This window comes from Protopterus annectens, chromosome 2.part2 (assembly GCF_019279795.1).
Source record: "Protopterus annectens isolate FY-2018-M chromosome 2.part2, PAN1.0, whole genome shotgun sequence".
NCBI classification, from domain to species: domain Eukaryota; kingdom Metazoa; phylum Chordata; order Ceratodontiformes; family Protopteridae; genus Protopterus; species Protopterus annectens.
Genome location: NC_056730.1, coordinates 702,553,421 through 702,625,509, shown reverse-complemented (window position 1 = coordinate 702,625,509; position 72,089 = coordinate 702,553,421). Strand labels below are relative to the sequence as shown.

Here is a 72,089-nt window from a genome sequence, read left to right as displayed (position 1 = left end):
GATGATCAAGAATGGAGGTCTTGCAGAGGAGTCTTGGAGTTCAGATACTTATCTAGTACAGGTTATAGTGACCAGGAAAATTGTTTTCCAGGACAAGACCTTAAGTTCTATCTGAAAGGAAGGCTCAAAGGAAGGTTGAATTAGAGCCTGTAAGAGAATAGTCAAATCCCATGGGAATGTAGGATCTTTAACTGGGGGACTGAGTAAAAAGGTACCTTTAAGGAATACCTCACATAATCTCAAGGAAGCCTAGGAAGAAAGATTCTCTTCTGAGTGAAAATTTGAAATGGCCGCTAGGTGAACTTTAATAGTAGAATAGCTCACCCTGTTGTTAAAAATGGAGGCCAGAAGATTGAGGACTGCTGAGAGTGAGATAGAGAAGAGATCCAGGTCCCTCTGAGGGGCCCAGATTGAAAATCTTTTCCATTTACTTTTGTAAATTTTCATACTGGAAAGCTTTTGAGAGGATAAGGAATCTGCTGAACTGGAGAAGAAAGCTTTGGCTGTCTAGCCATCACTTAAACTTTAAAATCATATGTTTAACTTGAGGGCATTGATGTCCAGATAGGTGAGATAGAAGGTCTAGATGATGATTTAGTATTCAAGGTGGATAAAAATGAAGCCGGGGAAGGGAAACTAGACCTGATGAGGCCAAAAGATTGCAATGAGAATGATTGTGCTCTTCAATCAGGATAATGTCTATAGAAATTTGGGGTTATGGGTAAGGGGCAGTAAACATGAAGGAGACCTGACGGCCAATCATGGACTACAGCATCTCTTGGTGACTCCTCCTGGGGAGGAACCAGGGTGAAGAACCTGCTGCACTTGTTGTTAAGGGGAGAAGCAAAAAGATCACAGCATGGCTGAACCCGTCAACAAAAGATCTTTTCTGCCACTCTTTGACTGAGATACAATTTATGAGTCATCAAAATGGACCTGCTTCATCTGTCTGCAAGCATGTTGATTTTCCCTGCTATGTGCATTGCCAAAAGAAAGCGACCAGAGGAGATCACCCATTGCCACACTCTCATTGCCTCTTGACACAATGAGTAAGATCTGGATCCCCATGTTTGCTGATATTCAAAACAATCCTGTAATACTACTGAATGACAAAACATTGGCTTCAAAATTCCATTTATTGACCAAAGTTAAGCGCTTTTGCTCCAAAACTTCTCAGGAACGTCATCAGAACTACTTAAATATTGAAATACAATCTTTAAAATATGAAATCAAGTGCATCACATGAATAAAATGCACCAATACCAATCCGTAATCAGTAATTCAATAAAACAATAAGCCCTAAGAATTCACACTTGGCTAACTTGCTGCAAAAGTAAAGTCAAATCCCCCATAACTTTTAGGCAATCTTGGCTCATATTTTCACCATAGTTTACCACAGTACTCAGAGACAAAAAAAAGAAACACTAATGAACTAGGAATCTCATAAGGACATATACAAACTGACATTTGACTAGGTGGCGCAGTGGTGCAGTGGTTAATGCTGTCGCCTCACAGCAAAAGGTTCTCCTGTTCGATTCTTGGCTGGGGTGCCTTCTGTGTGGAGTTTGCATGTTCTCCCTGCGTTCACGTGGGTTTCCTCCTGGTACTCCGGCTTCCTCCCACATTTTAAAGACATGCTTCCGGAGCATTTCTCCCCGAGCCTCTGCTGAAAACAGGATCTGTGAAACCTAGTCAGACTTTCCCGGTCAACAAATGTTAAATAAATAAATAAATAAACATTCAAAATAATCCTGTAGTACTACTGAACAACAAAATATTGGCTTCAGAATTCCATTTATTGAGCAAAGTTAAGGGCTTTCTTTCCAAAATCTTCTCAGGAACTTCATCAGAACTACTTACACATGGAACTACAATCGTTAAAATACAAAATCAAGTGCATCAAATGAATAAATTCCACCAATACCTTTCTGATTGTATTAAATTATATTTCTTGTATAATACACCTCTTGTTACAGTATGATTTACGTTTGTAGTTTTGAACATTTTTCCAGTAAGCTATGAAAAAAATGTTTGAACCAATAATGATAAAACTACCCATTTCAGAACATTTCAACCATAAAGGCCACTCAAACTTCAGTTATTACAATCCACCAATATCTGTCAATATGTACAATTTTTGCATAAGTAAAAGTCATCTGAATAATTACATATTAAAGAGAACTGTAACTAATGAAAAGGTTGCTGCTGGCAAGCAACTTTACACTTCAGTGTTTCATCTACAAGTTCAGTGTCTGCTGCCCTTGAAGAATAAATTGCATATGTTACACACACACACACACACACACACACACACACACACACACACACACACACACACACACACACACACACACACACACACACACACACACACACACACACACACGCACATGCACACGCACATGCACACACGCACACACACACACACACACACACACACATACACCTCTGTCTGATCTAAAGGAAAGAGCAGCTGTGCACTCACCAGAACAGATCCATGAGCTAACTCTATCTCCCCGTTGCTCTGCATCCAGCTTCTAAATCTCCTGTATCTCCCCTGTTGCTCTGTATACAGCCTTTAAATCTCATGTATCTCCCCTGTTGCTCTGTATCCAGCTTCTAAATCTCCTGCATGACTTTAGATGATTTTAGGACATTGTCCTAAAGAGGAGGTTTCTGAGACTTATGGAAGTCTTGAGGTAAAGACATTCTGATGCTAGATCCTAATGCTCTTTGCATTTATGGAAGGACCCCATGGATTTTTTTTATTTACTGAATTGTTTTTATTTTTATAGCAAAACAGGGACCCCTAGCCAACATGGGCCCTAGGCAGCTGCCTAAGTTGGCTAGTACTGAATCTGGCTCTGAGCTGAAGGTTTTCAAAGTACAACCAGTTCTTCCTACCTGAACATGTACTGGCTGAAGAAATGGCAACTGTGATTCCAAAGACAAATCCTGCTTAATGTGAGGAAGCCTCTACTATACACAGCAGCATATATGACAATACTGACCTACGTGAGGTGGATGCCAAGTGGTGATTTGATAAAATGAAGTGTGATTTCATCCAAGATGATGGCAGAGATGTTGTCCTTTACAAATGCAGTGCTGTGAAAGAGGGGAACCAGTCTGCACAGTCTATTTTCAGTCTCCTATACATTCTTCTACCCATAGTGTAGTCTGTAAGAGCATGAATAATGCCATGAAAAAAGACAGTGGTGATATTGGGCTCTACAAATGCAGTAACTTTACAGAGATGGGAAAAAATAATATCTTGATGGTACAAAGACAACCCTGGATATCTTTGAGTTTCCAAAGCAATCCAGAGAGTGGTGAAGACAGTCTAGAGGATCATTAAGACCACATTACCACCTGTCTATCACTTGTACGTATCACTGCAGGTCCAGAGGAATAATTAAAGACTGCACTCACCCTGCTTACAGACTGTTTCTGCATCTATCATCTGGAAAGCACTTCCAAAGCATATGTTGCAGAACTATGAGATTCAGGAACAGCCTCTTCCCTAATGTCATTAGGCTGCTGAACTCTAATAACCACTACACTCCATGATATCCAACTGGGTCAGTAGAAACTGTCTCAATTTGTGCAAGAACCTGTTTACCAGTCTCACCTAATACTTAGTGCAATATTCACCATGATTGTAACTTATAGGCCATCTAGGGCAGTAGCAATGCAGTAACATATCTCTTCTTTCAGTGCAATACATGCAAAATTCATAAATTAACCATAGTGCAGTACTCTAAGGTCCATAGTTCAATGCTCTAATGTTCACAGTGCAATACTCAATGTCTCTTTCTGTGCATGGATCAATGCAATGTCTTAACCAAGTACCTGTGCAATACTAAAGTCTCATGCAAGTAAGTGTTCAGTTCAAAAAGTGTTAAAATGTGTTTCTAATTATATGCAATATTAGTCTGTCTACCTGCATGTCTGTGATGTAATAGCCAGGTGTTACATGTGTAAATGTCTGTGAAAATAGTCTATATGTTGTCTGCACATTGAGTCTGGAAATACAGAATTTTGTTCAGTTTTTGCACTTGTGTGATTTCTGAATGACAATAAAGTTTACTTTGACTTGACTTTTTCACTTTAATATATGCCGGAAGCCTACAAAACAGAAGAGACGGTCCACAGATTCTGCATAGGTTCAAATTTACACACTATTTGCAGACTTTAGTGGGTGTCTTCTATGGTCCATGTTTTTGGTTCAACACAGCAAAAGACTACGTACTGGTCCCTATACCAATGAAAGATTGTCTAGTGTGTGGAAGATTCTAGAATCACACAGTAAGTCCGAAGACTACGCTGACTGCCTTAAAAAACTTCAGCTGTACTCTGTCACACATCGTCTACTCAAAGGCGATCTCTGCTTAACATACAAGACCATGTCAAACCCAGAGCTGTTGGACATTCTACACTTAAAGAAATCCCAATCCCTTAGAGCCACACGCTCCAGGGATCTAAACCTTGTCATCACAATAAACAAAACATGCTGGAGGGATAGGTTCCTGACCCAGAGACTCCCCAGATTCTGTAATAGACTACCCATACATGTCAAGTAGAATGCCTCTTTGGTCCTCTTCAAAAGGAACTTTGACGATTGGATGGGAGAAAGGAAATTCACCCTGGGGATCACATCAGTTGCCCTGCTAGACAGGGGTCCAGGGAAGTAAATAGTGTGGGAAGAAATAGCCAGGGAATTGTTATGGCTAGGCTTGTATAGGCGCTAGGGCCGATAGCCTAGTACCAACCTATAAACCTATGAACTATAGAAATGCACTTGAAAGGTCAGAGGCATGTTTAGAAACACAGACTGATAAATTTTAAAATGGTTATCAGTGCATTGTCCAGAAAGATAAAATGTTACAGGAACACACAGTGCATGACTTCTGATGTATCCTGTGGATTATTCTTCTCTGTGGAAGACAGAATTGGCTGCTTTGTGGAAGATTTAGTAAAGCTGGCACCTTTAAAGCCATACTGGTGCCTACAGTAGAAATAGACCCTGTTTTCCCTGATCACTTATGGGAGGCACCACAAAATGCAATAAAAATTTTAGCACAAATTCAAAATGAAACCATCCACCTCACTGTGTTACAGATTCAGTAGAAAATTCTACATAGATTTAAGGTAGTGGTTTGATTGCTGATGGAACAGCTGACATATCCAATAAGATCAAATGACAGTGGCACTACTTTATGTACACATAACTGATGGAAATGTAGACATCTGTGAAGACCGTGTTGAGTTTGAAATGACAGAAAAAGCTCTAACAGGCCTCTTTCTATGCACACTAACAACATGGCATGTAGACAAGCAGTTCTTGCTAGGACAAGGCTATGACTGAAGAAGCAACTTATGAGGTAATTTCAGTCAGGAATCCAGACCCCTTTTCCAAAAGTACAATACCTGCAAATCACACAACTCCAATACTACCAGAATGGATTTGGGTGTAACATGTCAAATGGCAAACAACCTCGACAACTGTCAAAAAGTAATCTCAGTGTTGAATTATTCTGCCAAAGGCCAAAATGCATATTTAGTTCACGTCAATTAATTCTCAAAGTTGTTATGTGAGTACAGGGATTCACCTTATAATCTCGAAATACTGAAATATTGAATTTCAGTATCTCGAGACTATAAAGCCAAAAAATCAGAAACCCGAAACTTTAAAGCCGCGAGCTTTCAAACAACGAATGTCACACAAACAAACACTACACCACACAAACACAAATACACCTACCTGCCAACACTACAAAAAACCAAACCAACACACATAAACCCAACAAAACTAACACACGCAAACAATCTTGCTAAAATCAGGGGGGAAAGCACCCCTGCTCCCACCATGTGGGGGGCTGTGCCCCCCAACTTATATATACTAACTCAGAGGTCGCAGCAAACTGACAAACACATCAAACTCACCACTACACACACTCACACACACTAAAATTCCTACCCAATACCTTACAAAAATACCACTTACCCCAAACCCCAGCTAAACCCACAAACCACACCGCACAGCATGTACGCAAACACATAATGGTGAATGCAACTTTTCAGCATTCACTATTATGAAGTTTCCCATAACTGCACTTTCAACTTTATAGTCTCGAAATACTGAAATTCGACATTTCAGTATTTCAAGATTATAAAGTGTAACCGAGTACAGCTACATATGTCAAGACAGACTTAATCATTTCAGGTGCCTAGGCACACCAGGAAGATGAGCCCAGCTGACTATTTGCATGGCCTTAAAAAAGTTACCCTCCTCACCACTTTAGAGGGCATTGCAGAGTATGGCAAAGATGAAGAAAGATATCACTACTCAATCTCCACGTTCATTTTACTGTAGCTCGGGTGACAATGAAATCTGTGCATGGGCTAATTAAGCCATTTCATCCAAACTTGCAGGAGAAACAGATCTGAGTCAAGCTTGCAAAGAAGCAAAAATCAAGACTGAGCCACTACAAACATTGAGAGTGAATGCTGGGAAGGATTTTAAATAATGGTAAAATGAGGTGAAGCAGTTGTAGCCAGAGTACTGGCAGAATAAAATGTTCCAAAGATCTCTGGAGGGCAGACTCAGAGAAGCACCATTGATGTTACAGATGCAGAGGAGTCAGAGGAGCACATTTATTACATTTCTGGTCATGCTGTATTGGAAATAAAAGATCACTTTTTGTCATCAGTGTATTTTAATAAAGCATAAATTAAGCTTGTAAACCATTAAATAACTTAACCTAAAAATTTAAAAAACATTTAACCACTTTCAACCACCTATCCTTTAAAAAACTTTTTATATTAATTGTATCATTAAGGCCAATTAGACAACCAGCCCCTAATTTTAGCTGGTATAATGTTTCTTTTTGCAGAAACCTGTTTCTGTAATCACCACCTCTTTTATCTAATGGGACTTTTTCAGTTACAATAAACATACATTTCTTATATTTCTTGCAATACAAGAAATGTTTATATAAATGCACTGATTTTAATTATGTATTAATTAATTGATGTTTATTGATTTAAATTGTATGTAAATTAGGAATGTTGTAATTCATTATTCTGATGAAGTCCATTGAGAATGAATGTGTTCAATTAAGAGTTATTTCGCTGAAGCATTGAATAGAGTTGTCATGCTATTTTTTTACCTTTATGTCTCTGAAGAGTGTATAAAGTGTTTTTTTTTCTTGCCCCTGTTTTTTGCCATCTGCCATAAACCCATAGCAATTAAATTGCAGCAATCACCTTTTACAGGATATATTTTGGTGGAAGGGAGCAAAAGTTGGCCCTCTGTGCAGACAACCTTCTCCTCTGTCTGACACACACACACACACACACACACACACACACACACACACACACACACACACACACACACACACACATACAGATTTGGAAAAGTTTTTTCTGAAACTACATATATTTGGACAACTAGCTGGATATAGGATCAATGCAAACACAACAAAAGCAGTGTATATCATCTCCTTTGTAGAACAACAACTGCTGGCTAAATTTCCCTTTTTGGAAGGTGTTCAGGGGATGAAGTACTGGGGGCTACCTTGGGGACCTCCTTGAGTAAGACAATCAACCTGATCTTCAGAGACATTTTACAGTATTCAGCCAGGCTTTTGAAGCAATGGGAAACTGCAAGCTTGGATATCCCACAAAATGTGCAGGTAGCCAGTTGGTTTATATTGCCCCTAACAGTTTCCCTTTTTCAGGGTTTGCCATTTTCTCCCCCTCCAAAGACCTGAAACAAGTCATACAGCTAGTGCAAAAGTTATATGAGTTTCAGATAAGGCAGGAATACTCTGGAATTTTCTTACCCTGCCAAATGTAATGGGAGCCTTGTTTTACCTGACTAGGAACTCTATTATGCTGCAGGGAGACAAGTTATTTTACCAAATGTGTTCACCTAAGGTACACATTTGCTAGAAAGGGCTGCTTTTAACACAACTAGGACTGTGGGGATTATTTAGGGGTGATTGGAAAGGATGTGGATCATCAGGAGAGAACTGGGAGCATATTGGCATCTATGATTACAGGGCAGGTTAAATGGGCTTAAAATGAGTTGGGACACTAGATTGCCTTCCAGATTTAGTACTGATAGTAGATGCAGGACACTGGGGATTCAACAGATCACAAATGTTAAGGCTGAGTACAAGAGTTAAGTGATTAGTTTTCTGGGAGCAGCTAATGGTGGGGGGTAGGGTCATGGAATATGAGAAATTTTGTGAAAGATTCTTAATGAGGCAGATTACACAGTTGAGTTTGTGAGTAAGGTGAGGGAACTGAGGAAACTGAGAATAGCTTCAATTAGCTATAAGAACCACCTCAGACTGATACAATGGCTTTTTGATGACTAAAGCGACACTTCCAGTACAAAAGGCATGCTCAGTAATGCATGTAAAATTTAGGTTCATAGGTAAGTACTAAGCTAGCTGCCCTTGTGGACTATTTTAACATAGACAATTTCCCTGTTAAAGGTGAGAATCAAACCCTGTAGTTTGTATAAATGAGGTAAGCATCTTAACCATGATACCAATTCCCAACCCGTTATTAAAGTTGACCTGACAAGCAGGCCTGGGACTGCTTATTTCACAACAACAATGATCTAAACTAATTCTAATACCTAAATATGCTAGAAGATCATTTAGGTATAATTGTTTTGGGTTACAATGTCTTTACATTTTTTATACCCCAGCCAAATCACAAAGGCTAATTCCAGCTACCAACCCCATTGTTGGAGATGCACAGTCAGACTTTCCTGTAAACAAATATCAAATAAAAATAAAATAAAATTATTCATGAGAGAGGTAGATTCTTTGGGCTCCCATCTATTTTTGGCCCCATTTAGACAAACAAAACCTCTTTTTTAAATTGGTTTATCATCTGAGTGGGACCCTGAGATCCCTAAAGGGAAATGTCTGAATTTATTATTATTGGTCTTTAAAAAGCCTGTACTAGGCACTGGAAATCTGCTCAGCCCCGGACGTGACTGCTTTAATTAATGGGGTGCGGAAGTTTGAATATGCCAATTCCAAGGGTATCTCTGAAATTAATATAGTTTATAAATGGCATCCTTAGAACAGTGGGGATTGAAGATAAGCTAAGTGGCCTAGAACTAAGTACTCTCAGGATGAAGGAATGTGTTATATAAAAACACTGCTGGTTTCTGTTGTTTTTATTCTCCTTTTCCCTTTTTTATTCTTTTTATGTACCTGGAAAATCACAGTCATTTATTTATATTTGTTTACCATGATTTCATACCAAATGCTTACCTAGTAAGGTTAATTAATAAAGGTGAATATATTTTAAAAAAGAAACACTAGTTATTAATATGATGACTTCCAAGACAGTCTTCTTTCAAGCACAATGTTTCCCAGTAGTAAAACATCTTAAACAGCCGAGGTCTGCAACTGTTATGTAAAAACACATGCATTCCTTCATATCAACACATAGCTACATCAGTTTTTGTTAAAACAGAGTTGATGATATTTTCCTCAATGGTACAAGATGGAGGTGATTTCCTTAGCTAGGTGTCTTCACATAAATGTTCATTCCAAAATGGTTGATACTTAGCATTGCCATACTCTATCTCAGAGTTCTCCATAATTGCCAGTTAATAGGGGTCTTTGGGCTAAAGCCCAATCAATATTTTATATACAGGGTTCTATATCAACATCTGTCTTAAATGCACCTGTGAAAATCCTCCACTGGACCAGTAATCAAGGAGACTCACAGGCACCTGTGGGGAACGTTCACTGGGAGGATAACAGGTACACACACAGTATTGCCAGATGCAGCTCTCTGCATCAAGTGCAATTTAAGAGCACACAGAGACCACAGTCAGTCCAGGGCTGGTTTCTCCCTCTTTCTCCAGCTCCCTAAAAGACTCCCCACTGGCACAGCTGTAGAGTTGAGATCTCAACTGAGTGACCAAGCCAAGACCTCTAGCACCCTCTCTGTCCAACCAGTGCTTCGTATCCCTGCCCAAGTAGCTGACACCACATTCTCTGAGGCTTGATTTGCACGTGCACACACACACACACACACACACACATACACACACACACACACACACACACACACACACACACACACACACACACACACACACACACACACACACACACACACACACACCTGGGAAAGGCTGGCACAGGTTTACTAGCTATGCCCCCTTCTGGATAGACTATAAGGTAGTTACCACTGCCACCAGCCACTCCTTATCAGCTACTTTAGGGCCCTTAACAAAGGGTATCCAATCTTACTGTAAAATATTAATATTAATACAAATGGTAGTTTGACCAAGAGCAAGGCTATTAGGAGTGGCCCACACAGTGTTACCAAATAAATATGCAAGTACTCTCAAAACTTAAATATCTCTACACAGATTAGCCACAATGAAATGTTTAAATATATTTAATAATAAATAACAAAAGAACAAGACAATACTAAATATGTATTCACAGTGACATCAGAGTTTAAAACCACAGGAAATATTTAAAATAACATTGCAGTACAGGCTCACACAAATAAAGAAAAACAAAATCAAATCTAAGTTTTGCTATATTCCTGACTGCATCTAAGAGAGTTACTATACCCTAATAACTTATTTAGAGCAAGGCAGCTGATGTGATAAATGGTTCTTGTTGTTGCTGTCAGGTTCAATACAGAATGCAGAATGCTCTGTCTCACTGAGAGCCTTCTCAAAATAATGTCTAAAATATTACTGCTGGGATAGCTTGCAAAATGGCATCATTTCTGGTCATTTAACTTCTAGTTCCCAGGCAAACCCCCATTGCTGACAGCTGGCAGCATTTAGCATCTACCTGTAAAAATACATAGATAAGGGCTTTTGCTGAGATCATTGGCAGGTGCTGGAAGTCATAAAACAATTGCATTCCTTCATGCTTCCAAAGTAGCAATTAGTTCACCCCAAAGACAATACAGAAAGCTTCCTAGTGCAGATTTTGTGTCTCTAGCTGTATTAAAACCTATCAGATAGCTTCTTTATGGCCTAGCCTATGAAGTGATTTAATTTTAAATATTTTTATAAAGTTTGTTGGACTGAGGTTAACCCTCCGGATTCCTCAGTTAACATATACATTTAAACAGTTACAATAGTGCATGTACATTTCTGTTATCTTCTAATAGGGCACACTGTGGATACATTTTAAGTACAAGTACTTTACTAATACCTTTTCAACACAAACTTCTGTACAAAGCAGTTTGATATACACATGACATACAGTTCTAATACATTTGTAACATAAGCATCTTGTATAGATTAGTTTGATATTCACAAATGACATATAATTATTTACAAAATTCCAAATAGCTGTGCTGGCAGTACCTCGTGTTTTCATATCACCCATGAAAGCATGAGAAGCAGATGTGTAACCAGGTTAGCATAGAAGCCATTTCCTCACTTCTGCAAGGGGTGTTCCCTTCAAGCAACCCTGCTCCCCCCCTCTCCTTGAAGCACCTGATTATGGTTTATCCAGTCTTCACCAGGAAAATCACATAACGTTGTGTGCCCCCAGGTAAGCACAAACCTCCCTACTCCTTAGAGAGTTGAACAGGCCATACCCCTTTACTCCACCCCTATTTGCCTGGATCCTCCAATGCTGGAAACACAAATTAAACCCCTGGTCATCTGGGTTAGAGTTAGGGCACTTTCCCTTACACCACTGAGCCAGGTAGGTATATCCAGTAAATTATGTCTCAGTCTCCAGGACTGGTGTTAAATGATACAGTAGTGCCTGTACATGAAGCATGAGGCAATAATTGCAATGTTTAATGCTTGAATACCTGAATATTTTAATGTTATAGTGTTATGTTCATTGATTTTTGCATTTTTGAAAGTTGGTTATACTAGGAAAGGCATGTATAATTTTAATTTTTGCAATTCTATTGGGTGAAAAGAGAATGACTATATTGAGTCTGAATATGTGTAATGAAGGAATAATATTTACCTCCAAATCAGTGGTCATGGTTGCCTGCCACAAAAGTATGGATTGCCCTGTGCAAGTGAGAGAGGGAGAAACTTTCTCACTTGGGTCAGTAGATTGACCAGTGGATGGGCTCAGCTGTGACTGTACTGCAGCTACTGTACTGTCATATTGTAGTGAAGCATGAGCTGAGTCGTAGGATGAAACTCTCAGTTTACTGGCTTGTCTATGACTGAATTCTCATCTATGGTCAGGAGTTTTACATAGTAACCAAAATGATGAAATCAGGCACACAAATGGTAGAAATGCAGTTCCTTCATAGGGCATTAGGGCTCACTCTTCATAACAGAGTAAGGAACTTGACAATATTTTAGGATCCCTGACTGCAGTCACTGCTTTTCTGGGTTGAGAGCAATCAGTTGACGTTAATCTAATACTGGGAAACATTTCATACACCTTTTAAAATATTTTCTGAAGGAAAAGAAAGATGTACAAGTGACTTGACAAGTACATTTGGATCAGAATAATACCTTTTCCTGTTATGTGTAGTTTCAGTATAGTAAATTCCTCAGTATTTAAGGACGAGGATAAAATAATGCAAATGGTTAAAGAAAGGGAGCAAAGGTAAGGAATAGGAAAATAGTCAAATTAACTCTTTCAGATGATTTGGTTAACCAATCAAAAAGCAGACATCAAGTAAATATGACAACTTAAGAACCGATCATAATAGGACAAATCACAACAGAAAAAATTAAATATAATATGATATGATATTATATGAATGTATAAAAAAAATGGAAAGTTAGAGGCTAAGAAGAAATTGTATCTTGATTGTGTGGTCTTCATTTACTTGGGCTCCAAACCAGCCATTTTATATTAAGAAGTTTTTTTCTGTACTTTTGTGACAGAAGTGTGCTGATCTAAACCGATCTGAGTTGGGGATTGCTGGTGGAAGACTTATTATGTGCCTTCCTGATTGGTAGTTAACTTAAACCTGTTACTTTTTGCCTCTATATAAGCCTCGGGTTTGTGTGGGTTTTGGCTTAATTGCTCAGAGCTGCTTGTTGTTTGGTGACCACATCAGAGAGTTCCAGTTAATCTGGGTACAGCTAAGGCAATCCTTTGCTAAAAAAGATGAAAATAAGTATTATTTTACACTTCTATTGATAATTGTGACTGCATTTTATTAGTTTCCTGTGAGATTTGCTGTATTTGCTGCATTTAAATAAAAAAACTGCACTGTTCTACTGTTGCTTTAAGTACTTATTACACTGTATCAGATAGTCAAGTCTGTTGCATCTAGATTGTATGGTCTTCTTACACTTGGGCTCCAGACCAGCCATTTTACATTAAGAAATGTTTTTCTGCAGCCTGGTGGCAGAAGTGGGATGATCTAAATTGATTTGAGTTGGGGTTGGGGATTGCTGGCGGAAGGCTTATTGTCTGCTTTCCTGATTGGTAGATAGCTTAAAACCTGTTCCTTTTTGCCTGTATATAAGCTTCACATTTCCACAGAGCTGGTCTCTGTGCAGTACCGGTTAGCAGGGCCCTGTATAGGTGCAAACACCTTGAGGATTAAACTTCCATAGAATGTCATTGAAACCATACCCAACCCCCTGCTGCTCTAGGAACATCTAAGTTGCGAGATGAGCCACCTCGCTCTATTTGTTAACCTTAGACTACATAAAGTATAGCTCCCAATCATAGTCTTTGTGCTACCAGCATAATCAGTCTTATTAACCCATTCCTTTTCCTGATAAGACCCACAGTAAGAATCAGATATTATGTCTGGGCAGTTTCTTATGATTTCTGTAGCCAGCTTGATGGTCATGGACATCCTAAGGCAATGTAGCAATTGTCTCATGTATACTGACAACCACATAATCCAGAAACAAACAAATACAATATGTGATAGATGTAGTTATACTATGAAAATGGAGGCAAGACTCTCATATACAGATATACCGAATGCCAAACAGGTTGTCAGCACACACACATCACTTCCCACACTAAATAATGTTTTAACACATAAACCCACATATGCAGAGGTACTCACTAGTAATGTATCAAAATCCCAGAGCCCTCCCAAATGCTGCCTTCAGAAACCACATATACATACAATAAAGCAAACTACAGCAACAACACATAGTTATATATACACCAGTGTCGCAACAAACAAGCCCATAATGTGAAACACCAGAAAACCTAACATACTGGTTATCTCCATAGTGAGACATAAGTATGTCCCCCTCACCAAACTGAATAAGAAGAAGGTTATGGTTAGCTGCCTGACAAGTGTCAGGATCCATCAAATCATGCATGCACTCAAGTCAATCAGCCACAAGGACCAGTATGACTCTGTCATAGTTCATGTACATGTGAATGACCAGAGACATAGCTCCCTGGACTATATGAAGACAGACACGATTGAGCTCTCAGATTATGTGTCACAAGTAGGTATGAGCCTACCCATTAGCAGAATTCTACCTTCTCCAAGGATGATGCCACAATACAAATAAAAAAATTACTTTAACAATTGTCTTGACTTTTGGTGTCAGTCCAAGGGGATTCAGTATTTGTCAGCCAGGAAGGACACAATTGACATGCCATGCTGTTTTGCCAGAGATGTTCTGCACCTGCCTCCTCTAGGCTTTTGGGTACTGGCAAAGGCTTTAGCCACCCCTATAGTGCCTTTTTTTAGGTAGTGTCAAAGAAACCAACCTCCTAATGTAATGAAATCTTCTCTTGATAAGCTCAAGGTACTTTTGCTCAATGCTAGGAGTCTAAACAAGAAACTGCACTCACAGAAGCATTCCTCACCTTTGGAAATGCTGATGTCTGGGCAGTCACTGAGACATGGCTCAAAGTAGTGGAAAGCATGCCAACTTGGTAAGGCAACACCACCTTCCATACAATCAGACCACCAAATGAACAAGAAAGAACCAAAGGAGGAGGTGTATCCATCTTCATAAAGGATAAGTATACCTCAACACTGGTCAGACAGTTCAATTCTCTTGAGCTACTCCATGTCCAACTAAGCATAGCCAAAATCCCCTACCACATCATCGCTAGCTGTAAGTCCCCAAGTCCAGATCAGGAAAAATATAACTATGTACCTGGTCTTACTGGACTCACTTACCATGCAGCCCGATACCTTACTCTTGGGTGATTTTAACTATCCTACCATTGACTGGGGAACATACACATCCATGGACATGCAGGCTCAGAGGGTCTTGGACTTTGTCAATGCAAATGCTCTGGAACAGTTGGTCAGCACACCCACTAGTGGCTCAAATATCCTGGACATACTACTCACTCTCATGGGGGAGCATTACAACCACCCCCCTCCATGTAATACCCTCTTTGGTAAGGGTGAACCACAAAATGACCTCCTTTGAAATAAATATATGGCCAGATATCCCATCAAGCTCAAACATGCTAAAGAATTTCTCCAATACAAATTATCTCCCACTAAGCAATGGCAAAGCTCCCCTGAACCCAAAAAACACAGAATCCTATATAGATGTGTACATCAATGCCATCTAAAGCCACTTAAGCAATTGTATAGAACTGGCAGTACTGGACCAGATTAAACCCAGGTCTTGCCAGAAAAACAAGCTACCCTGATGAACCCCTTCTCAGCTGTGCTGAGCTGATTTTTGATGGCACCAGCCATACTCAACTGGAGGAAATAACCAACCTGCTAGCTGACAGATTTGGATCAGATGTCACCCCCTGATCCCCACCGGTCATCCCCACTCTATACCTGCCACCACTCCTCAGCCTATTATCTTAAGATACAAGTCATCTATGCTCTCTCTAAGGCTAAAACATGGCATCAATGGGCTCTGACAACATCCCTGGTTGGCTTTTAAATAACTTAAAACATTACCTAGCAGACCTACTTGGATCTCTATTCAACCACAGCCACTAGACAAGCTATGTTCTGGCAGAATTGAGGATAACAACAGTCACCCCTCTGCACATGGGGAAGACCATCAACCGACCCAAGGAATTATAGACCCATAAGTCTGAGTAGCCTCATCTGTAAGGCCATGGAAAGAATCATCGTGGACCTTATCAACAAGGACCTAGATAATCTCCAGACTCTGGACCAAACCTAGTTTGGATTCATTAAGGGTAGGTTGTCACTGTTAAATCTGGTTGACTTCTTCGAGAAGGTCATTAAGGCCATGCATGAGGAAAAGACTGTGCATACAGCAAACCTTGACCTGGCCAAGACATTTTACACTATTCCCCCCCTCAGGTATTATAGAGAAACTGTCTCAATTGGGCATAAACCCTTATGTCACCAGGTGGGTAGCCAAATGGCTCACTGACAAGACACATACTGTCAAAGTGGGTGAATTCATCTTTAGCATGAGGCCAGTCACCGGTGGCAGACCACAGGGTTCTGTACTAGGACCTTCCCTGTTGGTATTTATTTTTCAGAAGTCAAGGTTAATGTAGATGGCCTTTGGCTGGCCAAGTTTACTGATGACTGGAAATTGGAGGCAATCCTTGAATGAACCTAATATACTGCAGAAAGGATTCACTCCGGAGCAGCTCTTTTGAGTGTGCACCTTTAACCCCTAGTGGGCGTGGCTTAAGCCTTTAAAAACTAAGTTATCACCTTAGAGTTCTAGAAAACTCTCATTGAAAGAGGTCAAATATCAATAGAGTTGTGTTTGCCATCACATATGGCTCAAGACAAAATATCCTGGTACCTTGTAAGTAACATGGTTTTGGAATTATTAATGCAAATATGAACAATCCATATTTGACGCCTAGAGGAGCAGTAGGGGTTAACTGCAGAAGGCGCCTGGAGGAGCACTCGGCTGTAATGAGTTATGCAGACAAATGATTGGTGCCAGAGCCATAGATTGAACCTAAATACAAAAAACATAACAATTCCTGTGAGGAAAGCAAATACCCCACCTAGTTACAATATAGACAGCACCAACCCCCCCCCTCCCCCAAGTACTAAGGGGAGATCTGTGCCTGACCTACAGGGCAGTCTCTGATCTGGCCTTGATGGAAATGGTACATATTCATAATCAAACTGCATGAGGGTCACTTATTCCAGAGATCTTAACCTAGCTCCTGGCATAAATCAATCATATTGGAGCCTTAGATACATCTCTCAGAGATTACCCCTTCTCTGGAACAAGCTTCCTATTCATGTGAAGCAAAGACCTTTCCTGACCCTCTTCAAGGGCAACCTAGATCAATGGATGGGTAATCATAAATTTACTTCTGGGGTGGTACCCATGTCCCTCATGCACAATGGCAGTCAGTATTAGATACTATTAGCATAGAGCTATACATCTGTGAACTTTGCTCACCTAGCAATTGAAAATTGGGAAACTCGGGTTAAATATGGCTGGGCTTGTAAGGGCTCTTGGGTCGCTAGCCTAGTAATCTCTTATGAACCTATAAACCTGTAAAGGATGTGGACAGAAACAGTTTGTCACAGTTTTATTACTAATAGAAATGAATGTGAGGAAAACACAAGAGAAAAGTGTATAACAGAGTATATGATGTAATAATGGAATGGTAATTACTAGTAATAAGGCTGAGAGGACAATATAAACAAAGAAGAGGAGAATAAAAAGTGAAACAAACAAAGAATGGAAGTATGAGTAACAAATAAGGACTCTGAAAGGTATATAGTGAAGGTAAAGAAAAATAGGTGAAATCTTTGACAGGAAGTGGCAGATCAGAGCCAAGCAAATGTTTAGGACTAGGGCTACCCATTCCAGGGACCTAAATATGGCCTGTGATTTAAATAGGACATGCTGGAGGGACAGATTATCTCCCAGCGACTGCAGCGTCAGGCTATCAATTCATGTAAACCAGGGCACCTCTATGACACTATTCAAGAGGAACCTGGACAAGTGGATGGGGCACAGGAAATTCTTACTGGGGATAGTGCCCACAACCCTCCTGGACATGGGCAGTCATCATTAAATGCAGTCTTGGGTATTGACTAGCATTTCTATGAAATTACATTGGGCTGGAATGGCTAGGCTTAAAAAGACCTCTTAGTTGAAAGCCTAGTAATCTCCTATGATCCTATGAACCTATGAAATAATGTAATAGTTGGTATAGGGAAGTACTAAGGACAGATACATCTGGAAATAATAAGTTCAACAAAAGAGGATAAATAAGAGATTGAAGAAATAATATAGAAACAGAATCAAAAGGTAGTTTCAGAGGGACAAGTTATATCTGAGAAGTGTTTACAAGTTATATAATGTACAATAAAGGAGCTGATAAGAAATATCATGGTCATGCAACCTCAGCAATTTTTGCAAACATCACATCAAAGAAATAAGAGATTAAGATACAGAAGCAAGACATAGTAAATAATGGCCAGAGAGATAATCAATTTATAGAAGAATTTTGGAAAACTGACACAGAATTGGCATGTTTGACAGAGGACAAACAAAGATCAGTCTTCTTTGAAAATTGAATTAACTTGGTTGTGAGTAATACAGTTGCACGACTGAATATAAAATTAGTGAAGAAAAGTCTAGATAATATAATTGGTTGATAATGAATTTTAACTAAAAGAACATTAAACAGTATATTTTAAACATGGATATGTCCTTAAGCTGTACAGATGAGAAGTAAGAAATACATTTGAAAATAAACCAGGAATAACCTGGGTCAAATAGGAGGAAATAATAATGAGGGGATGTGGTAAGAGTCTTAACTATGTTTAGTATACCGTCCATAAAGAATAAGAACTGTTTGAAATGCTCTGTGACATAATAATAGGGACTTGAATTGGAAATGAAGATATTAAGTGGGTTAAAAGAGTAAAAGAGGCACCAAAAATTGATTTATGGAATTCTAAAGCCTTGTTTGAAAGTTTGAAGAAATTAGTAAACCAGATTGTATGGAAATGTATTGAGCTGATTGAATTGATGTATTTACTCCCCTTCTTAGAAATAGTTAGTAATGAATATGGCAAAATGTAAGAGTAAATAAATGAAGATCATGAGTTTGAAAATAACGTCTTGAAGTATATGAAGATCAGCCACAAAACAGCAAGGTAGTGATTTGTAGGAAAGGTTAAAGGATATTGATATTTTAAATATTCACAAAACATAGAGAAGGCAGTAACAACCTCTTCATTTAAGACTATAATTTCCAGGTTAAAGCTGGGGAAAATCATAAACAAGGAAGATCTGATGATCCTCATGAAGAATAGTCTTAAGATCAACTTTGGTTAAAACTATAAATATCACATTGGTGCTGGAGGTGATTTTTTTTTTAATATTGCTACAGTAATAAATGTGAATAACCCGATAGGAACAAAGGGAGTGAGCAATTAAGAGAGGTATTGGTATGAAATGGAAGAATGCATTATTGAACATTATATAAATCTCAGCAGTATTATGATATGTGGAACTCTTAATGCCAGAGCAGGTCCTTTTTATAGACTGCAAATGCTACTTAAAATAAGGTTAAACTTGAAATAAGTTCCATCGAAAATAGAATTATAAGAAACAAGGTTTAGATTTATTACAGTTTATCACTAAGGATAAGGCATATGAAGAGTTGTATGAAAGGTTGGACACTAAGAAGGGAGAAAAGGACCTGTACCGATTGGCTAGACAGAGGGACCGAGCTAGGAAAGATGTGCAGCAGGTAAAGGTGATAAAGGATAATGAGGGAAACATACTCACAAGTGAGGAGAGTGTGTTGAGCAGATGGAAAAAGTACTTTGAGGGGTTGATGAATGAAGAGAATGAGAGGGAGAGAAGGTTGAATGATGTGGGGAAAGTGAACCATGAAGTGCAATGGATTAGCAAGGAGGAAGTAAGGATATGAAGAGGATGAAGAATGGAAAGGCTGCTGGTCCAGATGACATACCTGTGGAAGCATGGAGGTGTTTAGGTGAAATGGCAGTGGAGTTTTTAACCAGATTGTTAAATGAAATCTTGGAAAGTGAGAGGATGCCTGTGGAATGGAGAAAAAGTGTTTTGGTACCAATTTTTAAGAATAAGGGTGATGTGCAGAGCTGAGGGTTGGGGGTGGCCTAATGGTTAAGGTGTTTGCCTTACAAACACAAGGTGCAGGGTTTGAGTCTCACAAAGGATAATTGGCTAAGCTTAAAATGGCTCGCAAAGGCAGTTAGCTTAGTACTGATCTATGAACCTATGTAGTAACTACAGAGGAATTAAATTGATCAGTCACAGCATGAAGGTATGGGAAAGAGTAGTGGAAGCTAGGTTAAGAAGGGACATGATGATTAGTGATCAGCAGTATGGTTTCATGCCGGGAAAGAGCACTACAGATGCGATGTTTGCTCTGAGAGTGTTGATGGAGAAGTACAGAGAAGGTCAAAAGGAGTTGCATTGTGTTTTTGTAGACTTAGAGAAAGCATGTGATAGGGTGCCTAGTGAAGAGTTGTGGTATTGTATGAGGAAGTCAGGAGTGTCAGAGAAGTATGTAAGAGTGGTACCGGATATGTACGAGGGTAGTGTGACAGCAGTGAGGTCTGCAGTGGGAGTGACGGATGTGTTTAAGGTGGAGGTGGGATTACATCAAGGATCAGCTCTGAGCCCTTTCTTATTTGCAATGGTGATGGACAGGTTGACAGATGAGATCAGACAGGAGTGATCATGGACTATGATGTTTGTAGATGACATTGTGATCTGTAGTGAGAGTAGGGAACAGGTGAAGGAGACCCTGGAGAGATGGAGATATGCTCTACATAGAAGAGGAATGAAGGTCAGCAGGACCAAGACAGAATATATGTGTGTGAATGAGAGGGAGGATAGAGGAATGGTGAGGATGCAAGGAGTAGAGGTGGCAAAGGTGGATGAGTTTAAATACTTGGGATCAATAGTTCAGAGTAAAGGTGAGTGTGGAAAAGAGGTGAAGAAGAGAGTACAGGCAGGATGGAATGGGTGGAGAAGAGTGTCAGGAGTGATATGTAACAGACGAGTACCAGTAAGAGTGAAAGGGAAGGTCTACAAGAGGGTAGTGAGACCAGCTATTTTATATGGGTTGGTGTCACTGACAAAAAGGCAGGAGTTAGAGCTGGATGTGGCAGAGTTAAAGATGTTAAGATTTGCACTGGGTGTGACAAGGGTGGACAGGATCAGGAATAAGTATAATAGAGGGTCAGCCCAGTTTGGAAGGTTTGGAGACAAAGCCAGAGAGGCATGATTATGTTGGTTTGGACATGTGCTGAGGAGGGATGCTGAGTATATTGGGAAAAAGATGCTAAGGATGAAGCTACCAGGTAACAGGAAAAGAAGAAGGCCTAAGATAATGTTTATGGATGTGGTGAGAGAGGACATTGGTGTGACAGAGCAAGATGCAGAGGACAGGAAGAAATGGAAACAGATGATCTGCTGTGGTGACCCCAAATGGGAACAGCCAAAAGAAGATGATGACAGTTTATCACTGAAATTATGTAACTATTCTCAATAGTTGTGCCCCCCCAAAAAAAAAATTGGTTTATGTTTATTACAATAAGGGTATCACATCTGTAGATTAATGACCGGTTACTTCAGTGGAAATTGAAATAAGACCAGAGAGTGATCATTTACATCTCCTTGATAAAGTAGCTGAGAACAAAGAAAGGCAAGCCAAGTGTTGAAGGCAATGGTTCATGTACAGGTTAAAGCAGATACAGTAACTAGAATGAATGCATGGATGGATGAAATGTTAGGTTCATTTCTTTCAGGCATTAAGTAGAAGAATGGAAATAAGGAACCAGATAAGGATGATGTATTCAAGCAAAATCACCTAAATTGCATTTTGTAGTATAATTACATTAACGATGGCTATAACAGACAATTAGATGAAGAATGTGTGTAACATAAAATTACATTTAGAAATATTACATACTAGCTGTATATGCATACTCTAGAAAGCCAAGAAAATATGTAAGCACTGACAACCCTGTACAGGCAGGTTTCAAAGCAAAATAAATAATCTTTTCCATACAGAGAGGGAATAAAATGACTCATGCTATAAATGAGAGGAACAGAGAAACATATCAATGATTGGAAAATAATACATTTTAGAAAGCAATCAAAATGAAAAATCCCAACCTGGAAGGTAAACACTGACAGCAACTGATGTAAAAAGTCTTTTATTGCAAAACAGAACCAGAAGTAAGCACTTTCGTGGTCAAACAAACCACTTCATCAGACATAGTTACAATAAAAAACGGAGCATCCTTATATACATACTCCCCAACAGCCAATTAATCAATAAAATTCCCTCCAAAAACACAATTAATAATCCAATTAATAAAAAGCAGGTTAAAGCAACAGCTACTTACAACATAAAAATCCACACAGATATATGGTTATACATTGTTTAACCTTTTCATTTAAGTTTCTTCATCCTTAAAGCTGATTTAATAGGGACTGAATCATTAATCCCCATATATCTATGTGCCCCAAGTCTCAGGATCCATTCTAGTTCAATGTTTTCAGTATTATGACCAATGGGTCCTAGTCTGCCATTGTCATGTATAACAGATAAAACTTGAATTAAAAAAGTGTGTTTCCTTCCGAACAGTAGAGTGTGCTTTGCAAGTGCATTGAATAATTCACCTCTCCTAGTGCAATAATCATGGTCCCAAATCCTGTCTCTTAGTCTCCTATTAGTCTTGCCAAAGTAAAAATTAAAACATTTGACACAATGTGGAACATAAACCAAATTAGGCATGTTGCAGTTAGCTGACGGACTCCCAAAGTTTTCCAGTGACAGGGTGCTTAAAAAATCTTGATTCATCCACAAATGAACAATATGTACACGATCTACATTTCAGTGTCCCTCCCAAATGTGTAGATGCTGTTCGTGCAAGCTTGGGATAACATAACATTTGTCTCAGATTTTTCCTATTCTTATAGACAAACTTAGGGGAAGGGCCTACTACCTTACTTGTTTCTTGATCCACTAACAATACTGACCAATTCTTGTTTATTATTTGTTTCACCAAATCAATATCTTGTGTAAAAGAAAGAACTAAAGGAAGATAAGATAACACCACCACCGGTCAATCAACAGAGCCGGTGAGTGGTATGATTCAAACCTTGGATACAACCATTGTTAACCAACAAGAAGCTACTGTTCAGTCTAATTCTGTTCAGATTGTTTCTCTAGGGTCATGTACATCTACACCATTGAGTGAAGTTATAACTACTAGTGTGGAATGCCCTGACAAGGCTTCCGCTTCTACTCTGACAGTGAGGTGGAAAATCCGCCCCCCCAAAAAAGATCAGATTTTTTTCATCTCTTCCACTGCCGTTCCGTCAGAACAGGAAGAAGTCGTTCAAGCAGGAATATCGTCGTTCAGGACAGAAACGGAAGAAACCACCAGCCTCTTACCAAAACAAGTCATTGAAGAAAATGTGGAATTTAAACTCAGAGACTTAATCTGGAATATTTCCAGGTATGATATGATTTTACATGAACAATCACTGTTGCAAAGAGGACGTGGTTTTATGCCTACCTCACATACAGATGTCAGTGAGTTATTAATTGAGTTATGGCTGTTTGCTCGCAATATAGCCCTGAAATTGCTGTACATGGGCAGTAATGATAATATGCCCACTAATATTAAAAAAACTAGTCAGTTTGTTCCATTACTGCCTAGTAATATTGAGGGTTTTATTAAAGCCTGTGAAAATTATGTATATAGTTTACTTGATGTGTGGTGACCCCACAATGATTTTAATTTAACAGAGTTTAAAGTGTTGCAGAGTTTATGTTGAAATCCAGACATTGTAATACGCCCCTCGGATAAAGGGGGTCCTATTGTTGTTTTAAGTACTGATTATTATTTGAAGAAAATGAATGAAATGTTAGCAGATCGGACAGTTTATACGTTCATTCAGTTGAATGACCTGTATAACATGAAACAACAAATAGATAGTGCTTTGCTTGAATGTTTTCATATGGAATTGCCAGATAAACAGCTACTTGACTATTTCAATGTTAAAGAATTACTGGTACCACAACTACATGGTCTCCTGAAGGTATATAAACATCCAACACTCCCCCCATTGAGACCCATTGTTGCCGGAGGGGGGTGGTTGACCGACCCTCTGTCTATATATCTTGACACCCAAATGAGGAATGTTTTGAATTTGTATCCTTTTGTTTTAAAAGATACACAATAGTTTTTTCAGGATTTATATAGTTTTGTCAGTAAGACATCTGAGTTTCCTTTTAAGTTACTTGCTACAATGGATGTAGTCTCACTCTTCACATGTATTCCCAATGATGAAGGTATTAGAATGGTGAAGAATGTTCTGCTTAGATGTGATAATTATAGCCCACAGCACATTGATTTTGCTTGCATGCTTTTAGAACTAGTTCTAGACAGTGGCGGCTGGTGACTTCAAATTAAAGTGGGCTGCAGGAGACAGCTGAATTGGTGGGTCCAATGGGAAGGAGTGTGGCCAACTAGAAAGGGGTGGAGCTATGCTCAAAAACACACCAACTGGAACTTTAATTAAATACGCTGCCCTGGGTGCCAAACCGTCATTACGAGAGTCCAGTCAAGACAAAATGAAGTGTAGAAGAAAAAAATATTTCATTGCATTGGCTACATGACAGCTTACTTAATATCTATATGGGAACAAAAAGGTTGTGAGACATGAAAAAAAATTACTTTTTAAATACATTACTGGAATACTAGTCAAAATCAAGTATAAAAAAACAAGCTTCTCCTTGTACTGCAGTTCTAATTATAACTTATATTCAGCTTCATAAAAGTACCAAGTAACATGCTGAATGTAGAAATCTCTGTGATACCCCCACTTGTAAAAATGTTTCTTACCCAAAAAAGGCCTGCTGCCTGACAACAACTATCTACTTGTTTCATGGGGAAAACATGATCAAAGTAAAAAATGAACAGCAAAAAACAAGCTCAAGATAAATTGCTTAAAGGATTACTGCACAGGTTATGGACCACACATGATAGATTGGCATTTTGTTTAGTTTACAGGTAAAGCCTACAAAGATGACTGCAAATATCCAACAAATGTAATGAGCTTTTGAAAATACTGTAATACTGTCCTTTATTACAAATACTGTCATATGCATTTCAATACCTAAGGCTTGTACATTATCTAGTTATGTAAATATTCTCTGCATGGCAACAACAAAAAGGCTTTCAGTGTTGGTAATTATTTAACAGTATGCTTATTAAAGGTTACTTGCATCTTACAATCTCAGACAAGCTTACCTGATGGTCATTATAGTATTGCTACTTAAACACAAAGCAACAGGGCACTGTGACAGCATGCATTTTCTGAATAATAAGAAGCATAAATCAACAGTATAAAAATATGACAGAAAACCAGAACACTCTGCAAAATCAAGGACAGATGAAAAGCCACTGTTGTACTTGTGTCTACCTTGGATGGAGGAATACTCTGCACACTTACACTGCATAACTGCTCCTTGCCTTTCTTGGACACATCCAGAGTCACTACATGGGGGAGTGGGGTGCAACAAGTATGTCATAATTTGAAATGTCTCTGGCTGATGGTGATGGCTCTGACACTCATACCTCTCACTCTCAGAGCAAGAAATCTGGACAAAGCCATACACAGAAGTGGGACACAGGCCAATTTTTAAATACTGATCGTATAAACTTAGAAAGATAATAGAATAGTAGTAGGTCTTGCATTAGTATGAATTTTCTGAAGGGTATGAAATCTGAAAGTCAAATGTCTACCATTATTTTCTAACTTCAATCTTTAATGATTTGCCACTAATTTGGCAGAAAACCACAATTTTATGAAAAACAGACCAAAAACGTGATGCAAAAATATAAAATTGCCACACAATACAGTTGGCAACCTGTCAAAGAAAGGACACATTTTTAATATTAGTACTATTAACTTGAGCAGCTGACGAAATAAGAGCATCTATATGCATTTCTGAAATAAAAGTAATCTATAACTCTGATCATTACAATTATTTATAATTGTAAACCCTCCACGTTTTCTTCCAAAATTGCCATTTTGCGGAGGGGTTATTAGGGGAGAGCAACATTTTGAGCCAAAACTGGGGACAGTTGAGAGGTTTGGATATTCCTAATTCTATAAAGCGATGTATTTGCACGTACCTATCAACCTCTTAATGCAGGAAATCTGGACAAGGCCAAATAAATATATTGGGGGAACATACAAACAGTACTAAAAATTGCTCTTGTATAAACTTAAGACAGTTGCTAGACTAACAGGTCTTGCTTTAGCATGCATTTTTCTGAAGGTTATAATGTCTGAAACTCAATGTCTGTCATTATTTAGTGACTTCATTCCTAAATGATTTGCCAGAAAACCACAAATTTTATGAGGAACAAACCAAAAATAAAAAGCAAAAATCTATTAATTCTGCAAAAATCTGGAAAGTTGAGAAGTATAGTTCAGTTGGGGCTGTCTGAGTTTGCTGCCCTTCTCCCCTCACAAAATCATGGTCAAATGGAGCCTCCCCCCTGCAGCCATTCCAATGTCCCATTCCTTGGTTATTTTGCCCTATTTACCATAAAAACTGTAATGTGCATACTGCTTTACTTCTGCAATGATTTGGATTTCATTTGAAAGTTTTATTTTGTATTTTACAGCACAAACCCTAATAGATATCTGCTAAACAAAGCAATGCAGTCTCACAATGAAAATAGACTTAGCATTAAAATTTCTCTGCCCTTGAAACTCACATTCATTGAAACAGCATTGAAACCCACATTCAAAGAAAATACATTTTGCCAGTGGCAGATAAAGATTAACTTTGGGCTATTTTCAAATCATAGGCTCCTTGAACACGAAACATGCACATGCTCTTTGATACACCTTCCTGATTGTATTAAATTATATTCCTTGTACAATACAGTACAGTTGTTAGAGGGCATTTTAAATTTATTGTTTTGAACATTTTCCAGTAAATAATGAAACAAAATGCATGCACCAATAATGACAAAACTGCCCAATTCGGAACATTTCCATCATAAAAGTCTACTCAAACTTACATTTCCATCATAAAAGTCTACTCAAACTTCTACAGTCCACCAGTATCAGTTGTTGTTGTTCTTCTTTCAGCTTTTCCCGATTAGGGGTCACCACAGCGGAACTCCGGTCCGCTAATGATTGGTAGTAGATTTTTTACGGGTGCCGAGGTGCCAGCTCGACGCCCAACCTTCAGCGAAGGCACACCCATTTCATGCATGTCTTTTGAATGCCTCTCGACCACGAGGAGAACATGCAGACTCCAGACAGAAGTAGCTCCAGATGAAAATCGAATGGGAGAACCTCTTGCTGTGAGGCAACAATGCTACCGCTGCACCAAAGCGGCTTACTATCTCTGAAGAAGTAAAAGTTATCTAAATAATTCCACACTAAAGAAATCTGTAACTAATGAAGAGGTTGCTGCTAGCAAACAACTTTATATGTCATTGTTTCATCTACAAATAAAGTAGTTGTTGCCCTTGAGGAATAAATTGCCCATGTTGCATTAACAAATGATAAGCTAGTAATATTGCAGTAAGGAATGGATGGCAAACTGATAACAGGTTCATAGTTACTAGGTATCTTCACCAAAAAGGAGTGCAGCATCCACCCCATTTACAACACAGTACAGTATCAGCAATGCATCTACCTACTGTGGGAGTAGAACCCACAGCCTTCTGCATCAAAAGCAAATACACTACCTGTTGTGCTAGTAACAATGCAAGTAGACTCACCATAAGCAGTACTAAACTTTTGTTCCCCTGCAGCTCTCAGCTCCTTGTAAAATCTACTTGACACTCCGCTGTAGCTCTGAACTTTGCAGCACAAGAAATCTGGAAAAAGCCAAAATTTATTGGGGTGAAGGACAAAAGCCCAAAAACCAGGGACACATTTTAAACATTGCTTGTATAATGTTGGAAAGTTGCTACAATAAACTGCTGTGTTACCACCATACATTTCACTGCCAAGTCTTGAACCCAGGGGAACCCTGTGCAAAACAGTCAGAGCAACATACCACTATGCCAAATCAGCTGTTTTGTGAAAGAGAGGAAGACTGAAACTTAAATTACTACCATTTAGTGAATTCAGTTCTCACCATAGCTGTCAACCTCTTAGCACAAAACACCTGAACAAAGCTAATAATGGGGGAATACAGCCCCCAAACATATTCAGTGAATTCAGTTGTCACCATACCGCTCAACCTCTTAGCAAAAAGCACATGGACAAAGTCAGTAATGGGGGAATACAGCCCCGAAACATGTTCAGTGAATTCAGTTCTCACCATAGCTCTCAACCTTAGCACAAAAAAACCTGGACAAAGCCAATAATGGGGGAATACAGTCCCAAAAATAAGGACAAATTTCAAATATCCATGTTATAAACTTAGAAAATTGCTAGAATAAAAGGTCATGTAATTTCTGAAGAATATGAAGTCTGAAATTCAAATGCCTGTTATTTTTATTTAACATTTGTTAACCAGGAAAGTCTGACTTAGAACAAAATCCGATTTTCAGCAGAGCAGGGAGAAACACTCCAGACACATGTCTTTATAAGATGGGAAGACATGCAGACTCCACACAGAAAGCACCCTAGCCAAGAATCAAACCAGAGAACCTGTAGCTGTCAGGCAACAATGCTACCAGTGCACCACTGCACTATTGACTTTGCCAGGAACAACAAACATACAGAAACCACAGATTTTATGAGGAACAGAACAAATATGATGCAAAAACCTGCAATTTTTTTACAAATGGTGGTGGGTAGGGTATTCAGGCCCTTACTACCTGCACCCAAGGTACAGGGTTCAAGCCTGAGTATTCTCTACCCACCACGTGTTCTATCTGGCCATCAGTATGTAGCAACTGGGGTGCTTCACAGACACACACACACACACACACACACACACACACACACACACACACACACACACACACACACACACACACACACACACACACACACACACACACACACACTGTTTGCCCTCTGTAGCAGCCAGATCAGTCCTGAACCACACACCCTACATCCATAGCAGCAGATCAAAATCCTCATCTTCTGTAGCAGCCTGAATCTGTCCTCTGCAGCAGTCCACTCTATACAGATCAACCGTATGTCCTCTGTAGCAGCCCGCGCAAGCTGTACTGGTTTTTCCATGAGACAAGAGTAGGCTGGACCCTCCAGGCTGTGGATGATGCAGTCTGGTGTCCTTCTGGTCTGTGCAGTCATCGCTCCACAGACTTCTGGGCTGGCAGGGCAGAGATCCCTTTCTTCCCTATCCGGACTGCTTAACACAGCAGTCTGGAGCTCTGAGTACCAGGAACTCCAAGCACGCATGTGTGGAGTTCCGGGACTTGCAATTTTTTTATTCTTTTCTTTTTTCTTTCTACAGGTGGGGAGGGCTACAGTCCTGCAGTCCTATAGCATGAACCACCCGTAGTGCTAGAACATAATGTGTTTTTATTTGCAGATAATTACTACTGGCAAACAGCTGGTGTCACCATGGGCACCAGCTGTGCCAATGCATATGCAAATTTAGTGATGTTAGAGTGGGAACAGCAAAATGTGATGAATGTAAAAGATGGGCAGGTAGCTTTTTATCGATGATTTGTCGATGACATTTTTATTTGTTGGAAGGGCAATGAACATGATTTGACTTCATTTTACCATAAATTGAATAGTAGTAGTCCCTTCTCGTGATTTACTCTTGATATGTCCACAAATAGTGTTAATTTTTTAGATGTAATGGTTTCTATGGAGAACAATATTACAAGAACTAAAGTGCACAGAAAGGATTGTTATACACCTGCCTTCTTACATAGAGAGAGTATGCACCCACATCATGTTTTTTCTAATGTTGTCGTAGGACAGGGCATGAGGGTGTCTCACCTGTCAGGTTTTGAAGTGAGTTTTTCATGTGAGTTGGACTACCTTAAAGATGCCTTTATACACAGGGGTTACTCAACAGTTGAGGGTGATCAAGCGTTTATGAAAGTTCGTAGAGAACATCCTGGAAGGGGGAGACTCTATTATTATGAACATTCAATCTCATCGAACAATTGCTCATCCCAGAGGCCATCTCATCTTCCTTTAGTTCTTTCTTTTACACAAGATATTGATTTGGTGAAACAAATAATAAACAAGAATTGGTCAGTGTTAGTTAGTGGATCAAGAAACAAGTAAGGTAGTAGGCCCTTCCCCCAAGTTTGTCTCTAAGAATAGGAAAAATCTGAGACAAATACTGTGTTATCCCAAGCTTGCACGAACAGCATCTACACCTTTGGGAGGGACAGTGAAATGTAGATCTTGTCCATATTGTTCATTTGTGGATGAATCAAGATTTTTTAAGCATCCTGTCACTGGAAAACTTTGGGAGTTATGTCCGTCAGCTAACTGCAACATGCCTAATTTGGTTTATGTTGCACATTGTGTCAAATGTTTTAATTTTTACGTTGGCAAGACTAATAGGAGACAGGATTTGGGACCATGATTATTGCGCTAGGAGAGGTGAATTATTCAGTGCACTTGCAAAGCACACTCTACTGTTAGGAAGGAAACACACTTTTTTAATTCAAGTTTTATCTGTTATACATGACAATGGCAGACTAGGACCCATTAGTCATAATACTGAAAACATTGAACTAGAGTGGATCCTGAGACTTGGGGCACATAGATATATGGGGATTAATGATTCAGTCCCTATTAAATCAGCTTTAAAGATGAAGAAACTTAAATGAAAAGGTTAAACAATGTATAACCATATATCTGTGTGGATTTTTATGTTAAGACAGGCACTGGGTGGCAGTGAAGAGTTACCAAATAGCTGGGTAACTACAGCAGAGCTAGTAAGGGAGGTGCCTAGAAAGGTGCTTGGCATGACATCTGGACAGAGGAAGGATGACAAGTAGATATGGTGGTGGAATGAGGAAGTACAGGAGAGTATACAGAGAAAGAGGTTGGCAAAGAAGAAGTGGGATTGTCAGAGAGATGAAGAAAGTAGACAGGAGTATAAGGAGATGAGGGCATGACAAAGAGAGAAGCGGTAAAGGCTAAGGATAAGGCATATGAAGAGTTGTATGAAAGGCTAGATGCTAAGGAGGGAGAAAAGGACCTGTACTGATTGGCTAGACAGAGGGACCAAGCTAGGGAAGAGGTGCAGCAGGTAAAGGTGATAAAGGATAATGAGGGAAACATACCCACAAGTGAGGAGAGTGTGTTGAGCAGATGGAAAGAGTACTTTGAGGGGTTGATGAATGAAGAGAATGAGAGGGAGAGAAGGTTGGATGATGTGGGGATAGTGAATCATGAAGTGCAATGGATTAGCAAGGAGGAAGTAAGGATAGCTATAAAGATGATGAAGAATGGAAAGGCTGTTGGTCCAGATGACATACCTGTGGAAGCATGGCGGTGTTTAGGTGAAATGGCAGTGGAGTTTTTAACCAGATCGTTTAATGAAATCTTGAAAAGTGAGAGGATGCTTGAAGAATGGAGAAAATGAGTTTTTAGTACCAATTTTCAAGAATAAGGGTGATGTGCAGAGCTGTAGTAACTACAGAGAGATTAAACTGATCAGTCACAGCATGAAGTTATGGGAAAAGTAGTGGAAGCTAGATTAAGAAGGGACGTGATGATTAGTGATCAGCAGTATGGTTTCATGCCAGGAAAGAGCACTACAGATGTGATGTTTGCTCTGAGATTGTTGATGGAGAAGTACAGAGAAGGTCAGAAAAAGTTGCATTGTGTTTTTGTCGACTTAGAAGAAGCATATGACAGGGTGCCTAGAGAGGAGTTATGGTATTGTATGAGGAAGTTGGGAGTGTCAGAGAAGTATGTAAGAGTGGTACAGGATAAGCACGAGGGTAGTGTGACAGCAGTGAGGTCTGCGGTGGGAGTGATGGATGCGTTTAAGGTGGAGGTGGGATTACATCAAGGATCAGCTCTGAGCCATGTCTTATTTGCAATGGTGATGGACAGGTTGACAGATGAGATCAGACAGGAGTCCCCGTGGACTATGATGTTTGCAGATGACATTGTGATCTATAGTGAGAGTAGGGAACAGGTGGAGGAGACCTTGGAGAGATGGAGATATGCTCTAGAGAGAAGAGGAATGAAGGACGGCAGGCTAAGACAGAATATATGTGTGTGAATGAGAGGGAGGAGAGAGGAATGGTGAGGATGCAAGGAGTAGAGGTGGCAACGGTGGATGAGTTTAAATACTTGAGATCAATAGTTCAGAGTAATGGTGAGTGTGGAAGAGAGGTGAAGAAGAGAGTACAGGCAGGATGGAGTAGGTGGAGAAGAGTGTCAGGAGTGATTTGTGACAGACGAGTACCAGTAAGAGTGAAAGGGAAGGTCTACAAGAGGGTAGTGAGACCAGCTATGTTATATGGGTTGGAGTCAGTGGCATTGACAAAAAGGCAGGAGTTAGAGCTGGATGTGGCCAAGTTAAAGATGTTAAGATTTGCACGGGTGTGATGGGGGTGGACAGGATTAGGAATAATTATATTAGAGGGTCAGCCCAGGTTGGAAGGTTTGGAGACAAAGCCAGACAGGCAAGATTACGTTGGTTTGGACATGTGCTGAGGAGGGATGCTGCATATATTGGGAAAACGATGCTAAGGATGAAGCTACCAGGTAACAGGAAAAGAGGAAGGCCTAAGATAAGGTTTATGGATGTGGTGAGAGAGGACATGCAGGTGGTTGGTGTGACAGAACAAGATGCAGAAGACAGGAAGAAATGGAAACAGATGATCCACTGTGGCGACCCCTAACGGTAACAGCCGAAAGAAGATGATGATGATGTAAGTAGCTGTTGCTTTAACCTGCTTTTTATTAATTGGATTATTAATTGTGTTTTGGAGGCAATTTTATTGATTAATTGGCTGTTGGGGAGTATGTATATAAGGATGCTCTGTTTTTTTATTGTAACTATGTCTGATGAATCGGTTTGTTTGACCGTGAAAGCGCTTACTTCTGGTTCCATTTTGCAATAAAAGACTTTTTACATCAGTTGCTGTCAGTGTTTACCTTCCAGATTGGGATTTTTCATTTTGATTGCTGTTGGCATTTTATTAGCTTGCCTCATTGGGATTTTACTTTGTATTTTGGAAAGCAGTTTGAACCTGTTTAAGGAGACCTTCGAATCATGAGTGGCACACTGAGAGCGAGAAGTAGTGGGGATATTTTAAGGAAAAGCTTTTTGATTCTTACACAACAAATAAGGTTAGATCAAAGAAGCTGATTAGCCGACCTTTAGTGAAAGGATAAAAACTTGTTATTATTTAGAGTTGCATCACAGGATTAACGAAAGGCAAAGCAGCAGGGTTTGATGGGATTTGTAACATTTCATAATTTCAAGGCTTGAACTGATTTACTAGCAATTAATTACAAGTGGTGCTTAGATAAGATAATTCTAATAAGCTTAAAATGAAAGGGCCAATTACATTAACTGATAATTCATTAATGATTTTTTATCTATTTCATTACAAGATTTAAAAGACAAAATAAGTAAAGTCCTGCACTCTCTCATTCTATTGCTCTCTATTGTGTCTAATTTATATATATCAACAAGAGTTCAAATACAGACACATATATTTCCCATTATAATCAAAAAATAAAGATTAGAAAACAAACTCTGTATTTAGTTGTTGAGCTGAAACTAATCTTTAACAACATAGATCAAATATATTTCCTCCTTAGCCTGTTCTGCATCCTGCAAGGAAAAAAAAAGTTCTAAAAAACAGCTGGATATAGAAACTTAAATGCCACACCTTCCTCTCAACATCCACTGATTGCAGGAATAAACTCACTTCTTGTCTGCCTGGCTGTCACATTTTTATTTATTTATGTTTCAAGTCAGGTGGCTAGTATTATATCAAATTTGTATAAATAATCTTAGTCTCTGCCAGTGATGCAGTAGGCTAAAACCCTGACTACAGCCTGACTACAGCCTAAAAGACCCAAGTTTTGTGAGTAGCTCAAGTACTTAACTGCACAGGCAATGATAATTGCATGCCCATCCTGTGGGGGCATGCTGTTGGACACAATATTGGGTAGATTCCTGGTGGACACTAGGTAGTAATGGGGGTGTTGTCCTGTAGGGAGGCAGGTGTCAAGTCACATGTGGTGGTGTGGACAGGTTGCTACAAAACTAGCTGCAAGCAGCCCTTGGTGATGGGCACCAATGCATATAAGAGATGGGGGAATTAGGAGAAGAACTCCCTAGCAGCAGTATGATGCTGACCCAGATACCTTGATCTCTTCACTGGAACAGCCATAGGTTGGAACTACACTGCAGAAGACTAAAGCAGTATTCATTGACTAGGTGGACAAGGGGAGATCTTGGGAGCAACTGATGGTCAGCTGCTAAAAAGAGTGCAAAACAAACTTTGTACAGTTCATCTTTGGCACAGGTAAAACTTTTGATGAACAGGCATCAAATGCCAAAATTAGAAATAAGTACAAGGAGGTTATTCAGGGGTGTATGTTGACTTGGGGCTTTTTAAATTTATATTAATAACATCTTTAGAAGGATTAAAGAAGTGAGCATAGAATCACCAGAAGAGAATAAAATATTCTGTTCTGCAATAGAGTATGCTATCATTGTTTGAGAGCTACATCATATGACAGCTTGAAAAAAAAACAGTGTCTAAAGAATATACGCAAATACACAATCTCTTAATAAACATTTTAAAAACAAAATGCTTTATATTTAAAGGAGAAAGTATATAATGCAAATATGTTTAAGAAGGAGAAAGCAGAAATTAGGTGTCCTTAGTTCAACGATCATACCATAGGTACAGCATATAAAACATCAGCAGGCATTATAGTTCTACATGGAAGAGATTGTACTTTTGGTGGATGATGACTAAACTACTTTAATATTCAACTAGGGTGAAAATATAATCTTTCATTATATATGGTGCTGAAGTAATAAATATGCGATTTATTAAAGTACATTTATAAAATCTTAATGAGGGTCTTATTTTTTTCCAGGATATTTTCTAATTTCTATCTTCGGTGTGAATTCAACCTGGTTAAGGAAGAGGCATTAATTGATAGGCAGGTGTTAGTATAATGGATGCAAGTTATGAGATCCTGAAAAGAAGACATATTAGTGGATGTTTAGGGAGAAAAATCATCATGGGTTCAGGAAGGTATTTCTTAAAATATGTGGATAAGGTATTATCAAAGTAATAGGTAAGTAGCAAATCAATTACTCGAAAAAGAATATTTCTTTTAGTGAAAATAAGCCCCTAGCTGAAGGAAGGTAATAAAGTGATTCTGGGGCAAAAAGAATTGCAGGGGCATATAAACCTTCAAGTTTTCAAAGTATTTTGCAAAAAAAAAAAAAAAAAAAACTCTGCTTGAAAGCAGTCTAGAATACCTAGAACTAAAGCCAGCGTGTACTGGGTATACATTTGAGAAATGAGGGAGAAATTTGTGTAATAAAGAAATAAATGGTGGCAAAAGATCAAAGATCTGTACATGTGAACTGAATAGAAGAATGACTGCCACAATAATAGTGTGTCCCCCACACAGTCATCTGAGGACATATTAACTGACCAAAATGTTTCAGTTAATATATTAGAAAGCATCCTGATGAAGAACCACAAGACTTAGCAGAAGTCTTGTTTTCATTTCAAATGTTAAATAAAATAAATAAAATAAAAAATTTCAAGAGAACCACTGCTTAAAAGTATTGTCATTTGCATTATTAATTAAAAAAAAATCAGTAAAAAATGGCAGGATGCCGATTACTGACATCAGTCATTTGTTGCAAACTGCATAAACTAGTGAATTTAATTATTTAAATGTATATTACTGGTTCTGAGTTCTAGTCAAAACACAACAAAACTTGTCAGTCATAATTCTGGTGACTAGTAGTTACCTAACTATGATAGGCTAGCTAAATCCTGAGCATATCTAAACAATCCTACCTTGGTTTGTGATTTACTGTGGAGTTGACTGGTAAGAGAAGTTTTATTTGAATTTATATTGTATTTTTTATCATTATTTTTAACTGTTTGTAGGTAGGGATAGCTTGTTAACAAGACTTACTTTGATTCGTATTTTGTTGTTTTACCTTTAATTTCACTGTTGGTTGTTAGAAAGGGAGAGGTTTTAGACAGGCAAGCTCTAGCCATTCCATGGGGCTTAGACAGCTATAAATTCACACAGACTGCAGACAGGAAAATACTGAGCATATCAAAACAATCCTACCTTGGTTTGTGATTTATTAATCTTTACTGTTAAAAAGAAGTGCAACTGTGAGTGATAGTGAGTAGAAGCTACTGTCCACCCTTGTGCAAAGGAAATAAGTTATGTTATGTTATGTTAATGTTGTGTAAAGGAATTACAACTTTTGTCTGGCTTGCAAAACTTGTGTGGTCAGAACAACTTTACTGTACTTAATTTATTATTTAGCTGTGTATTACTGGTGTGATTTTTTTGTCATAGAAGTTGATTTAAGTCCTCTTTGAATTCTCTGGTTACTGTTTTTGATTTTTCTTTTCTTATACGATATTTTATTAATTTGAAGCTGAATATGGATTCCTTAAATGAGTATGCAATTAACGATTTGCTAATGCACAAATATCTTGCAGTGTGTAATAAATGCAATGCATATTTAAAGGTAACATCTAATAACACTGGTGATCTTGTGTTCCTCATGTCCAAAGTTGGATGATTTGCTTACCATTGTTAGAAGTAAATCTAGATTTAAGGATGATGATTGCACTTTTGCAATTGGCATGGCTTGGAGAACTGTTGTTTCCTATATTAATAACTGGACTGATGAAATAAATAATGTTAGCCATAGAACAAATAGAACACATTTAGGAAATGATGCATCTGCTGTCTGCAAAAATCATTCAACCCTATGAAACAAGATGATGTCCTTGACAACTTTGGAATTCTGGATGCAAGTATTCAACAATTTGAGGATCCAGTTTGTTTAGAAGAAAACAAAAAAGAAAGAAAGGAAGAAGTTCACAACAAATAACAAGGAAGAAAAAGAAAATGACTAATGACTATAAGGGAAACAGAATACACAGTAAAAAAGGACACAGCTTTGTTATGTAACATACAGGTTACAGGGAATCAGAAAAAAGTCAGTCTACAAAAAATGCATAATTTTTTCCAACAGAGAAAGTAGAAAAGAGAGGCAAGGTGCAGGTGAAAAGGAAGAAATCAAAACTGAATGTGGAAGGATTGAAGGACATTACTGTAAGAAAAAAGAAGAGAAAGACAGATGTTGACTACATGGGTCAAGATGTGTATTTACAATGCCAGCTGGATGAAAATTTAATACACAATGAAAACAGAGGGATTAATAAGACTAATGGTGATGAAGATTTATCCTTCATAACAATTGATAGTGCAGGTATTACTGCATTAGAATCTGAAGATTCTTCAGAGCTGGCCAGCAAATATATTCTTGTAATTGGAGATTCAGTTATTAGAGGAACTGATACTTATATTTGCAGAAAAGATAATGAACATTGAATAGTGTTTTGCTTGCCAGCAGCAAACACAGAAGATGTGAGACAAACCTTGGAATGCGTTAATGGAAGGAAGTACCGGTCTGTTTTTATTCATGTTGGTACAAATGATGTCATCTGCAAGGATTCTCTGACTTGTTAGTAGGGAACTGACAGCCCTCTTAGAAAGTAAAGCGTGTACTGCTGTTAGGATGTATTTTTCACAAATCACCTATAGAAAGGATAGTCAGGTCACTGTGAATGAAAAGATTTTTTGCGTAAATACCTACATGGAAAAAATGTCCTGTTTTAAAAAATAAAAATGTGTAGAGCATCCAAGCCTAGTTTTGGGCACACGTGTTCAGACAGGATGGTGTGCATTTGTCAACATCAAGGAAGAGAATTTTTGCAGCAGATATTTTGCAATATTTGACAAACACTAGGCAGGATTTTTGCCAGGTTGAAAATTTAACAGTTCACAGATAGCAGCAGTTGATGCATCTCTGATGGTTGTTAATGCTAGGAGCATTAATAATAAAGTTTTTTTATTGGAAAATTTACTACGTTCCCACAAGATTGATGTTATTGTTTGTGAAACATGGTTAAGGAACAATGACAGGAAACCAGTTCTGTCAGGGTATAAATGTTTTTACTGTAACAGACGTTCTAACAAAAAATCAGGTGGAGCTGTTATGATAGGGATTAAAGATAATCATGAGACCTGTGATTATTACATGTTCAATGATAACACCAATAGTATAGACTGTGTAACTGTGACAATAAAGGCAACCCTGGAGCATATACCAATTGTTGGAGTGTATAGACCACCAAAGTCAAGTGCAGATGATCTAGAGGAATTCATTCATTTCTTGCATGAAACACTGGAGGGAAGAATAATATTAGCTGGGGACCTAAATTTACCAGAAACTGACTGGAATAATATTGATTCAACAATGTTAGTAAAGAAATTATTCACAAAGTATATTCGGGAACAATAATTGCTTCAGATTGTAAAAAAAAAAAACTATCAGGGGACGGAACATACTAGATATTGTTTGTGTTCCTAAAGAAATTACTGTAACTTCAAGTCAAGTTTTACCAGCATTGATGTGCAGTGATCATGGGGTTATAAAGGTTAATTTGTTACTAGATAATTCTGCCAAACTGAAATCTAAACCAGTCCACATAAGGTTAATTACAGATTATATGGAAGCAAAGCAGTCACTATGTAAAACTAACTGGAGTGAGGTGTTCAGTGGAAAAATTGCAGATGGAATGTGGAAAGTTTTGAAAAAGAAATTGTTTGAATGAAAAAAAAAAAATCAAAAAAATATTTAACATCAGGATCTAGGTACACATCAGGTGGATATATTTCCATAAAAACAAGATATCTGATTAAGGTGAGAGACGAAAAAATATAAGAAATGGAAGAGAGGTCGAACTACAACTTTGAAAAAAGAAATAAAGCTGGACAAACAGATTAAGCATAATGTGAGACAAGATCAAGAAAAATTTGAAGAAAATGTATATAAAGATATTCAGCATAATAGGAAACCTTTTTATAGATACATAAGATGTGGAAGGAGTAAAGACATACAAATTGATAAATTGTGTTCAGATTCTAAAGTTTATTCTCAGACACAACAGATGATAGATGTATTTACAAAATCTTATGCAAAACAGTTTGGCTCCACAGAAGGGGTAATAAGTTGTCCTATTGGCATCCAGGTAACCCCAGATACTGGAATCAAATTAGATTATATTGAAAAAGAACTGTGCAAACTGGATCCAAACAAAGCACAGGGAGGAGACGGAATTAGTAGCACTGACCTGAGAATACTTCAGCAAAAACTTACAGTTCCATTATATCTATTATTCACTAGGTTATATAAATATGGGGAGACCCCTCAAAATTGGAGACGTGCGCTTATTAAACTTTTCTTCCATGGAAAGCAGATTAAGACAAATCCAGAGTCATATAGACCCTTAAGTCTACTTTCATGTTGTGGAAAAATAATGGAGAAGGTAATATTGTTTAAGTTATTTTCAGAACTGGATAGGTTGGGACTTGAAACCATATATCAGCATGCATATGTTGGAAATAGGTCTATTACCACCTGTAACATGATGAACTATAAGAATATAATAAGAGCTATGAATGAAAAATTATACTGTGATGTAATTTATATAGATTTTACTTCAGCATTTGACAGGGTCATACACAAAACACTGATCAATAAATTAATACAACTAGGTATTGATGTACTCTTGATAAGATGGACAGCTCCATGGTTTACAAATAGGACATGGCAAGTATCATACAGCAACTGGACAGGTAAAATCCTTGGTTACAGTCAAGGTGTCCTACAGGGCTCTGTCCTAGGCCCTTACTTGTTTAGATTGTATCTTTCAGATCTATGTTTTTCATCTGAGGCATTCTCCTGTTAATATGCAGATGACCTGAAATTAGGTAAACTGATTACATGTGTTACTGATAAGGCATGTCTGCAAAATCACTTGACTAAATTGACCATTTGGACACAGGAGAATAATATGCTGATAAATACATCAAAAACTAAGCATATGAGGTGTGGGTGAAATACATTTGATGGTGAATATTTAATACAGCACACAGTGATTGAAACTGTACAGTCATTTAAGGACCTGGGTATATGGGTAGATTCAGCTATGAGTTTTTCTAATCATATCAACCAAATGGTTAATGATAGTTATAGAACTATAGGGTGTATAAAAAGATTTATAAAGTCTAGGAAATCAAAAATGCTGAAGTCATTATTTATTAGTTACATTAGACCCAAACTTGAGTATGGGATAACAATATGGAAACCCTATAAGAAAACAAGCATGAGTAAAATGGAACGAGTACAGTGGAAATATACCAAGGGTATCCATGGATATGAAAATCTAAGTTATTATGAAAGACTAAAATATCTGAACTTGTACAGTGTCTCTTACAGATATCTAAGAGGAGATCTCATTCAAGTATATAGAGCATTTAGAGACAACTATCACTGAGAATGTTTGGGGTTATCAAAACTTACTAGAGAATCGTCAGATAACCTATGTAGAAGATTCTATAGGAATGAAAAGTGTACTTATAGGTTATTTGACAAAGTAGCTGATGCATGGAACAGACTACCAAATTACATTAAAGCAAGTACTAGTTTAGATATTTTTAAGAACAGCCTGGACACATTATGGGAGCAAGTTTTTTGGCATATTGGCGAGCTAGAAGGCCTTTTAATGTCTGTGCTTGAAATATTTTTATGTATGTATGTATATAAGTAAATAAATGTGGCACTACAAATATGCTTAAAACAAATTAAAAACTATTACTTTAGTGACACTATTTGTGGCTGCACAAAGGCAAAATATATCCTAAAGTCATTTGGCAGTACAAGAAAGTGAACAGAGAAAACTTCACAGCTAGATAAAAATTGATAGCGTTATTATTTCAGGATGGCAGTGAAGAATGAGATAAACATACTACTAGTGAAGAGAGAGAGTAAATGAGGGAAAGGGAGGTGTTAGTAACAAAAGAGGGTGATAAGAAAATAGACTGAAAAACAAATGCAATGATTAGAAGTAAAAGATGCTGCAAGAATAATATGAATATGTCCTTATTGAACTTCTGTGTACAAAAGGAAATTCTTTAGATAGTGGTATGAAAATGGACCTACATTTCTAACTCCAGTGCATTACTCTGGGCATGGATCAATCATAAATGACAATTTATGTATTCTCTCTTTCTCTTATTCTGCCATGGAGACTGTTTCCTCGGGACTCCGCAGTCAACAAATATAAAATAAACTTAATAAACAAATAACTCCCATCCATTCTATTAAAGTAAAGTTGCTTGTGTACTTCTCCTTGAGATTCTGTCTATGTTACAAAACAAGTTTCACTTGATTTCTGATGGCATTTGGATAGAATAAATAGAATGAAGTGCCTCATAACCAGATATAGTAACCAGCAAACCTTGCAGCCACTCAAAGCCTCCTGCTTCTGCTTCCTGTTTTTTTTTTTTTTTAGCTCATGTTTCCTAGAGTATTTTCAGTTTTCATACTGTTGAAGGGACACCTTGACCCCATGTGCAAAAATGGGAAAAGAGGTTGTAGATGGATGGATATTCTTCACCTCAGCATTTCATTAAGGTTGCAGCACTGAGCAGTGTATGATATCACAGTCTTTAATGTACATAAATTAGATAAACTTCATTGTACTGACTGAAAGAGTATCACCCAAGAACCACCCCTTCTTTGCTCAGCTTCCTAAAATGTAAATGTACTTGTAATAGCACAAAAACTATATTCCATGTAAATGGACTAAAATCAGTAAAAAAAAAAGGTGTAGAGGTGATATGAGTTTCTAAATGCAGCTGCTTCTCTGCTTTTTCTGCCTCTCAACTGTCCAGAATTTTACAGAATGTCCCTGATTTTGCCTCATATTTTACCCTGTCTTTGGTAAAATTTTTGATTTTCTGATAGATCACTGAGGATCACAGTCAGGTAATAATGCTAGACATTACAGTTTCTTACTTCTTCTTGTTAGAAAATGCTTGCTGATATAAAACCTGCTGTTCTACTAATTATTTAGGTTAATTAAAGCCATACTTCAATTTTATCTTTGATTTTTGACCTTTGTTTCCCCACTAGTTTTGGCCTTGTCCAGAATTCTTGAGCAAACAAGCTGATATGTATATATAAATATATATATATATATATATATATATATATATATATATATATATATATATATATATGAGAGAATATCTTGATGTTAAAGAATGTAAATGCACATGATAGTAGAATGTGATTTTAATACCTGCTTTTTGAACAAACCCAGTTTAATGCCATTATGTACTACAGAACAGAAAGTGTATAATACTGAGTAGAACACTGAAGACATGCACTTTTGTTCCCATGATAGATGACAGGATGAAAAGGTTTGTCTACTGTAAACAAGAATAATGTTTTATACTGTCAGAATATATTAAATACAAAGCTGTCTACCTGACAGCGTTGGCAGTCTGCAATATTATAAAAAACTTTATGCTGTTAATCAAAATGACCTTCGCCATGCATTGGAGTTTCTATGACATCACTCCACGTTAGAAATTATCTCACTGAGGATTATACTTTTTCCATCTTGATCATGCACCGTGTTGAAAACACATTCTAGAGAGAAATGTTTATTTTGCAGGCATCATCAATGTTCTTGGATAAGTGTAGTTGTATAATATTATAATGCACTATGTTTGTGTTCCTGTTTTACACTTTAAAGCAGATTTGGCATTGTGTTTGTTTGCAGTTTTGAAACATGATTCAGTGCTGCTATGTCAGTGGGTTATATTTATTTATTCATTTTTCTTTAGCAGCTTTATTCTATTCAGAATCACAAGGGAGCTGGAATCTATCCTGGCACTCCATAATATAAGGTAGAGAAATTATTCTAAATGGGAAGTTAGTCAGTTGCAGGACACACACACACACACACACACACACACACACACACACACACACACACACACACACACACACACACACACACACACACACACACACACACCTCATAATCCTAGAGAATCTTTAGATGACTGCCAGTTCACCTAACAATGTCTTTGGGTTATAGAAAACTGGATTATTTCATGATAATTACATGTTTGCAATTATAACATTTACACTGCACGTTGAGAGCACATCAGGTAGAGATAAGGTAAATATTTTATTGACATTGTTCACATCTGTACATTGCTAAAAATCATGGCTTAAAAAGAAATGTTTCGTGGCAAAGTGTCCAACTGTAGATTTGTTGTCAATTTGAATTTAGGGCTAGGAATATGTAACTGATATCCAGACACAGAAGTGCTGTCCTTGGTCTTTGTGCACAAACTGATTCACGCAAACATGGCTTCTTTATCACATGTGGAATCCAAAGTGCAGCTTACTAAATACAAACAAAAACACAAAAAGGTGTAATTATGTATACCTTTTAAATGGTGCACAACTGTTAGTTTTCAGAATGTCTGTTACTTTCACACACTGCTAACATTTTGACATTATTCAGTTTGCTCAACAAACATGCATTTTTGTCAGACTGTGCACAATAAAAATTATCATATTAGATCTGTTTTGGCATAGCCTTTCCTACATAAGATGTTTTTCTTTCTACAAAACCACTGAACCACTGTTTACAAGTAATTTTGGTGACAGTGTCTGCTAAAGTATAGCCTCTCAGACTATTGAAATCCAGTTTTAGGACTTTAGGTTCTGTGGCTTGTTTACAATTCAGATTCAGATGACCAAAGTTAGAAAAGGAAATCACAGGAAGTAGCAATAAAGTGACCTGTAAGGTTATAACAAAGTGGTAATTACAATGTGGTTCTTATTAACTTGTAATACATATTTAAAAACTTGTAAATTTGTGGCTCCTCCTTTACTTGACTATGTTGCCCTCAAGCCTCTCCCCGCCCTTCCGACACATTTGTTCCTGTGCCCTAGACAGACATAATCTACACCACAGGGGCCAGACTTGTGCTGTTGTGGGTCATCATTAGTGGTAGCTCAGACCTTTTTTTGTAATGTTAGCAAGCTAGCATGGCACAAATCTTGCTATGCTAAACTTTGTGTGGGCACACACTTTCAAAAACCTACAACTCAACAGGACCACATGCACCCCTCTGCTGGGTTCCCACTCTCCTGGTCCCTATGCACAGAGATGCATAGGCCTTTCTCAGGGCATACTCCTGCACTGAGAGTTAACCAACTTCTTCTCCCAGAGGGAACTGTCAATCTGTCAAACACATTCTTTCTGTATGCCATTTGATGAATACTAATGACTGAAAGTGATGTTCAAGATCTTTGAGATTGCACTTTGCCCCATTGTTTTGCAACCTCAGAGATAGTATGTACAAGCTGGGTGAGGTTGGGTGCAGAGAGTTTGTCCCCTGCAGAAAAAAAACCAACCAAACAAACAAAAAAAACATTCTTTTCTGTTCAGCAACAGATACTCATTTTCAAAAGAACATCATGCAAAAAAATGCATATGGCAGATCAACATGATCCCTCGCAATGAATGCCCCTGTGTCAGCCACTTCCCCCTTCCCTCCATGTCCCCAGTGTCTGAGCTGCTAATCAAACCTGGGATGGCAGGGGCAAAATCAGTACCCTGTCCTTTTAGTCCACAAAGCTGGCAAGAGTATGTTATGTTTTTTTTCGTCTTTCTTGTGACACAACTCATTAAAAGATAAGTGGTAAGGTATAAGTGTACTGCACTACACAGATTTAAACTGAAGTCAAGGATTATAAAAATCCTTATAAGTGAGATACAGAGCCATGTGATATTAAGAAGCATACAATAGCTCAATTACAGATGAACATGTGTATTAATGTTTCCTGGATCCAAAATGAAATTCAAAATGTTAAGAACAGCTTCTGAGAATGATAGTCTTTGAAAATGCAAAACTACTCTCCCATGTCCTTAATTTCCCTGTATCCTCAAGAACAGAGACAGAAAAAAATATGACAGTTTGCAATACTATAAATATTTACCTGAAGGTCACTCAGCTGGGAGCATCTGTTCTGTTACTTACAATTGACCAAACTCAAAGAGAGCAATTATGTGACTGCCATCAGACACAGTACAAATAAACCAGTGATTGTTATCAGAAGAAAGGAATATTGACCCGCTTTTCTGCAATATCAATTGCCTTCCTTTCTTTTATTTACCCATATAATGTTATCTAGCAGTATCTGAAAGTGTGTGTGTGTGTGTGTGTGTGTGTGTGTGTGTGTGTGTGTGTGTGTGTGTGTGTATGTAGTTTTTGACAGTTCAGTTCAGATCAATCTAGTGGGAAAATTAGGTTGACATAAATTATCAATCCATATAGTTACACTATACAAACTACAAACATAAAAATAAGCAATGAGAAATAATAAAGGACTAAGTCCGGAATGACAATTTGCTCCTGATATTTTTTTTTTCAGGGGTGCTTAATAGCTGTAAAAAAGTGAGTTTCATGTAAGTTTATAACTTCAGTCATGATGCCAAACAGTGAATTTATCGATACGTTAGGGTCTGAAAGGTTGACATTGAATAGCAGGGGCTTGGTTTTGTCTGGAATTTGAACAAGACCAGAGTAGGATAGCTAATCTTCTAGTTCTCTGATGTTTTGCAGATGGACAATAATATGCTAAATTGTGTTTGAGAACCAGAGCAAAGTAGAATTACTATGTATTATATGATATGGGCTAGCTAGGAGTTTGTAGACATTAACAACAAAGATGTTAAAGAAAAGAGGGACCAGCATTGAACTATATGGGATCCCAACTTGAATAGGTTGGGCTGGAGACAGAGTATCATTCAATTGTATCTATAGAATGATAACATAGATAACTATGAATCAGTTTACAACACTAAGGTTAATTGAGAGATCATGATGGGGTGAGAGACTATACTGTATGCTTTGGAAAAGCATAAAGAGTGAGCTTACAAGCCTAGCTCTCAACTGGCAAGATTTTCACAGAATGTCTGGATTTTTCCTCATATTTTTGGTCTGTTCCTCATAAAAATTGTAGTTCTTTGGAAATTCACTCGGATGATTCATGGACTGAAGTCACTAATGACATACATTTGAGTTTCAGACTTCATATCATTCAGAAAATGCATGCTTACACAAATCCTGTTATTCTAACAACTTTCTAGGTTTATAACAGCAATTTTTAAAACATTTCTCTATTTTTGGGCCCTTGTCCCCTCATTATGTCAGGCTTTGTCCAGATTTCTTGTGCTAAGAGGTTGAGAGGTATACACAAGTTTGCTTTCACTGAATTTAGTACATACCTGCTCAATGCACAGTGAAGGCCAACACAGCAGTTTTGTGCTGTGATCCAGAATAACACTACATTTAATAAACAAGAGGAGGCTGTTGGTAGCTAGATGTGCCATTAGTTGTTTATGTTTACAGCACTTAGTACGTTAAAGAGGGATGACAATAGAGATATTGGCTAGTAATTGTACTGCATTTCAGATACCTCCTTCCTGAAATGGAATAAAAATGTAGGATTTCCAGTCTTTAGGCAGAGAGGATTCAGAGTATGACTAATTAAAATAGAGGGTGGGCAATGGCTTCAGCAGATGGTTGAGGTACTCATCAAGGAGCCTGTCAACAGGTAAAGACATCAGTTAGAGTTTATTGAGTAGTTTTTACACCAGAGCATCATGGACTGGAGAAAGAAGAGTGCATGGTGATACTGAACTAAATGGAAGAGACTGTGAAGGAGTGCTGCTTGTTCTTGGAGTGGTTGTCGGATCAGATCAGCTAAGATGCAGGGTGGCAGTTTTTTAGAATTAAGACAATGTGGTACATGTCATCAGAAAGGGTTTTTTCAATTATTTTGTTCAGAGATACTTGCTATGAGTGCCGGCATGTGACTTCCTAGCTTTCTGAACTATATAGCACATTGAGGGGTTCTATACTTGCAGTACTGCTTCTATTCCTGCTGGTTCTGACATATTTGTTAACCACACAGGCCCACTGGACACAATTCCTTTTCACTGGCAACCTTGGAATAATGTCTGGACTTGCTCAAGGTTATACAGCAGACAAATAAGGGCTCAGGGAATCAAACCCTTTACCATAAGGATTCCAGCTTGCAACCTTAACCTCTCCACCAACCCTTAGACATAACTTATTCAAGGTGCAGTTCTGCTCTTAATGTTTTATAGTTAACCTTGCCAGCTTATTTATAGCAGTTAGGAAGGAGACTGAAGTAAATGATTACCTATTTTAGGGTGAGGTAAGGGAGGTGGAAGGGGAAGACTGATTAATTTTTTGAGAAGAGCTACAAAAGTTCAAGGATGGAATTTTTTTGCATTTGCAATCAGTGTGAATTGATATGATTTCTCTTTCTTTGCGTGAGTGAGTCCCTATATCAAAAAAGTGGTGGTGAGCACTTGACCAGTCTGACATCAGAAAGTTAATAATCAAATGAGATATGGTGTAGGAAATATTTTTATGGGTGATATCTTCAATGAGTACACCTATGGTTGTTACAATCTTGAATAAGCATGTGGAGGGGAAGAGTTACAGGACCACAACTCTGGCAGAGATGTTGCAGCTCCATATGCAAGGCAGTGTCATTGATCCACAGTATCTCACTATATGGAGTGTACTGAATGAGATTCAAAACGTGTAGTGTAAGTAAATCTCATTATTCATACACTCTTGTGATATGAGCATGGACAGATCCATAAGATACATGCAATGGGCAATGGGAGCGTAGAGAGAACAGTCATATTGAAACCGAGTATTGACAATGCTGGGGAAGTGATCATAATCATGTCAAAGAAGACCGGGAGGACAGTAGTAGTCTGTTAATGACCATACTATGTATGTAAACTATTTTATCTACCAAGTGCAACACTGCAACAAGATATTACAGTTACCCTTAGTTTGGGTCATCATTCCTGTACCCCCATGGCTCCAGCCTGGATGCTGGAGATACTGTGTTGGGAGCTATGACCAGAGGTATGAAGTTCACATACATAATCCTTATGAAGTGGTCTATCCTTTCTACAACATTAGTGGGGGATATAGTTATAATATTTATATGTTTATGTTATGCATACTCTCTGTGTACATTACACCTAACCTACTCAGGTGAAGTTGTTTTATTCCATCAACTGCTAGGGTCAAGTCTTTACAACAACAGAAATATTGAAGTATGTTGTTAGGTAGTGTACTGGACTACAAGCTGCATATATCAAATGCAACACCTTGTGTAAAACCACATATAAAAGTATAGATTCTTGTTTTTATATCCTTACGTTAGGCTAGTCATAGTTTCTGACTACCTTTATCACAGTAGTGATCACTTTTGAAATCCCTAGGATGGAATATCCTGCATGGGGTGCCTGTTATTTGGGAGGACCTTCATAAGTTTTATTTTGAATGGATTTAGTGTCCCAGATCTATTTCCTGAGATCAGTAGGATCTGGGCTGAGCAGGAAGGGCTATGCACTTCCTACTTTGAATATTCATTATTTTTTTAATCACAGTTATTTTTGCCCTTAACATAAATTGATTTGTGATCCAGTCCTGTAAATTATACCAATTTACCCCAAATGTTAACCAACCCAATACATATGTTAAAACTTGCTCATTGAGGATTATTCTGGGGAACTACAGATTTTACCTTCTAACTGCCTTTTCTAGAAACACACCATAGCCCTATGCAAAAGGTTTTCTGAGCTGCTTGCAAGTACCAAAAATATCAGTGGCTCAATATTAAAAAACATTTCTGTTAGTGCAAAGAAACAGAAACATTTGTGTCGTATTGCCCTAATATTTCCACCAAACATTCTTTAATGTCAGAAGTATGCTAAGTATGTTTTGTAGGGCTGATGGAAATGATAGGTGAACAAGAGACATGATTTTAGAGAATAACCAAAGTTAAATCTCTGGCAATGACCTACAGTAATGGTGTTCATAGAAGCTGTCAAAACAGAACTAGAAAGGGAGCTGACAAGATGTTAACAATACCACCACAGAAACTACCACATCCTTCAAGCAAATACCTTGGCATTTGTCTAGACCGATTTCTTAACTTTCAGCTACACATTCAGAACACACGAAAAACGATCAACACACTAATGTTTTGGGTAAACAAGTTATCACCTCTTCTGTCCAAGCCATTTAAAGCTGCCATAGGAAATGGAATACTCTTATCTCAACTCAAATATGGACTACGCATAACAGCTGCAGCCTCAAAGAAAAATGTCAAAACCTTGCAAACCATCACCAGTAAACTCTGCCCATTCATTACTAATTCCCTCACTAATGAACACTGCCTAACTCGCAAAAGCTATATGGCTCCCAGTACATTTGAGAGCCAACCTCATACTAGAATCATTAATTTACAAAGCCCTTTCCCTTAAGACAGTTTCCCTCTCTCATTCACAAACTTTTCACCCCCTCCACAAACTCATATAATCTCAAGGGTATCTCTCAATCTCAACCCACCCTACTAATTCCAAAAAGTAAACTCTATTGCACTGACCATGCATTCTCCATCCTTGTACCTAAACTATGGGACTCTATTCCAGTCTCACTCAGAGATATTAAAATGTACTTGAATTTCAGATAACAGCTCAAGGAACACCTTTTCACCAAAAAGGTATAGCTGCGCTCACATAGGTCATGTTACATGAACCATGGAACTCTCTCACATCCTTTTATCCCTGTTTCATCCTTCCTTATCACAGCTTGTCGTCCATTACTTACTGACTCTCATACTATGCAACAGTGGGAGTATGTCAATCCGTCAAAGACAATTTACGCAAATGCAAAGAAACCAAAGCCATTTCAGTGAAACCGCTTTTGATGAGAGTGGAGATTACCTTTTTTGCCACTGCAGTATGACTTTGGAGTTAATGTATGTAATTCCGGGGAGTGTGGGGGAAGCAGGAGGGGCTTGCCCCCTGCAAAAAATATTGTTTCAATGTTCGCTGACGGCAGTTTCAGTGAATCAGCTAACTGGTTTTGGTTTATTGATGTTCATTGAATCTGCCTTCGATGGATTGACATGGATCTGCAACAGGAGGTGAGCGCTCACATTATTTTCAGTCTATAATGACGGAAATTAAAAAGACTAAAACAATGAGTATGCAAATTTCAGAGTTCAGCTGTAACTCAAAACCATGGACAAATTGAAAAGCTTACAACTTACTGCTCTTCAAAAACCTTAACGGCTGTTACCGCATGTTGATATTGTCTGGGTACCAGATCCTAGGTGTATTAGTATAATATTTCAGATATTCATACTCCTTGCTAAAATTCTTTTATGAATGCTGTGACACTGATACACTAATTGTATCTGTTTTCTTTTATGACCTAACACAGAAAGTAGGTATATCCTTTTTCTGTTAGTACACATAGACAGACATGGACACACACACACACACACACACACACACACACACACACACACACACACACACACACACACACACGCACACACACACACACACACACACACACACACACACTATTACTTTCAGGCCGCCTTAGGCTTAGAAAATGTACTTGCTACAGGCTGTGTTCATTTGAACTTGACCACTCTCACCTTTGCCAACCTTTAAAGCTAAGATCAAAGCTATATTTCATCTTTTCAATGGGATAATTTTGTCTGACAGCATAACTGTGAGTTTGAGTTATATATTTATGAAGCATCAGACCATTTACATTCAGCAATTCTTGTGGAAAGAAAGGTACTCATTGCAGAACCAGTCCCTTCCACAACAGTTTCAAGCTGAGATGATGCTATACTCATCTTAGTTTTGACTGGAAATATCACAGCTGCAGGAGCTAGTATAGTAATGAAGAGTCAAGTTGCATCTGTTTGATAATGGATGGCCAGAATTTAGAACAGTCAGTTTTGTTCTAAGCTGTTCTTAATCTACACGTAAAGTAGAAAATTGAGATGGGAATAAAGGTTTGTTAATGGATGCAGTTTAGGAGTTGTGTATATGTTTATACGGAGAATAATGGGGTACATCTGATGGAAAATCGATAACAGTCACATGATGTAAAGCAGGTCTTCTACCAACAGGGGAGTGGCAGTGAAAGCTATATTAGATTGGCAACTTCCAAGGCTGCAGTGAATAATGTAATCAATCAGGACTCCACTTTGTGTCACATCATTATAAATACTTCTTTATATCAGGAGCTATTTTATAAATATAAAACCTTTTTAGTAATACCAGAGGCAAGAGCATTTTTTGCAAGTACATCCTGTTTAGAACTCATTAGCTATTCTCATTCCGAATTATACTGTTATATATGGAAATGTATTTACCATCACTACAGCAGATTCCAGGGGCAGCACATCTTCCACCCTCAGAACCACAACGTTTTCCACCAGACTGGCAAGGAGAAGGCCAGTAAATCTCCTTCTGACATTTCAAAGTTTCTGCAGTACCAAAGAAACAGCCTAGTTCTTCTCCACAACAAATACTCGGTCCAAAGCACTGTCCTGCATTCCCAGGGCCACAGGGAAGGCACTGAAAAAAATCATATAAAATATCTTTTAATAAATTGTCTGCAGTTCTGTTTCCTGTTATAGGATAAGAATTATGAGAAGTAATTATAAAACTGTTCCATATTCATAGATTTTTTAATTAGTCCAGTATCTCATAGGTCAACTGATTTCTACAAAGGCCAGTACTCTTCTCTAGAGTATTATTGATTCAAATTTTTTTTCTAGGAAAAAAAAAACAGTAACCTGGTAGCATCTGTTTACTTTCTGTGGGGGTTGCTTCCCACGTATGCTATTGAAACTGTGCAAGATGTAAAACATACACAGACACCATGTCTTCCTGCACTTCCATCTGGTTTTACAAGGTGCTGCTTGACTTTATGTTACAGAATATAAATAAGACCCTGTTTGTGTGCAGTGCATGTTTGCATTGATCAATTTATTTGTTTGTCTACCAGTCTATGAATCTTTATCTTAACAATGTATACCCTTAAATGGATAAGATAAAAAAGTTTCTTTGAGCAAGAGTATAACATATTTGATATCAGACTTTATTACAATACTACACCCATCATATACAGTTTAGCATGTCTCTGTCTATGCCATCAGCAGTTGGACCTGATTATAATTAAGCTTCCACTATGGCCAGTTGAACATCAAATCCACAATGCTTACTATAACACTACCACCATTAAAAAAGATCATTGAAAAAACATAATTTAATATTTTTTTGCGGGGGCACCCCTCTACACCTTCCAATATGGGGGACAAGCACCCCATACCCAGAGGACTTATATAGATACCAATTTTGTGGTTGCACCAATTCAAAGAAGGGAGACATCACCCCAAGAAGGGCATCACTGCTGGCACACATCTAGAAATCTCACCGACAATGACTTCCTATGAAGGAAATCTAATCCTCAGTGTACACCAGTACAATAACCTATATTTTACTATCTCCTGCAATGCAAGCTTTTTATCACCACTCTACTTATGTTATAAAACACATCCACCCATGTCTTCAACAGTTTATTATTACTTTTCTCAACTCATCAAGAACTGGACTTAATCACAATTAAATATGCCCTTCTCTCCAAAGACAAATGTTAGCATTGGCACAACCCTAAAAATATTATTAAACCTACAAATATAGCAGAAAGCCATTGCAAGTAACAAAAATGACATTAATACCACAAAAATGGAAAAAAATGCAAAAAAAGGCGAGAAGACATACAACTCAAAAATGTAAAAACACAACTTACTGACTTACACATTGCCTAATATAAAATGTACAGAAACCCATACATATATAATAAATTGATCATTAGAATGCAAATAAATGTTAAAAGATAACAAATAGTCAGCCAATCTTCTCAGAAAGTCAAAGAAAATGGTAGCCATAATGGATGCCTACCAATACTCCGAGAACCATAACTATGTTCCATAACTGATTGTTTTAGTGAAAAAATGGAGAATATATACTAAACCCAATGTCTTGGTGTCTCTGTATATCAGGCAATCTCAGAGTTAATATATCAATAGCAGAAATGTGGGGTGGCAAAATATTTTAACGTTACTATGTTACTATGGTGAATTTTGACATATTCTGTATTTATTCAGTATTCATGGCTTATTTTACAAAGTTATGGGAATTGTGGTTATGGGTCTCAAAGTTTTGATAGGGTGTCAGCTAGAACGATTTGAAAAGCCTTAAAATTAAATTACTCCATACAGGTAAGAATGTACCCAACCCACTCAATTACAAAAAAAAAAAAAGGGAAGAAGGAAAGAACGGCTTAACTGCTCATGATTGAAACACAACCTGCAAAAGAAAACATTAAAAAATAATGCTACACAATACTTAAAACATGTTAAAAACTTATCATTCCTTCACAGTACATTTTAATCAATCAACAAATAAGGAAACAGTCTTCCATAAATAAATAAAAAAATGTATGCTTACAGATTAAAATGATGACTGTAAACCAATATCACATTGTATTAAGATCTCAGAAGTCATTATTTTGATTGTGGTCATCAGTGCACTTCAGCAAGTCTGTAGTTAACATCTGTCCTGTTACCCCAAGCTCCAAAATATAGTCCCAGACCCTTAAATTGTTACCTTAAGACCCAAATGTAAAACTGCACTAAGAAACAAACCCAACCTAATACCTAAATCCAATAAACGGTAACACAAAAGGCCAGATTCCAAGAGTTGCTCTCATTGCAAGTATTGCCTGATTCTGAAAGACCTGCACTCAGTGTAAGAGATGTACATTGGTATAAGGCCTTTCTATAAACAGGATTTCTATGAATTAGATTCCAAAACACCTGCTCTCAGCCTTCTCCCAGTGTAAGCGGTCACTTACACTGAGAGCAAGTCTTTTTGGAATTGGGTTAAATATATAGAAAACTCCACTGAAATAAACTTATCCCTAGCAAAACAAGTCCCAGCCTTCTCCAATGATGCCTGAAACAATATACAAAAAATGACCACCCTTCTCAAAACCACACCTCAACCAAACAAAATTAATTTAATGTAATTTATTTTACATTTGTTGACCGGGAATGAGTGACTGAGCCGAAGCCCTTTTTCAGCAGAGACCCGGGGAGAAAAGCTCCAGTAAATAGATATAGCATTTTGTCATTATTAACAGGTATTATACAGATGGAATAAAGGCAAATCAGCTAGCAGGCTACAAGAGAATTTTTGAGAATATACAGATTACATTTTGCCATAATTTCAAGTATAATATATAGAATAATGTAATGAAGAAAAAGGTAGATAATAGTCAGAGCACTTTTCTGAAAGTAGTACTTAGAATAGAAGAGCAACATCGGAGGTGAATGTTAATTTTACAATTAAAACAATCAGGAAGGAATAAAAGTTTCAGAGAGAGGGTAAAAAGCTATTGATTAGTGGAGAGAGATAGAGGTTTTTCAGGGTGGGTTTGAGCATTGGCAGATCCATTTCCTGTTAAAATATTCTTTTAGCGTTAGTTTAAATTGTTTGGGATGTGTGAGTGTTCGAATTTAGAAGGGAAGTTTGTTCCATTTGACAGAGGTATGATAGCTGTATAGGCTACACCCTGCTTTAGATTTTGGCTTATAGATTTTTAAGAGGTCTTGGGAGGAGCTTCGGAGGCTTCTTGTAGGAGTATAGTGAGAGATGATGGTGTGTAAGGCTGTACATAAAGATGGTCGGTTGAGAATTGCATGTATGGTTTGGAGCTGGGAGAGAAGGAGCAGGTGAGGTAACGCAAGCCAGTTTAAATATCTTAGAGAGAGACAGTGGTGAGATCTATAGGAAAGTTGAGTTGCAAATCTTGCTACTTTATGGTATGTGGCCTCAAGTCTAGTGAGGAGAGAGGAGTTTAGGTTAGTAAGGATTTCTGAACAATATGTTAGGCAGGGAAGAAGGAAGGAATGAGTGAGGGCTATTCTAGCTTCCTGGGTGAGAAATTTTTTATTTCTATAAAATAGGCCTAATTTAAGGTGAGTATTCCTTATACAGTTGTTTATGTGGAGGTCGAATTTTAGTTGATTGTCAATTGTGATTCCTAGTAGTTTTGAGCTAGATTCAACTACAGTAGGAGTGTTAGTAAGTGACTGGATAGTAAAAGAGGATTTAATATGGTTGGATGTTTTGGGAAGGAAAAGTAGGAGCTTTGTTTTCTTGGGGTTGAGGATGAGTTTGTTGTTTGAGAGCCATGTTTCAACTGAGTTAAAGGATGTTTGGGTAGCTGATAAAAGTTCAGAGGGAGAGTTGGTTATTGTAATGACTGTAGAGTCATCAGCGTATTGGATAACAGAGGAAAGTGGGCAGGAGGTACAGAGCAGATTAGTGAAGATGTTGAAAAGTAGTGGCCCTAGTATGGATCCTTGTGGGACTCCCATTCGTATTGTCCCATTTTACTGATTGAAATCTATCGTTTAGGCAGCTTTCAAACCAAGCCACTGTATCAGGAGAGAAGTTAAGGTTAGACAGTTTGTTTAATAGTAGAGAGTGAGACACAGTATCAAAGGCCTTTGAGAGATCGAGGAAGAGACAGGAGATAAGTTTATGGTCATCTCTGGCCAGGGAGATAGTATTGAGAAAGGATAGAAGTGCAGTGTATGTGCTATGCTTAGGTCGAAAACCATGTTGTGTTGGGGTAAGTAGGTTTTCCTGAGAGAGATGATCCATGACTTGAGTATATATGCACTTTTCGAGAACTTTTGACAGAGGGGAGAGGATGGCAATAGGTCTAAAGTTTGAGATTTCAGTGGAGTTACCACCTTTGTGGATAGGCAGGGTGTAGAAATGTTTCCAGATGGATGGTACTTTGGATTCAAAGATTGAGCAGTTTATGATGATAGAGATGGGAAGGGTGAGTAAATGGGCAGCTGTCTGAAAAAAGTATGATGGGATGTTGTCAGCAGATACTGAGCAGGGTTTTAGTTTGGAGAGTAGGGTTCAAATGCAGATTGTAGAGATAGGCTTCAGGGAGAAGATTTTGGGAGGGGTAGTTGTTGAGGAGGAAGCTTGGTTTATGGGGTTAGTTGTAGTGGAGCTATTGGAGTTAAAGAGTTTGGATATTGATTCGACAAAGTAAGAATTGAAGGTGTTTGCAGTTTCTTCTGGTGTCTTTTCTGGGGTAGGGTTTGGTGAGGTAGGGTTTCCTGGATGAAGTATTTGATTGATAGCATTCCAGAATTTTTTGGGGTTTGATTTTAGAGTAGAAGGGGGGTTGGAGTAGAATTCTTTTTTGTCTTTATTGATAAGCCTTTTGGCCAGGTTTCTTTGTTCTTTATAACTTTGTAGGTCTTTTGGGTCTTTAGTTTGAAGCCATTTTTTCCAGGACTTATCTCTAGATTTCAAGAGAGTTCTTGTGTTTTTTGTTAGCCAAGGAGATATGGTTACTTTTGTCCTAATTTTACGAGGTGGGGCTAGTGAGTTTACGATATCCAGAAAAGTAGAGTTGAAAGCAATGACAGCTTCATCTAGGGGGAGCTGGGAGAGGAAGTCCCAGCATACTCTAGGTATGAGAGTGTTGAATGTTTCGGGGGATGAAATTGGAGAGATTATATCTAGTAATATATCTGTGTGGTTTAGAGAGGTGAGTTGAGTATCTTAGCACCTTTATGGGTGAGTGGTCATGCAGAGTATTGGCAAGGGTTTCTGGATTATGATATTTCGAAGGAGCTGAGACAAGTATCCAATCAATGAGGGTATTAGTGGTATGGGTGTTGTTAAAATGTGTTGGCTAAGTAATGAGCTGGGTAAATCCATATAAATTTATATTATATGGGGAACCTGGGTTATTTAGGGTTAGCCAATTAATATTTACTTCACCAAGGAGGATAGTTTCATTAGGGATGTTTAAGGATAGATAGGAGAGAATGTTTTCAAGTAATGGAATATTGTCCCCTGGAAGGCAAAAAAAAGAAAGAAAATACAAACATTTATATCAACCCCAAAATACCCTCAAAAACCTTACATAACCTGATCTTACATAAACCTGACTCCCTAAACTAAACCTTGTGCACAAAATGTAGTTACTACTTCATTCAGTAGCACTTCACAAAACAAATATCACCATACCTCTCAACCGTACTGAATTCCTCGGAATTTCCTGGTTATGAAGGCAAAATAATGGGGTGCTACAAGTTCCGGGGGGGCCCCTTCAAATCTTGATTTTTTTTTTTTTTATTTTACAATTTTTAGTTACCACCAGACTGCCTGTCAGAGACTCAAAGATCTTTAAAAAAAAGGTTGTTTACAGCCGCAACCCACAAACAGTTTTTACTGCACCGAAACAAACACAAGGACACTTGCGAATGACACATTTCTAAAATGAGAAATTGCGGATTCTCGCACAGTTGGAACATTATTTTAGAATACGTTTAGGAAAATTGTTCCAAATGTGGATTCCATCTATAAAGACTTTTTCCCTTAAGGACTGACACTTAATGATAGATTGGTTGCATTTATTTTACTTTAAGTCCAATTGAGCTTTGCCCCCCCCCCCCCACCTTGCGGAAGAGATTAATGTGCACTCAGCAACTCTATTAACACTGGTTTCCAAAAAGGTGCAGTACAGCATTGCAAATGCAGACTACAAGATAAGTCACTGGTATAGATACACTGCTGTACGACAAGGTGAATATTAACTCCAGGGCTTTCATATACCATTACTCATAATGCCATTTCTGTAAATTTTCGAGGTATGCACTTTGCACTATTGTATTTGCAAAACAAAGAGAGTTAACCAATTGTGACCAGCTACTTTTCTGAAGCAAGACATTTAAATTTGTTTAAAAAATAATTTGTTTAGTCAGAGATACTCTCATTAAAAATTTTTATTTATTTAACATTTGTTTACCGTGAAAGTCAGACTTGGAATGAAGACAATTTTCAGCAGAGGCCCGGGGAGAAATGCTCCAGACGCATATCTTTGTAACATGGGAGGAAACCGGAGCACCCAGAGGAAACCCACATGAATGCAAGGGGGACATGCAGACTCTGCACAGAAGACACCCCAGCCGGGAATCAAACCAGAGAACCTCTTGCTGTGAGGTGACAATGCAACTGCTGCACCACTGCATCATCCAAAATAAAAAGACGACCGTGCATTTTGAAATATATACAGGCAGATAGAAACAGAAAGCTGAGACACCACATTTAACTTTTTTTCCCTTTTTTTTAATTAACAAAGAAGCTTCACCCCCAGAGGGATGGGATTCTCTAGATATATTTGTGCATTTAAACTTGTATGCAACAGTGTGGTAAAGTGGTGCAGATGGAAGGGCTCCCTGCAAGGGTTCATTCTATATGAAGTTTGCTGTTTTTCCTTGTGTCCTCCTGGAATTTCATTTGATGCTCCTGGTTTCTCTTAAAATCATGCCCAAAACTGGTATGCCTCCAAATTGCCCATGGTGTCTATGTGTGTGCGTGTCTTTGTTTTACTATGGCACTCACAACTCTGTGTTATTGTAGAACAAATAATATTTACCAGGGATTAAGGTTACTCAGTGTTTGCCATTTGTATGCTTGCCAGGCTCTTTGAGCTATGCAGCAGAAAGTTCAGGTCGACCCATACAAAGTTCACACCTGCGTGGTTTATCACTCACATAATGACTGCAGACTTAGGGAACATAAACAATAAGATCTTTCCACACTTAAATTGTTTACTTACAACCATAACTACGAAAACTGTAAACATACAATTACATGTCTCAAAAGCATGTGTTAATCACAAAACTTATACAACACGGTTCCTTAAGTTTTCTTTGTGCAACTCCTCCACCCCTTGAAATGGAACCTTCCTACAATACACAGCGTTTTTCAGTAACACACAGTGGAAAAATACAGAAATGGTATATATATTGCTGCATAACCTGCCTTCTATGATATTAATGTAGCAGAAGTGAATGATAGGACTATAGCTTCAAATTAATTAGTATTGGTTAAGCATTTTAGTTGAGTAGAAGAATGGCTGCTGCTGGATACTATAGAGCTTTAACTACCTTTTCTCCGGACAGGCTTTTTTTTCAGGTGAATATGCACAGGAAGCTCTGAAGAAAGGTTCCACAGTGGTGAGTCTAGCCCTTTTTTCCTGTTTGAGTGACTTTTTTTTAAGTAGTGACTTTTGTTTTAATGTCCATTGTTGAATGATTTGAGGGTTGTGAGAGGATAGGAATAGTAAGAAAGGTTCCATAGCTGTGTCTGACCCCTTTTTCCTGTTTGAGTGGCATTTTTTAAGTAGTGGCTTTTGTTTTAATGTCGGTTGTTGAATGATTTGAGGGTGTGTGAGAGAATAGGAATCATAAGTCAAGTTGGTTGACAATGTATGGAGGGCGGGTGGTAAATTCTTCTGGGTAATACTCTTTTTTCATCTGTTTGGAGTTGTGACCAGTTGGTCTTCACAGATTGGTCCTTGTGCACTCTTCCATTTAGTGGCTATCGACTATTTGCTGCTGTGCTTAACTGTGAGCATAATGTCTTTCTGGAAGGGAGTTCAGCTGGCTTGTGGGCTTGCAGGTGGTTCAGTGGTGTTACTGGCTGTGGTAGCTGTGTCTCATTCTAGAGGGAAGTCTGCTGGAGAGAATTGGGTTGGCAGCGGGCTCCTGGTGCTGCAGGCGGTGCAAAGCTGGGCTGGGAATAGTACTGCCAGCAACTGGTCAGTGGGATAGTAATTTGGACAAGTAAGCCCCAAGGCAGCTTATAGTTCATGGCTTGAGCTGGTATTTCAAAGCATGTGTCTGTTCTTCAATTTGTGTTGGAACGCTGGTATCACACAATTCCATTGGACTGGGTGGGGTTACATAATTATGTATGTAAATGTTATGTTAATCAGCACCCTGATTTTTGGCCGCTTGTACCGACTTTTCATCGGGCCTTTGTCCAGATTTCTGATGTTACCCGGTTGAGAGGTGTGAATAGTACAAGTCTACAGCCCATTCCATTGAATGAAAAAAATCCACATGAAAAATAAAGATAAATAGAATAGTTGAGGTTTGTTATGAGATAAACACAGTATTTTGTATTTTGAATTGTAGGCATACCTCTCAACCTGTTAGTGCTAGAAATCTGGACAAAGCCTGCCATAATGGCAGAACAAAAGCCCAAAATTAGGGGCAGATTTTAAATATTGCTCTTATAAACTTAGAAAGTTGCTATCATAGCAGAGTTTGTGTTAATGTGCATTTTCCGAAGGATTCGAAGTCTGAAACTCAAATGTATGTCATTATTTAGTGACTTCACTACTCTGATCATCCCAGTGATTTGCCAGAAAACCACAAATTTTAGGAGGATCAGACCACAAATATGAGGCATCTGGACATTCTGTGAAATTCTGGATAGTTGAGAGGTATGATTGTAGGCTTAGGGAACACACTTCATACTTCATTGCTTTACCACTCACCACAAAGCTTATAGTATAGTCCCATAATACCATAGTACAAAAAATTTCATTTATGTAATAGCAGACCCTCACCTGTTTCACACACACATATGCACACACCCATGTGTGTGTGTGTGTGTGTGTGTGTGTGTGTGTGTGTGTGTGTGTGTGTGTGTGTGTGTGTAATGCATACAGTACACTCCGAAATCAAGAAAACTATACCCTTGTTATGACACAATCCGTACATAAGAATGTAGTTCTAACAAACCCGAAGACTTACATATTAACATCACTATTATTACCAAGGTTCACACTGCTACACATAAGGCAGTCACTACTGCATCAAAATCTTCTGACTGGTCTGAATGTTGTCACACACTTCATGCTGCCAAACAGATGGTAGGCTGAACAGAAGTGCACCTCCTAGCAGCAACAGTTTTAAAGGATGTTATGATACCTCGCAGCTGTTCCTGATTTTTATCTCAGAATTTTGCACTCTCCTAAAGCTGGTGGAATTGTATAATAATCTGGCAGACTGCAATAAAAAGGTGACTATCACTGAATTTAGAAGCTCTCTTTTCTTCAGAAAATGCATATTAATTTTCATTTGTTAATTTTTTTATGACTGCTATAAACTCTTTCAGTTTTCTAAGTCAAAAGTTCCAGTATTTTGGATGTACCCCTGATTTTGTGCTCTTATCCATGATTCTAGGAACCAGAGTTGATAGCTGTAGCATTCAGTCATCTCACATTTCTAAAGTTTTTTTTTTTAACTATGGTGGCAAAATTCCTCATCTGTTACAATGAATTCTGATTATGTTTGTGGTCATAATTTCAATTTGTTGTGCATTCTCAAAATGAACTGCAGGAGATTTTCTCATAGGAGGTAAATTACTTGGAATACATTTCTTAAACACATACTTTATTTAATGCAGAAACTATTCCAGCCTCCAAGGCAAATAAGTATTGAATACAATATATATAATTATTACAGTCTTATTTATCCGCAGAGATAAACAAATAAAACCAACATTTTGTTCATCTTCTGTATAAAATAGTTTCTAATCCCTGTAGATAAGGAAGACTGCAATAAAATTAAAATATTTTGTATTTAATGCTTGCTATTTATTTGTGGTACACAATGGTGAATGTGGACTAGTTGCTGCATTAAATTAAATAGACACTGGATAAGATTTTTTGTTTCTTGGTTCTGGTTTTACTGGAGTTACCAGTCTGCTTGAAGTAGGTCAGAGTAAAAACAGAGAAAGTCTGAACCATTTTGTGTTTTGAGATTAAGTAATGTGATATAGGTTATTGATTTCTGACATATTTCAGCAGGTGAAATTTGGGAATAGGTCACTGAAGGTATCAGATATTAAGTCATATGCCTCCATGGTTAGGATAGGAGCCTTTGTCTGTCCAAGTAAGGATGATAATTGACTGGAGAAGGACTTATAGATGTAGAATAGGGAGAGAGTAATTGTTGACTGAGCTACTCCAGTCTATACAAAGTCTCCTATTGTGTGCTTTTAAGACCTGATCTTCTTCTTCTTTCGGCTGTTCCCGTTAGGGGTCGCCACAGCAGATCAACTGTTTCCATTTCTTACTGTCCTCTGCATCTTGCTCTGTCACACCAACCACCTGCATGTCCTCTCTCACCACATCCATAAACCTTATCTTAGGCCTTCCTCTTTTCCTCTTACCTGGCAGCTTCATCCTTAGCATCTTTTTCCAAATATACTCTGCATCCCTCCTCAGCACATGTCCAAACCAACATAATCTTGCCTCTCTGGCTTTGTCTCCAAACCTTCCAACCTGGGCTGACCCTCTAATATACTTATTCCTAATCCTGTCCTTCCTTGTCACACCCAGTGCAAATCTTAATATCTTCAACTCTGCCATGTCAAGCTCTGACTCCTGCCTTTTTGTCAGTGCCACTGTCTCCAACCCATATAACATAGCTGGCCTCACTACCCTCTTGTAGACCTTCCCTTTCACTCTTACTGGTACTTGTCTGTCACAAATCACTCCTGACACTCTTCTCCACCCACTCCATCCTGCCTGTACTCTCTTCTTCACCTCTCTTCCACACTCACCATTACTCTGAACTGCTGATCCCAAGTATTTAAACTCACCCACCTTTGCCACCTCTACTCCCTGCATCCTCACCATTCCTCTTTCCTCCCACTCATTCACACACATATATTCTGCCTTAGTCCTGCTGACCTTCATTCCTCTTCTCTCTAGAGCATATCTCCATCTCTCCAGGGTCTCCTCCTCCTGTTCCCTACTCTCACTACAGATCACAATGTAATCTGCAAACATCATAGTCCATGGGGACTCCTGTCTGATCTCGTCTGTCAACCTGTCCATCACCATTGCAAATAAGAAAGGGCTCAGAGCTGATCCTTGATGTAATCCCACCGCCACCTTAAATGCATCTGTCACTCCCACCGCAGACCTCACTGCTGTCACACTACCCTCGTACATATCCTGTATCATGCTTACATACTTCTCTGACATTCCCGACTTCCTCATACAATACTACAACTCCTCTCTAGGCAGCCTGTCATATGCTTTCTCTTAATCCACAAAGACACAATGCAACTCCTTCTGACCTTCTCTGTACTTCTCCATCAACACTGCTTTTAAGACCTGATGTGATTCAAAAACTAGTAGTCTACATATTCTGTTGGAAGACAGCAAGCATCAGGGGGTATTCGAATGCTCCAAATAGTGATGGATTTAAATGGAGTTAAATTTGTTGAGCTGTAAGGAAATTCTAAAAGTCTCTCTTTAGCAAGTGGTGTAGCAAAAACAGGAATGATATCAGCACTCAGCACACCTGGCTCCTGTGTGGGTTCTGTCATGAGACAAGATATCATATACTGAAAGTAGGGATTCAATATCCTTCATGTGAAGTGGAAGCCAGGTTTTACTTACTTCAACTATTTACAAAGGTTAAAGTGATACCAGCTGTGTAGCTGAGTGATATTATTGCATAAAGTGACATCTGCTGTGTAGCTGAGTGATATTATTGCAGAAATGTCACCCCCCCCATATCTGCATGATCTGTCCAGTGACTCCACTAATCACATTCTACAGTCCATTTACTCCTTCTATGGGTAAGAGCCAGACCTATTGGCTCCTTGTGGAGAGTGAGAGACCTACAGTTTATTCATTCCCTGGAGAAAGCCTAATCAGCCCATACTTATGGTGGCAAGAGGTAGGTGTTAGGAAGTAGGCATGAATACCAGTCACGTGGACATGTTAACTCCCTCCCCTCAATCATTTACTAGCTCAACAATTGCTCATTCACAGGCGGTGCATGAGTGCCATCACACATGACAACCTCCCCGCCATGTAGCACATCAACATGTAGATGGGCTTGCTAGGCTTCAGTGGATAAACATACACTACTTAAGGTGTCACCAGTGCAGAGAGCATGGCCATATCTCTTTACCATGATATGAGTTAGGTGATATTAAATGCTGACTTACATGCTTCCCTACTTGGACCGTCTGGGGACCATGTTGCTAATCAAACAGGGGCTGCCTGGGTTTGGAGTCAGAGTTTGTCTGTGTCATCACACTGGGCTGAAGTGTGAACTTTGAGATCTATGTTACAGGACCAGATGTTATTTTAGGGAACAGAGAGACAGAGGTTTGCTTTGGCAAAGCCAGACCTCAGTATATGTCTCTTGATAGGAGGAAGCTGCAGTGTCTGAGTGAGATGTCTCTGAAAGGTAAGGTGATAATTGAGTGAATGTAGTTAGCAGGAGATGGAAGAGGTTTGATCTTCTGAAGGTGTCATGTCCAATATGTGTCATCAACTGGTTTAGGTTGGAAAACTATGTGTAAGGCAGGCATGAATACCAGTAGGCTGTCAGTGTAATGTTAGTGTGATGGAAGCTCTTGAACTGGAGAGGACATAATGAGTCAAATAGTGTTTTTGATTGGTTAAAAGAGTGATGAGAGGTAGGAACAGGATAACAACTAGCCAGAAGAGGTGATGCAGCATAAAGAGCGTGAGTACTAGATTTAAAAGGCATACTGCAGAACATGCTGTAGCATGGTTTTACAGTAGGTGTACTGTAGCGCAAGCTGTAACATGGGTCTGCAGCATGGCTTTGCAACAGGTATGCTATAGAACAAGTTGTAAGATGGGTCTTCAGCAGGTGCACTACAGAACATGTTGTAACGTGAGCTTGCAGCAGGTGCACTGCAGAAGATGTAATGTGAGCTTGCAGCAGGTGCACTGAAGAACATGTAACATGAGCTTACAACAGGTGCATTACAGAACATGTAACGTGAGCTTGCAGCAGGTGCACTGCAGAACATGTTGTAATGTGGGCTTGCAGCAGGTGCACTGCAGAACATTTTGTAATGTGAGCTTGCAGCAGGTGCACTACAGAACATTTTGTAATGTGAGCTTGCAGCAGGTGCACTGCAGAACATTTTGTAATGTGAGCTTGCAGCAGGTGCACTACAGAACATTTTGTAATGTGAGCTTGCAGCAGGTGCACCGCAGAATATGTTGTAATGCGAGCTTGCAGCAGGTGCACTGCAGAATATGTTGTAACATGAGCTTGCAGCAGGTGCTCTGCAGAACATGTTGTAACTGAGTTAGTTTGCAGCAAGTATAGTGCAGGACATGTAGCATGACTGTGCAGCAGGTACACTGCAGAACATGTTGTTACATGAGTTAGTTTGCAGCAAGTATAGTGCAGAACATGTTGTAGCATGACTGTGCAGCAGGTGCACTACAGAACATGTTGTAACAGGAGATAGTTTGCTGCAAGTATAGTGCAGAACATGCTGTAGCATGATTGTGTAGCAAATACACTGCAGAACACGTATAAATTAGCTACAGGATAATTATAATAGATAGTTACACAACTACATTTTGTATAGCAGTCTTAAAAAATTACTGTAGCGATGATAAAGTAACACTTATTAATAAACACTTTGTAGTTAAATGATACAGTAAGCACAGTCTTTAAAGATAGATGTCAGATGACACGGTGTATGGAGAATTATCAAGAATGAACTATATGATCCCAGACATTTTGGCTATATAGATAGTAAGCTAAAATGAACTTAGGAAAGTGTTCTGAAAAAAGCTGAATTTTTAGGAGATGAACTGAAGGGGCATTTTTTTTTCAATTATTTGGATAATCAACTCCAAACCACTGCAAATCAAAGTTATTCACAGATACAAGCTTGTGTGCTATACCAAGAACCAAATTGCTGTGAAATGCAAGCAAGAAAAATTAATAGATAATAATTGGGGTCTTTTTTCTTTAAATCATTACACACCAGGTACACAGTTAACCATTCTCAGCTAGCAAATTCATCTGTTAGTCTTCTCTGTTTCTATTGATGCATAATCTGTTTAATTATTTGTCCTAAATAGACCAGGCCAATCTCTCTGGGCCTAAAGATCTTTTTCAGCAGATGTAAGGTGATATTTACACTTAGGGAAATTTTGAACTAGATATTAGGGAAACTATTCTATACTGGCAAGTACTGTGGTATTTTTGCATCCACCTGAACTATCACCAGCTATGGCAGATGAGAGTTTAGGATTATATCTCATCTGAAGAGTGGCACCCTCCCCTTACCATGCTGCTATATCATCAATGGAAAATGAATGAAACACCTGATCTAAGGAGAAAATCTACACTCTGACGACCTTTCTATCATCAGAGGTGAGTGTGCTGTCTAATATGTCACTGACTGACTAAATGTAGTGTAAGAATATAATATGTATGGGAATAAAGAATATATCACTTGAAACTCTATTGTAAGATGTGTAGACCCTATTGTAAACTGAATAGCATAATTCCAGTAGCTAGAATTAGAAAACCATAGGTTGCTGCAGAAAAAAGTAATCCAATCATTTTGTGTTTTGCAGTGGTTTGTATTTTTTATTTTCTTATCTGTAATCTTTTTTTTAGTATCTATGACTTGGCTACTTCAAGCCTCAGAATTCCTCCAATGTGCTTCATAGTATTTAGCATTGATTTCTGCTTTTTTCCAAACCCCTTTATTGGATTATCACTTGTGACGTAGGCAAATTTGCATTCATATAAAAGTAATCAAACTTTATTTAACATAACAAACATTATACCTCATATATATTGCGATATATCATATAACTTAATGCTTGCACTTAGGGGACCCCTTGCTTAATGAAAGCTGAGTATGATACAACTTCTGTTCTTAAACCAATTATTTTCACACAAAGGTTTTGTCAAACCTTTGTATTTTTGATCAAAAAGTGTAGGTGAATTGTGTTCACACAAATGCGTATTTTCTCAATTTACTTGCATCTAAATCTGTCTATGGGTCTATTGTATATGACTAAACTGCCCTACTGTCAAATGTAAAACACCAATAAAATAAGTTCAATCATACACAATAGTGAAAAAAAAGGAAAACAATAAAATAGAGATAAGAAAACTATTTCCTCTCCTAATATTAAAATTAAGATCCCCCATAACACTAGCCTCAAATTTGTCTGAATGGTGGCAGTGTTATGGGAAGGTCTTAATGACATTACGGTGTAGGGTTAGGGTTGGGGGAAGGGGCAGTATTAGGGCTATAGTTAGCACCCATTAATAAAGAGGGCAAGGGGGGGCTCCTCTGACAATGGGTACTCAGCCAGTCATACTTTCCTGGTAAACAAAAGAAAATAAATAAAAACATATGCAGTTATCCCTGGAAACAAAAGCAAATAATGAGAACTATATCTATTTACAACCCATACTTCTACATTACTTGCCTGCTTTTTGTTTCACAGAGGTTTTTAATGTGACAGAACCCATTGTAAAATATGTCTGGACCATTCATATAAATAAATTCATATAAAGTTTTTTAACTGGTTGGACACAGATTTCAATGTGACTATGATGTCACATCTGGGAACATGTAGAGTATTTCATGTCAACACAGGCAAAAGTAGCAATAACAATGTAATACACAGAGCACTCCACCAGTGAGCAAATATATTTGCAATACCACAATTCTTATGTAAGAGCCTGCACATAGTAAAGTTGTTGTAGTAAGATTCAGATGCAAGAAACTCACACTTAATGTGGATAAACAGTGGGCATGCTCCTACAATGAATGAAAAACTGGAAAAAATTGGTTCCCTTATATCAAATCAATAAAAGGATGTTAGGTCTATGGACAGGTCCCATAATCATATTTATCACAACTAAAGATAATATCCATGACAATGCAGACATCTGGCTCATACTTAGAACAGTCACTGGTAGACAAATGGAAAAGCCAGACCAAGCATTTATTTATTTATTTGTCCTGTTGACCAGGAAAGTCAGACTGGGCAAAGACTTTTTTAACAGAGGCCTGAGGATAAAAACTACAGCACATTTACATGTTTAGGTTACATAATAATGTTACATTTTCCTATAATACAATTTATTTTAAAGATAATATTGTATTTTTATAAAGGAACGACATGGCAGATTTCAGGAGGTTGTCAGAAAAATTCATTGTACATTAATACATAAAGAAGACATATAGCATTGCTTGGAAAAGTTACAAGTTTTAGAACAGTGCAGGACATTAAAAATTAGCAAACAGTACATGTCCACAGCACTGAGCACCTTATCACAATATGAAGACACAAAGGTGGGCTCTATTACAAGTGCTCATGCGCTAGCAGCTCAGGATACACTTGCTCACCGCCACTTGCTCTAAATGGCCTGATCCTACTTAATTACCTAGCCCTAATACTACCTGACAATTCTAAACTGCACAACCCTACCATAACCCTACGTCTAACACTAAAACTCTCTCCCTGTCCCTAACCCTAATCATAGAATTCCCCCTGCCTAACTCTGAAGTTCCCAATCACTCCCTAAACCTAGAACTTGACTCACCCCTTCCTAAACCTAAAGTTCCTGATCACTCCCTAAATCTAAAACCCCATTCTTGCTTCCTAATCATTAACACCCCTTCCTCTCGATAAACCTAACACTCCCTTACTGCTCTTTAAACCTAAAGTCGCTGATCACTCTATAAAACTAAACTACCCTCTCATTCCCTAACCTGAAAGCTGCCCCTTCGCAAAACCTAAATTCCACTCCTAATCACTGCCTGATGCATCTATGCTGCCAGCCCCAACCACTCCCTCCCTGCCACTGCCAGACTTACCTTGCTCGAACTTGGCTACTATGTTCAGGTGAGATGCAGGGGTCCCACTTTCACTACATGGCTGCTGCACCTCATTCGGACATGTAGTTGAATTCTAGTGTAAGCGGCTGGCCATACAAGCAACAAGATACCTGAGTCCCTGGCTACAAGGCACTGGTCTTCGAGGGCCTGGGACTCTGGCACTTGCAGCAGACTTCACAAGGCTGTGTTCACCACCTTGATACTTCTACCAAGGATAGAGAGACTATGTACTAAAAAGATTAATGAACAAGTCACTAATCATATCAATGTGATTTGTTATGTTCTCATAAAAATGGACATCAAGACATTCACCTCTCTTGCATTGATCTCAAGGTGAACTTCTTTAAATCCATTTTCTGAACGTATAAGAAAGTCATTAATATCAGAATCCTGTGTGTCAAACAACATGGGTGTATGTTATCATCATTCCTCAGAGCAACAAAACCGCTGGATGATCTTTACTTCATAATATAACAAATAATAAGGTGTGTGAGCAGCTCTGGAAGTAACCATTGCAGGTTCCTTGTAGAACTATCCTTTATCTTTTAATTTTAAATACCCTGCATGATGATTACTTCCATTACTACCCCCAGACTACATACTTCTGCCTACTTAATATTGATTTTATAGTCTAGGTTACATGCTACTTCATTAATAGTTAAAAGAACCAATTTAATATAAGTGTTTTTGTGTATGTTTTAAAGTACCCATGGTAATGGTTTTGTTTAGATGAGGGGATAGTTTGCATTAGCTCAGTCAAAGATTCCCCATGCCTTTAAAATAACAATATAGTATGTCATATTTGTCAGACTGCTTCTACATGCCGCAACCTCCACAAAGAAAGAAAATTTGAAAAATGAAAGATTGCCTAATACCCTTTTCCTTTTCAACAAAATGTAAGAATACAGAAAATAAACTTTACTTAGTTTATACCTCAACTTCACAATGACCCCATATCATACACACCCTCTGACCCACTCGCTTGCTCCCCTTCACTTTTATCCCTTGAAGAATCGTGACTCCTCCCTATAGTGCCTTTCCTGCGAACACCCACCTCAGCAGTCCACAGTTATACACATTCCAAGTTCAAACCCAACCACTTCTCACGAAACTAACCCTAACATCCCCTCCCAACCCCGTCTTACTTACATTTGTCTCAATCGGTGTTATTACTGAAAACCAATACATTCTAAGTACTACTTTACTCAAACTTATAAACTATGGAATTTTGTTAAAACTTGCGACTACCAATGAATATTGTACTTTGTAACTTTAAAACTATGGAATCTTGTTAAATCATGTGGTTTACCATGAATACTTGCTTGCTATGTAGAAATCTCATACTTGTTTGTTTTTAATCTGTGGAGCTTTTCTCCCCGGGCCTCTGCTGAAAATGGGCATGTATCCAGTCGGACTCTCCCGGTCAACAAATGTAAAATAAATAAATAATAAATAAAATAAAAGCAAACATCTACATCAGCATATTGCATACAATTACATGTTCAGGGAAGAAAGTTTGTGTGTGTGTTTGTGTGTGTGTGTGTGTGTGTGTGTGTGTGTGTGTGTGTGTGTGTGTGTGTGTGTGTGTGTGTGTATATATACACCTGCATTTTCTATTACAGTTATATGACTTATTTTATTAACTATGGAATATCTTATTATATTTCAATCCACAGATGTAAGAAACTCACATTTAACAAGAACAAACAGTTGGCATGTTCCTACAGTGAATGAAAAAAATGGAAAAAAATTGGTTCCCTTATATCAAATCAATAAAAGGATGTTAGCTGCTATGGACAGGTCTCATAATCATATTTATAACAACTAAAGGTAATGCCCATCACAATGAAGAGATGTGGCTCTTTACTTATAACAGTCACTGGTAGACAAATGGAAAAGCCAGACCAAGCATTCACGTATTTATTTGTCTTGGTGACCTTATTGATCAGGACACATAACACCGGAATACATGATAACATTTTAGTTCTGGGAATATATTCTATATTTTTACTTCCTTTATATTTTGATATGACTTAGAATTTCCTGGAGTTTCATTGTGACATCTCAATGATGCTTTAGACAGATCATCCAGAAACTATGAATGATTCTACTTCATGTGCTCAAAACTGCAATCAGAAGAAAATGAACATTTGCCTGAATTTGGCATCACACACAAAGCAAACCCCTTTCAAACCCCCATGTGAGCTGCTCCCCGCTATTTGCTATAATTACTTCTGAGGTCACCATTACTCAGAGAAAAGGCAAATGCTTGAATTATGCACACACACTAATGTATGTATATGTACATGTGTAAATATGTATATATATGTGTGTGTGTTTGTGTGTGTGTGTGTGTGTGTATTTACACACACACACACACACACACACACACACACACACACACACACACACACACACACACACACACACACACACACACACACGCATGCACGCACACATGCACACACACAAATATACTCACTCACTTAGCCAAACAGTATCAGAGTGAAAATAAAACATAGTTTGACATCAAAGATGAAAAAAATATAAAAGAAAAGTATTTCTAAAAGCAAAGATTTTATAAAGTTAATAAAACAGAAAACAAAAAGGTATAATTACATTTAATGATGCATTTAACAGTTAAATAAATTCTCAGTACATGTGATCTTTCTAATGAGACATCTATAAATTTGCTTACCTTCCTGAGGTCTGTTTCCACGACTGATCGTTTACCACCTATGGGGCAGTTTTGAATATAGCAGGCTGATGTATAAGCTATCAGACAGATTAAGCAAATGGGAAGTGAAAATGAAGGCATCATTTTGTAGGATAAAGCCTGTTTACTTTAGAAAGCCTGAAGAGTTGCCGTCTTATAGTTTAACACATTCCACAGCTTTATATATACTATCAGTTCCTACTGGATCATAGACTGTTGTCACATTTTGTTAATAAAAATTATATTCATTGTCATAGAAATGTTAATTATCAATCATTCTTTTGGAATGGCAGTTTGAACTGTTATAATTGCTGTTCCATTTGTAGACGTGGGAAGGAATTATTTAAAGAGGATAAGCCCTTACCAATTATTTTTTTTTTGCATTCAAGGTCAGTTGAGAGTGAGTAAATGTCATGCAGGGCAGGAAGAAATAGAACATTTTGCTTGAAGAAATGATAATTTTCCAATAAAACTCACATGTTCAGAAATAATATCCTTAGCCACATTACAACAGTTACTTCACTGTTTACTTGCTTTCTTGTGGCTCCCACAGACAAATGTTTAATGATGGCCAATGAATTCATTGTTCAGACATACCCTAATACATTCTTCTACAAAACTTGACAAATTACTTTCCTTACACCACTAAAACAGAGCTGCTCAAGTTGTATTATGAGATACTTTGAAATGTTCTGTTACATGGATCTCTTCCTCTCAGCTTAACATTCTGTGCCCACACTGGGCTAAGGCGGAAGTGATTTTTTTCTTTAATTTT

General features: G+C 38.1%; 1 protein-coding gene across 1 annotated transcript; it reads right to left on the bottom strand.

The window, feature by feature from the left end:
- Positions 1–43,178: 43,178 nt before the first annotated feature.
- On the bottom strand, positions 43,179–71,484 carry LOC122795775 (oxytocin-neurophysin 1-like). The gene is made up of 3 exons (XM_044064104.1): positions 71,297–71,484; positions 51,330–51,534; positions 43,179–43,419 (listed from the first exon to the last, which is right to left on the bottom strand). Exons 1-3 carry the CDS (start codon positions 71,417–71,419, stop codon positions 43,370–43,372), a joined length of 378 nt encoding a protein of 125 aa, XP_043920039.1. The 5' UTR covers positions 71,420–71,484; the 3' UTR covers positions 43,179–43,369.
- Between the last annotated feature and the right edge of the window lie 605 nt (positions 71,485–72,089).

Bases quoted from the DNA above. Each gene is read 5' to 3' on its own strand.
- LOC122795775 (XM_044064104.1), bottom strand. From the start codon at position 71,419: ATGATGCCTTCATTTTCACTTCCCATTTGCTTAATCTGTCTGATAGCT. The intron at 51,535-71,296 runs GTAAGCAAATTT...GATTTTTTTCAG, and splicing joins TGGAAACAGACCTCAGGAAG to TGCCTTCCCTGTGGCCCTGG. The intron at 43,420-51,329 runs GTAAATACATTT...GTTTGTATTTAG, and splicing joins TGGAATCTGCTGTAGTGATG to TAAGCTGCACTTTGGATTCC.